Source organism: Ammodytes marinus (assembly GCF_949987685.1).
Source record: "Ammodytes marinus genome assembly, chromosome: 14".
In the NCBI taxonomy this organism is placed as follows: Eukaryota; Metazoa; Chordata; class Actinopteri; order Uranoscopiformes; family Ammodytidae; genus Ammodytes; species Ammodytes marinus.
The window spans coordinates 24,489,598-24,550,545 of NC_137218.1; the positions used below are offsets into that span (position 1 = coordinate 24,489,598).

At 39.6% G+C, this 60,948-nt stretch overlaps 2 protein-coding genes across 2 annotated transcripts; both read left to right on the top strand.

Moving 5' to 3' along the window:
- Positions 1 to 45,334: 45,334 nt before the first annotated feature.
- Positions 45,335 to 55,419, top strand: lim2.1 (lens intrinsic membrane protein 2.1; the record flags this gene model as incomplete). The annotated part of the gene is made up of 4 exons (XM_080041619.1): positions 45,335 to 45,509; positions 52,483 to 52,632; positions 53,483 to 53,617; positions 55,358 to 55,419. 4 exons carry the CDS (start codon positions 45,335 to 45,337, stop codon positions 55,417 to 55,419), a joined length of 522 nt encoding a protein of 173 aa, XP_079897745.1.
- Positions 55,420 to 58,414: 2,995 nt separating this feature from the next.
- bsx (brain-specific homeobox) lies at positions 58,415 to 60,562 on the top strand (the record flags this gene model as incomplete). The annotated part of the gene is made up of 3 exons (XM_080041753.1): positions 58,415 to 58,658; positions 59,426 to 59,616; positions 60,320 to 60,562. 3 exons carry the CDS (start codon positions 58,415 to 58,417, stop codon positions 60,560 to 60,562), a joined length of 678 nt encoding a protein of 225 aa, XP_079897879.1.
- Between the last annotated feature and the right edge of the window lie 386 nt (positions 60,563 to 60,948).

Genomic DNA, 60,948 nt, shown 5'->3' on the forward strand with positions numbered 1-60,948 from the left:
CCTTTCACAAATACACGTTACTTTCTTTAAAGCCACGACTCTTGTCTGTCTAAACGAGCTATTTTTGTGAAAAATGATTGAGTCATTTTCAATATCGAAACAAAACTCTTAACCAGAGCGGCCAAGTCTCACGCTTTGGCCGTGAGACACACGCATATCAACCAGTTCACACGCTCACACGCCACACCTCCAATTTCTCACGCAGAGAAATTAATCCCCCTAATATATATATATTTTTTTTGGTACTTTTACTTTGAAAGTCTTATTTTGAAAAGCTAAACGGACTGAGTTCCGTGACATCCTCTTTCTGCCATGCTTTCTGCACGCACGGTTTCTTTATAGGTCCATGGCATGGACCTATAAAGAAATATCCATGGCCGTGTGCAGCCCGTAGCCGCAGCAGCCACTTGGCAAACCACCACGGCCACGCCCCCCTGCGTTACACTACAAAACTAATAAAAGACCGCTGCCTCCCAGTCCCGCCCTTTGTTCAAATTATATGGAAAATTAATGACAACAAGGACGCCGGTATTAAATGAACAAAGAGGTAAGAACACCTTAATTCAAATCAGTCACTTCACTTGATATATTCAAGCTTGTTTTGCATTATGTTATTGGGCTGGTTGACACACCAACACATTTTTGTTCTAAAATGTTGTCAACATTAATTGAATGAATGTATTGAGTAACTAAGCTTAGAGGTTACTGTGGGAAAAATATGTTCTGAGAAGACATCAAGTGTCATAGATTTAATATAATAATGGTGAATTGAAATTGGATAATTGGATAATAATAATAATAATAATAATAATAATAATAATAATAATAATAATAATAATAATAATAATAATAATAATAATAATAATAATAATACATTTTATTTATATAGCGCTCTTCTCTCACTCAGAGCGCTTTACAAAAACAAAACAATAAACAAACAAAAAGAACATGTAGAGTTGGGTTGGTGGGTGAACTAGGGGTAGGCAGAGGAGAAGAGATGGGTCTTGAGTTTGGACTGGAAGATGGTGAGGGACTCCGAGTCACGGATATGTTGGGGGAGGCTGTTCCAGAGCCTGGGAGCTGCCCTGGAGAAAGCTCTGTCACCAAAGCTGCAGAGTTTTGATGTGTGGGTGGAGAGGAGACTGGCTGAGGAGGATCTGAGGGCCTGAGGGGGTTGATAGGGGGAGAGAAGGTCAGTGAGATATGGGGGGGCCAGATGGTGGAGGACTTTGTAGGTGAGGACCAGGAGTTTGTAATTGATCCGGAATGAAATGGGGAGCCAGTGGAGCTTTTTGAGGACTGGGGTGATGTGGTTCCACGAGTTGGTGTGAGTGAGGAGACGGGCAGCTACATTCTGGACACGTTGGAGTCTGTTGATGGAGGTGGTGCTGTTGCCGGCGAGGAGTGAATTACAATAGTCAAGGTGGGAGGAGATGAAGGCATGGATGAGTCTTTCAGCAGCATGGGGTGTGAGGGAGGATCTAATCTTTGCAATATTCCGGAGGTGATAGAAGGAGGTTTTGACAGTGTGACGGATGTGGGGTTCAAGGGAGAGGGTGGGATCAAAAATAACCCATACAATGTTGAATAGGCCTACATATAGAATAATTACCTTTATTACAGTTTAACCAAATGTTTTAACAATAGGCTACAGGAGATATTTGAAAGCACTACACATGCATTGTAGGCTATTCAAATAAATTTGTGTCAGCGAAACTGTGAATGTTCTCTTTTACTTTACATAAAAATGAATGCAGAAAAGGCACACATTGCTTCATAAAAATTCACCAGAATGCAGGAAATTAAGTGTTTAATGCTAAAAAAATTCTACGACTTTGCAATTCATGAATTCGTTTATTTTAATAAGATTTTTGATGTTTTATCACATTTTCCAATTGTCTTTTATTTCTGATTTATTATGAACAATATGTAAACTTGCAGGACACTAGCAAAAATTATTGGGTGGGAAAGAGGACACGGTTTTGGGTCCCTCGGCCAAAAAATCTCACTCCAAACTTTTGGTGAAACTTGGCAGCCCTGCTCTTAACTAATGTATGCTGTATGCTAGGCTAATGTTAGCCTTCTGCTGTAGGCTAACCATAGGCTAACCCTCACGTATACTCCATCCTCGCTAAGTCGGACGGGAAAAAACACCTCAATATTGAAAATTTCTCAATAATTTTTCACAAAAACAGCTCGTATAGACAGACAAGAGTTGTGGCTTTAAAGAAAGTAAAGTGTTTTTGTTAAATGGATGTTTGATTAAGTTTTAATCAAGTTTGTTTGCAGAAGACAGGTATCCTTCAATACAAAGTGAATGGAACGGTGTTCAACGGTTTCCCCCACGATGGGCGTGGCCTATTTCATGCACTGTCTCTATGGCGACCGGCGTTCCTAGTGTTTAGCGCTCTGCACAGCCACCCCAGACGGTCAGCAGGGAATACGTCTAAATGCATGCAAGTCATTATTTGACATTATTTAGTATTGTTAAACATGACTATAAATCATTATAACAACGTTTATAGGTCAAAAAAGTTGAAAAAGCATAATAAGGAGATTAATTAAAATATTTTTATTAACAGTAATATATGAATAGGCTGATATTTATACCACAATAGGTGATGTATAATGATTGACTGGGAGAACCAGGCAATCCCATGTACAATCAGACATTCAGAACCACTATACATAGCCAAAATAGAATGATCCTTTTTTTCATGAACACATTTTGCAACTATTCGACTGTGAGATTGGCAGTCGAATCATGCTCCTCATATCGAATCGTCGAATACTCGACTATTCTGGGTCAGCCCGAGCTAGCACAGGACCTTTCATGAATAGAAATTATAATGAGTAATCGAAGAGTGCACAAACAAATCTAGACAAAAGTTATCATAACAGCTTTCATTTCCTCCAAAAGACAGTATCCCCAAAGTAAAATGATGTATTAGGCTGAGTATGTGCCAAAGCTCTGTGTTTGTGTGAGCCACACTCGAGGCAGTACTTGGGTATGGTGGTGCTTGCTTGTTAACATACTCACAATAACAATGCTGATGGAAATGTCAAGTTCTGCAGGTTCTTAATCATTACAAACAAATAAGTATGTTGACCTGATTATAGCACTGAATGAAAAGTCAGAGAAAACCAAAGCTTTAGGGAATGTGACATTTCATGTCAGTCCATTTAATATATACTCTGAACAAAATGTTACACTGCTGGTGCTGTTTGAACTTATTGACTGGTAACCATGGAATGCAGGAAATGGTCCAGTAGCAACCCTGACTATTTGACATAAGGTTTTGAAAATACTAATTTGCAACAGCAAAAGTGTTAGATACATTGTTGAAATAAAGTGATGATCTGCTCAGTCATAATTTCTCAATACATTTAATTTATTTTAATCTGTATATATTTATACAATATCTGCTTTTGCAATTAATTATAGCACTGATTAATATACAGAGGGCAATCATGTTGCCTTTTGAAATGTACTGTATACAGCAAATATATTGGTCATGTCATTATTAAGGGCCAGAGCAGCTATAGATACTATATACTGCATTTTACTGGAATCTATAGTTGTTGAGATATTTTTGGTAAAAATTGTGGAGCGACCGAGCGCCTTTGCCATCCCTCGAAATGAAATTAAAGTGTGATTTCACCTGTCTTCGGGTATGCCAGAGTCTATCCACTAAGTTCAGCCTGAAAATGTCTCTGGTTGGCATTTTGCTCCTTCTGACATTTGATGCACTTATGAACAGTAGCAGTCTGGTGCAGAAACAAGCAAGCAGGTATTTTTTGCTGGTCTAAACAGTTCTCATCGCTTAAGAATCTTTTTGGAATGGTTTATTAAAGTATTTAAAGTATAAACTATGGATGGCTTTTTTGGGGTGTTGGAAAGTTCCAGTTTATCAGCTTTACACGTCTTCCTGTTACTTGCACATCATGTTTCTGAGTTCCTCATGTCATCTATGCTATGTCGCCCATGAAATGCAACTTTCACTGACCTTCTTAGCAGCACGGAAAGGAAAAACAAAGTTCTGCCTCAGGGTTGGAGTACTAGAGAGAGTCTAGACTTAAAGATAAATGATTCAGGGATGCTATTGAGTATCGAGCAGTTGGATTGCGCCTGGACGAGTCTGGAGTCAAGTCAAGTTCTTAACTGCCGTAGGAAAAAATCCTTTATTTGTTTTTTTCTTGATTAAACTGCTGATGTTTTCGTTTGCTGGTGATGTTGGACACTTTAAAAACTGTGTGACTCGTGCTGTAGTCGCAGCTGAGCAATTTTAGCTGCCACAAGCACCTTTTTACTTACTGTCTTCAAAATCACAAGTACTTATGATCTAACCTTGTGGTGGGGCTTCCAGTCTATTTTTTCACTGCTTTTAAAAGAGAACATATTTTTTGGCATTTTTTATGCTTTATTGATAGTGTAGAGACAGAGTTGAAATGGGGCTGAGTTGAAATGAGTGACACGCAGAGAACGACCGCGGGCTGGAATCGAACCCGGGTCCACTGCTGGCCGAGGCCCATGGGGGGGACGCCCTACCAACTGAGCTAAGGGCGCCCCCACATGTTGGTTTTTAAGTTTTCTTTCTCTTCATTCTATGCCATTTGGGCAAATTAGGCATCTCATTTAGCAGACTTTGAATTGGTGTTGCAACTTTTCCATAACATTTTTAATACAAGGGCATAGGTTTTGTCTGAAAATTTGGAATAACATATACGGTAAGCGGGGGTGTGGTGCTCCTCCAGACATTTTGCACGTCAAACACTTAATTGCCCGCATTTTGGTGAAATTGTATACATCAATTTGGGCCTTTTCTACATAAATGTATCGTGGAAATGTCTATTTCTGTAAAAGAAAAGGCCTGCATGCCACATGAGCTTTTAATCTTTGGCGATGACGCCTTCAGGGGAGCATATCCTCCACAAGCCAGTATTTTGACAGGCAGCTGGCATAAGGTACAGTCCTTGATGTATAAGGAAGCATATTTGGGGAAAGAGGGCACATGTACAATGGACAGATTTCTTGTGGGCAAAAAGTACTTACTTTGTAATTCACGTTGATTCAATTGTCATAAAATTGCATGTAAACTAAAACCGTTTGTATTTCATTTGATTGGCTTCACAAAACATTTTATGAAATGTGGTGCTGCACAATTGCGATTATGGTGGTCAATATTGTAAAAATAGGCTAAAGCTTGTATTATCTATGGCCTTCTGTTTTCAAAATGAAAAAAAGTAATAAAAAAAGTGTTTTCCCCATGAAAATAAATGCATTCCTCCAAAGTGCAAAGACAGTAGCACTGTGGCACTAATGTAAACTTACTGAAACTTGTGTGGGCCAAAGTCAAAACAACGAGGCTAATTAACGGCCTGCCTGTATATATTTAGAAGGAAAAATAAATGCCCACCAATGTTACTTTAAACATACTTTACACAACACGAGACACGTAGGGCAGCTAGCAGCTATATAGCCTAGTTAGCTAGCTCTGGGACAGAAATTACTATGACAATGACAGATTACATTACAAGGATTGGACTGTACTAATTACCTCAATAAATTAGGCTGAGACATGGCTTGCGTTTTGAAAACCCTTATGCTGCCAAGCCAGAAACAAGCGCTGAACCATTAACTTCATGATGCCTGGCTTTACGTGCACAGGAATCTACGCGAAGCATCCTAACAGCTGATTGAATGGCAGTCAGACATCGAGAACCCAATCCTCCCTTTGATGGCCCATAGCAATAATCTTCAACTTCTTTTAGCAAACAGATAAAAGGGGGGTATTTCTTAAACATTTACCACCCGTATTTTAATAGTAGGCTATAGTTAATAGCACAACAACTGCTCGTAATTTCTTCTTTGCTGCTTGGTTCCGCTAGATGAGTTGGCTTGCCCCCTTTATGCGCGTGCATATGTTCGATGACGTTACACAGAAACCTGTCTATATGTACGTGAAGTTCACTGTTACATGTGAAGCAGCTGCCGATCCCCAGCTTGTTCTAAAAATTGAGGGTGAGGTAACGGCTGCTCAGCCATGGCCTTCACATGCATTCTGTCCCAGAGTCCTGAGTCATTAAGTTCTGCTTCATAACTGCCATTACATATCAGTGTGTGTATGTGTTTTCCCTTCCGTGTTCTCTACATTAATAACATTTATAGCATTGTAAACCCACCCGGTCTTTCGTATTTGAAATCCTTGAGTTATCCATTTGATCCACTTTCCTGCACTCTGACTGTGTGTGTCATCCATGTAGCAGTGTGAACCCACTGTTGAGGTGAGGGCTGTTGTGAATGCATTTGTCGTGACCAGACTTGCTTCGCTGGAGATGATCTTTCTGTATAGGACAGATTGCCTTCATACAGATAGTCTTGTATTATTGAGAAGTCTTACAATGTTCAATGCAACCATGTGTGCTTTAGGGTTTGCTGTTGCGTTCTGCAGAACCACTGCCAGGCCAGTTGTCTTGTAATGTTTGAAACGCATTTAAAAAGCCTAATGACATACAGGTATGAGAAAGTGAGCTTACATATCAAGTCTGACCCATCTACATGAACAATCAGATTTATGTTGACTCTGATTATGTACTAATGAGCGTTGGTGTTCAATTAACTCTGTGTTTGTTGTTAAACATGTTTTTAATTACATTGTGTTTTTTGTACACAATGTTTGCTATATTATAATAATCTATGTACCCCTTGTGCCTAATTTCACCACATCTGAGAAATTAGATGTTTTATACTGTATACGTTGACTGAATCTGTTGTCACCCATTATATTCACAGGAAGGATACAGACATTTTCAAAGATTTGAGCTGTGCGCCCTCTGCTGCCTCTTCCTGAAATAGCGCCATTGAGGCTTTATCAAGATATAATGTATACACATTTTCCAATCCATCAGAAGCCAAATCACAATGCATCTGTGCCTGTTTGCATAGCAATTGTTCTTTCTTATTTTTGCATAATGTGCCACCATATTCAATTGTAATGTGCAGGTTATGGATGCTGGTAAATTGTCAAATGTGCTTGTTAGATCACAGAAGTGGGCTCCTGTGTCAATATTTGAACTTGAAATGGAGTTTTCTCATTTCACATGATCTTCGCGGCTGCTAACCCTCCCTCTGTGTCAATGCCTTTCCTGTTCAAATTTGATTCGAAAGTTATTTAACAGCAGCAGCAAGGGATTGTGAAGGTGGAATCGCCGTCCATACATTTAGCCCAGGCCTCTCCAGGGTATTTTGCATGCACTTTAGGAGCAGCGTGGACTTAATGGCTGCAGGGAGGCAGGCATTACCTCGAATAAAGACGTGCAAATGGGTTGAAATAGTAAATAGTGTATCAAATGAAAGGAGACAAGGAGATGAGCTAAAAGCTTTGTAACAACAGGGTGGAAATTCGCTTATTCCCAGACAAAATAACAGATGACAGTACTTTACACTGAAGCAGAAACTCATGGTAAGACACTGCAGGTGAATAGTGTAAAATGTTTAACTTTGCCAGTTGCCAGTTGATTACTTATATACTATAAAAAATGTTTTGTATCAAACCATTTTTTAGAATGTTTTAATATGCAAATTTGGCATTATCTAATGACTGGTAATTCTGTGTACATTTTCATATTTAAAAAATCGAGATGTTGGATAAAGCCAGACTTAAAATATTTATATCATTTTTACAACATACTGTTTTTGGATATAGCCTTTCTTCTAAATCCAATTTCAGCATGTTTTAAAGGAGAATATGTATCATAAATCAGACCATTAACAACATATGAACAAATCCTTGAGTAATGACCTTCAGAATAGTGCTAAGAATGATTACGGAAAGTTTACTTGATGTGATTTATAAGTGGAGATTTTTGGTTCGGAGTAGTGAAAAAAACTAATGTTGATATACAGTCCCCTCCAAAAGTATTGGAACATTGAGGCCAAATCCTTTATCTTTGCTGTAGACTGGAAACCAGAGCCGGCCCGAGGCATGAGCGAACTAAGCGGTCGCTTAGCGCCCCCGACCGCCAGGGGGGCCCCCTCCAAAATATATATATACAATCATATGAAAAAGTTTGGGAACCCCTCTCAGCCGGCATTATAATTGACTCTGCTTTCACAAAAAAAATATAAAAGTGGTATGTCTTTAATTTACCAGGAACAGCTAAGTACTGGGATGTTTTCCAAACACAGATTTTTTGAAAAGCAGTATTTGGTTGTATGAAATCAAATAAAATGTGAAAAACTGGCTGTGCAAAAATATGGGTAACCTTGTGGTTTTGTTGATTTTAATGCCTGTAACAGCATGTAAAACTGATGAATTTAAACACAAAGTTGGTTGGATTATGTTGTTAAGCCTTGAAACTCAGAAATGTTTAATCATGAGAAAATGTATTTTAGGTGCCTAAATGCAAGTTGCACTTCTCTTTGACTCTCTGCTGAAGTGAGACAGAATGGGATCATCAAAACTGCTCCCAAAAGATCTTAAAAACAAAGATTGTTCATTATCATGGTTTAGGGGAAGGCTACAAGAAGCTTTCCCAAAGGTTTCAATTGTCAATTTCTACTGTAAGGAACGTTGTCAGGGAATGGAAGGACACAGGCACAGTTGCAGTTAAACCCAGGTCTAGCAGACCAAGAAAAGTACAAGAGCGGCATATGCGGCGGATTGTGAGAATGGTTGCACACAACCCAAAGATCACCTCCAAAGACCTGCAAGAACATCTGGCTGCAGATTGTGTATCTGTACATGGTTCAACAAATCAGTGCAATTTGCACCAAAACATCTGTATGGCCAGGTGATGAGAAGGAAGCCCTTTCTGCGCCCGCGCCACAGATACAGTTGCATGGAGTATGCAAAAGCTCATTTAGACAAGCCAGATTCATATTGGAAGAAAATGCTTTGGACTGATGAGACAAAAATTAAGTTATTTGGTCTTTATAAAAAGCAGATGTTTTGGTGCAAATTGCGCTGAATTGTTGAACGATGTACAGATACACAATCTGCAGCCAGATGTTCTTGCAGGTCTTTGGAGGTGATCTGTGGGTTGTGTGCAACCATTCTCATAATCCTCCACCTATGCCGCTCCTGTTTTTTTCTTGGTCTGCCATGCCTGGGTTTAACTGCCACTGTGCCTGTGTCCTTCCATTTCCTGACAACGTTTCCTACAGTCGAAATTGACAATTGAAACCTTTGGGAAAGCTTCTTGTAGCCTTCCCCTAAACCATGACAATGAACAATCTTTGTTTTTCAGATCTTTTGGGAGCTGTTTTGATGATCCCATTCTGTCTCACTTCAGCAGAGAGTCAAAGAGAAGTGCAACTTGCATTTAGGCACCTAAAATAAATTTTCTCATGATTAAACAGACATTTCTATGAGGTTCAAGGCTTAACAACATAATCCAACCAACTTTGTGTTTAAAGTCATCAGTTTTACATGCTGTTACAGGCATTAAAATCAACAAAACCACAAGGGTACCCACATTTTTGCACAGCCAGTTTTTCACATTTTATTTTATTTCATACAACCAAATACTGCTTTTCAAAAAATCTTTGTTTGGAAAACATCCCAGTACTTAGCTGTTCCTGGTAAATTAAAGACATACCACTTTTATATTTTTTTGTGAAAGCAGAGTCAATTATAATGCCGGCTGAGAGGGGTTCCCAAACTTTTTCATATGACTGTATATATATGGCACTGGTGAAGAAAAATATCAACTGTACAGATAGTGCCCAATTTTAATACAATACAAATACATTGCTGCTTTTGTTTTCAGAAGTACATATTTGAAATGAGCTATTATCTGTTCTCACTGAAATTGATACAAATAAAGCAGATTTGATAAAAATATACTTTTAGTGCAAAATTAAGGCAAGGAAAGTGCAGCTGCTACGGTAGACCAGCCTCTCAAATAAAAATGTTTGAAGGAAGCCGACATGATAAAACTCAGGAGCGGTGCCGCTTTGTATTCAGGCCGAGTAGCCAGGTTGATTCAATAGCCAGTGATTTTCAAGGTGCTTGGAGGCTTTCTTATGATGCCCTGCTGTGTCTATCTATTTACACAGTGAACCGTCACTTTGTCGCTTGAGTGGATTTGCTGAAGGCTTCAGGAAAGGTAACAAGAGAACAACACAAAAGAGATAGGCCCAATGCAATGGCTCCATGTGGCTCCAGGGTTTCACCAGGGGACTGCTGGCCAAAAAAAAATAGATGAATATTATTGTTTTTAGGGAAAATTATCTTTTCACATCTTCTTTCTTGTCTCACATAGCAGCTGATGTTGTTGCTGTCCCCAATGGTCAACAACAAAGGTCAATAAAGTCTGTTGAAAATGACTTGCCTCTCCTGACAATGACACTAAGGGTGTATTCACACTGGGAAAGTCCGCTAGTTCACTTGCTTTGGTCCAGACCAAATAGAGTTTAGATTTGTTTGGTATGGTCCACTTTCATATTGCCCCTTTTGCAGGTGAACCAGTTTTATAAAGCAAAACCACACGTGATCTGAGGTCATTCATTCAGTGGACAGAAATTCTGGGATGGAGAGAAGCAGGAAGAACAAAGTGAAAACTGCAAAATATTTAATTGATATACTATGGGGTTAAAAATAATAAATAAATAGGCCTACATCTAAAGAAAAAAACATAAAATTATTGTTGTTTCATATTGTTATAATATGTAGGCCTATGTCAATGCCACGTTATGTGGCTTGTAGCCTACGATGTGAAACATAATTTTTAACTGTATTGTTTGCTGCTGGACGTGCGGCTAGCGAGAAGAATAGTCTCAAACTGGGTGTCAGTTTGGCGCAGTTCAGCTCCAAACTGACACGGGGATAGTATTGACGGTCCCGTACATGGGAAGCAAAATAAAAACACACACTTATTGAGCAGCGTGAAATTGTTGGCACAGTGCGGGAGATGCTCCCCTCTCCTTCATCTGATCGCTGAACACATTCAGCATTTTTACGCGTCCTCTCGATCAAATGTAATATAGCCTATTGTTCAGGGCTCCCGGTCAAACTACAACTATCGTCCTAACAATAGCGACAACAACACTTTCCCATAATGTGAAGCTGACGGCAATTTATTAAAAAATAAAAGAAAGGGGGCGCCTTTAGCTCAGTTGGTAAGGCGTACCCCCCATGGGCCTCGGCCAGCAGCGGACCCGGGTTCGATTCCAGCCCGCGGTCGTTCTCTGCATGTCACTCCCCTCTCTGCCCCATTTCAACTCTGTCTCTACACTATCAATAAAGCATGAAAAATGCCCAAAAAATATCTTAAAAAAAAAAAGGCACAGTGCTTCCTGCATTTGGGTCAGATCGAGTCCGGACAAATTCACACCACAAACGAACTGCAGCAGAGTGTGTTTGGAAGTGCACCGAGACCACTTCTTCAGTTGGGTCTCGGAGCGCTTGTTTGGTCCGCCCCCGAGTGCGATTGCTGTATTCACACCTGCCTGAAAGATGCGCACCGAAGGCGGAAGTGCACCTGATTTCGTTTCAACTGAACTAAACACGGCATGTGTGAATACACCCTAAATCCAGTATATGGGTTTTTCATTCAAAGATGTTGTTGATCAACGCACTGTTTGATACGAAATATAAAATGAGGCAAGTCAAGCCAACACCATCAATAATAATATCAATGGGAAAAAACAAAAGATGCACAAGAAGAGAGTGAAAATAATGAAAAAGATAACAGCACTGGCCAACACAGTATTTACTTTACAGCTAGTCTGAATTGAACCCCTTCAAGTCCTGAGCTGCTGAGCAGAATCCAGCAGATATGAACAGCCAATAAGATTATTCGGTAGGTTTGAATTCCGGAAAGAGCTGCTTTGAGATTCTCTGGCCCTCCAACTGCGCACAGCCAATCATACTCTCACTGTATGAGTGTGCCAATCATTGTGTGCGGTCAAAGGTCAACATCCAACGGCATTAAGATTGGTGCACCACAGATGTTAGGGCTCTTGCCAAGAAGTTCTTGCAGCAACCATATTAGTGCGGACATATTGCTGTGTACATATTGCTGCGAAGCGAGGCTTCTGGGTACTCATAATACTTTACAGCTTGATAAAAAAAACACAAAACAATAACCCGTGAAACACACATCCGACCTCTACTGCACGTCTGCGTCTGACTTTTTTTCACCGACCGTGTAAAGAAACTACAGCGACCACACATCCAACCTCGGAGGCGCCACTGCAGCAACGATTCACTTCACCTCAGAAGGCTGGCCTAAATCTAATGCGGCCAAGCTGTGCACAGCATATTGCCTGCAAACAGGGGTAAAGCGTTAGCCTGCCCGTTTAATGTAAGAAAATAAAAATAAAAATGCACCTACTGTATTAGCACCCCTAAAGCAGAGTTCACAAATTAACATGCTTTATCTCATTTGTTTCATACACAGTCAAAAAGAATATAATTTGTTTTAAAGCAATTTGTGGTTTTAGGGGCAGTTGTACTGTATACTGGAACTATTTATGTCACATTGACTAATCTGTTTCCCAGAAGACTTTTTGTTTTGTCTATTATTGTAATGAAAATTAATGACTTCTTCACCCCGGGAATTATTGCAATGTAATGAAGCAATTAATAATGCTATTGGTCATATACCTGTGTTTGACAAGGACAAATGCCTGTAGTGAGTAAAGCTCTATTTAACTTCTTCTTTTACTATTCCATCATACCGCGGTGGCGTAAAGCGTTTTATTTCTGCCCCTCTCCTGATTTATTCTCTCCTCCAAACCATCATCTCTCTCTCCAGCCTGACTCAGCCCGGCTGTTCTCTTCGGCCCACTTTCCACACAGCCTCCGTGTGTAATCTCATTATCGACTTGCCGGTGGAAAGGGATTTGTTTAATGTATTTGAGGAACATAACACCAAAGCTTAAAAAAACTGTCTCCAGGGGTTTTTTTTTGCCTTGTTTCCTTAAACCATTTAAAGCCAAAAAAAGAAGAGTTTGACCGCCATAACTTTCAGATCTGCAGCCTCTGTTAGCTAGCCTAGTAGCAAGTCATCACCGGCAGACAGATGGAACCTGGAAGAGGAAACTATGAAGTGATTAACTCATAGAAATAGTTTATCCCCCTCCAGAGAACCTGCCAACAACTCCAATAATGCCGCTGTCTGTTGCGCTCCGAGGTGATTAGCATTCGTGGAACGAAAGGAAATTACACTTTCTGCTATGCAAGCCCTTCCTCCACTGCAGAGGACAGGTGTGACGACATAATAAACAAAATTAAGGTTTCATTAAAGAGAGTGAGTGTGTGTGTGTGTGTGTGTGTGTGTGTGTGTGTGTGTGTGTGTGTGTGTGTGTGTGTGTGCGTGTGTGTGTGCGTGTGCATGTGTGTGCGTGTGTGTATACTTGTACAACTATTTTTGTGAGAACAAATTTGAGTTCTGGACCTTAGGAGTGATGACATATTTGCAAAGTTAGAACATTTTGGCCAGTTCTCACCTCCGGACATGCCTTTAAAGAGCTGTTTGAAGGTTAAGTCAAGGTTTTAAGTTTAAGGGTTAGTGTAAGGGTAAGAGATGGGCAATTAGTTTTGATGGTTAGGATAAGGGTAAGGGGCTAGGGAATGCATAATGTCAGTGAATGTCTTCACAAGTATGGCCGTGTGTGTGTGTGTGTAGGATAGTTACTAGTTAATGGGTGAAAGGTCTGCTTGTTTTCCAGACGTGAGCGTTCGACTCCAGTCTCAGCCGGATCTTGCTGCAAAGCAGATCACTGCAGAGAAGCCTTGACTAAGGGGATTTGAAGGAGAGGCACTGCACGGATATCTTATCCCTCTGCTTTTAAACTACATGCTTAATTGGACCGTCTGTTTTCGTAATCCTGCATTCGTGGTTTAGCAATGTTGCTACAGTTGATGATGGGACTGTGAATTTTAGCTTTTTAAAGTAACATTTTACCAGATCAACCGCTAGTCATGTTTGCCCTTTGCTAAAGATCTCCCAGGAAGCTATATTGTGCTTATGCAGCAGAAGAAAAAGTAGAGTATGAGTAGCAGTTACACAAAACGAGACAGACAAGAAATACACTACACTACAGTGCTTTTGATGGACAGATGACCTCTGCAAAGAATGCTATTTTTATAATTTTTCTTATTGCATTTGTCTTGGGTACGCTCACGCAGGAACTACAGCTGGCGTAGTAAAAACGCCAGCTGTAAAGACGGCACCGGGCCGTTAATCGGCGTCGGACATCGTCGGAGTGTCTGGAGGGGGCGGGAACATGAGTCTGTTTGGTGTGTTTGGTGAAGTCGGCCATTGTAGATGTCGTCTGCCTTCTTTTCACCCGATTCAACATGTATAATCGGCGTAGGCCAGCCTTTCAGCCGGAGCAATCTCATTGGTGGAGGGCTAGCCCATATCTGCTCTGCCACGGCAGCGGGGCAGCGGAGCAGATATTAGTTTAAATTTTTTCAAACATGATTTAATCGATAGAATCTGAGAATGTTCTGATTTTTATGTATTCATGTAGGCTAAACACAATCAGCACACAGCATTAGATTGTCCGTGCACAACGTTTTCACGTGTTTTCAGAAATAGTGGAGGTTGTGTTGGCGAGGAGCGGCCACAGGTGTGTGTGTGTGTGTCTGCAGGATGCCCTCTCTCTGTTAAAATGACAGCCTATGTTATGATAACAGCCTTCTTATGTCATCCCACGCAAGCGCAGAATTTACTGCAAGTCGGTAGTCGGCTCGGTGTGTTCTTCGCATTTTTTGGGCCGTGTCGGGGAGACTGGAGCTGACTGAATCATCAGACTCCATTTTCTGGCGACGATTTGCAGTCGGCCCGGTGTGTCTTCGTCAAAGGATAATAACAAAAAAGAGCCCTGACTGGCCTTTAAAAAATGTAGCCAAACCTCAAAGCATAATACTGTATGAATGTAAGCACCTTGACAGTGTGTTAACAGTGATTTAGCAGTATTCAGCCTGTATTCCACAGTGATTAGATACAGTCAGTATTGCACTGTAAATTGATACTTTCATTCGGCAGAAGAGAAAAACCTGCTCTCGACTAAAACTAGATGTTCTACAACAATTAAGAAGCCATCTGTAAGGATTTAACCTATATATGGGTGTGCTGTATTTAAGAGCAATGACCCAAGGAATGTGACACCAAAGGCTTAAAAAAAATCAGCTGAAAATAATGAACTTGTCCTACAATGACATACTGTAACTCCTCTGCATTTCTATGGCCTTTCATTTGAATCCTGCAATCCTCTATTGATGCTTTTAAAGATTTCTCATTCATTCTTCACACTCTAGTCTGCAATAAAATACATCTTAATGACATGTCATCTGTAGACATTAATTCACTGCTGCACCACAGTTGTTTAGATTGATGTGAGTAGTAAGTGATATGGTTCTTTTAGCTAATTTCCTGTCAGTGACTGCAGTTAGTAGTCCCCTCCCTCGTCCCTATGTCTTCGTCAGAAAGTGCTGCGATGGAGAGCAGTGAGTCATCTTTCACGGGCACAGAAACCTTCCCCTTTATAGCGCTCTGTCTCACGATTGGATCAAAACGAGCGGGATACTCAAAATTCTATCGGCCAATTACTGCAACGCTGAATGTCTGGGAGACCTGGGTTATGAACCGTGCATACTGTTTAAGTGATTGCTGTATGAATATAGAGTGATTCAACAAGTATCTTAACAAAAAAAAAAAAAAAATTAATAAAATGTATGATGTGTTGGGAAATCTAAGTTATGAGGGGGGAAACCCTAAAACTAACATTGCATTATGCATCCCCATGTTGATAAATGACAAGTAAAAGAAACTTGAATCTTAAGAAGGTCATAAAGCATGTCTGCCATTCAGTAAACATGCAATTAGGTGTTTGGTAAATGCAATAGATTTAGTGAAAAGGTCTTAGAAGTTTTAGGAAAAACTATTACCTCAGATGCATATATTTTTCATATTCATAATTGTTGGGCCTGTTTGTGGGATAAAGTGATATAGCCCTACACTTCATCAATAGCTACATGTAGTGTAAATTCAATTCAATATTTAAAATGCTAGTATTAATCAATGAAGAAAGATGCCTTCTATCTACATTGAAGGTCAACAGAGATGGTCCCACATCCAGTACCATTTGTTTTCACTTTGTGCTTTATGCTTCCTCAATTATGGAAATATACAAGTACAGAGGGGTTAAATGTCAACCTGGTTTAATAGTGAATATGTTTAAAGTATGAGATATACCAGATTTGGAGATATTTGACTTTATCTCCTTCAGATCTTCAGTTAATTCTGGATTTGAGTTGTTCCAGTGATTGTACACCAGAGGGCACTCTTGCTAAAGCTTTGAGGAAGGCTCTTAGTAATGAACATATCCTTGGGTTTCATCTCAGGGAACTCCATCTGCTATTGATCATTAAAATAGTGTTCTTATACACTTATGGGATTCTTTCTTTTTATCAGAATATGAAAAATATAAAAAAACACAAATACGAAAAAAATTTAGTCATTAATTTGGACTGGAAGCTTTATGTATGTTTATCTATTTAAGATACCTGGTTTCCAAAATAAGCCCATGATCTGAGATTATAAATGAATATATACTGTAAGACTGAAAGATTCCCAGATATAAACTACAGTCTATAATATGAACTCGTAAAATCCAGTTAGAAATATAGTTGTGTGGTCAGGTCATTATGTGGTAGAAACAGGGAAATGCCAGCATGCTTTGAAACACGAAACCACTGAAATATTGAGGAAACTCATGCAGTGATAAGTGTAATGAGTTACTTTTAATCAGTGCATGTAACTATATTGTTTTGGAAGCATAATTTTGATTGGAGGCTTATCTGAGTTCTAAAATCATTCTTCGAAATCGAAAAAAATTGTCGTGACCCTTTCTTAAATCCTTTACAATGTCAAATTGTTCCTTTAACATGACGGATCAACAACAAATCCAATTATCTCAAGTTTCTCATATATGTGCTTTGTTTGTGTAATTCAACAGGTTGACCATAAATATCCTGGTAAAAATGCTTTTAATGCCATTCTCCAAAAAGTAAAACAATATCAATATAATAATCAGTTTTATGAAGAAAAACATAATTTTGCAGCTGACTTCATACACACTTGTATGAGCTGTTAAAAAAATATATTAATAATATGATTATATTTGCATTTTTACTTTGGCAGAGAGAATAGATTGAAATGAAACTAAGATGAAAATAGTTCCAGCAACAAATTGCAAATTCTGTTTTCTGAAGTTATTGCACACACAAAAAATAACTTTATTAGACTGAGTTGATAATGAGCTAAAACCATATGGAATATATAGGTAGTTGTAACTGTACATTAGGTTTAATTCCATTCTCATTTCTTCCCAGGCATCGAGTTTGTTACAAATTACTTCAGACACTACAGACATAGTAGTATTTAATTTAATGTAAGATATTTAGAGTGTCCATTGGTGAATGCTGATAAGTGTTTCACTAACAAGTGATTGTGTAACATACAGCAACACTCTTGTTTGCCCTACCCTCTGTATAGTATTTTGTTCACACAATATGCCCAAAGGTTGATGTTAGAAATTAGCATTGGTGAACCTGTTTCTTTTTCTTCACACAAGTTCTTGTACATATTATAGGAAGGAGTGAATGTGAATAGCACAGGACTGTGGCAACCAACAGTATCCAATGCAGCCTTAGGAGCTACAACAATTCACAAAGAGATTTTAATGGGAACAGAGAAAGCCTATAAGGCTATGATGATGGAAGGGGGTCGTCTACAGTTTCAGCAGTAGGGTTGCGGTGCATAAGAGCGAACTAAGAGAGCACTTAACAATGCTTATGGGGGGGGCCAGTCTGAATCAGGGCGCAAAACAGGCTTCGAAATAGGAGCACAAAAGCAGGAGAAGTGGCATTTCAGTGCCGTTCCCCACACTACACGTTAAGATTTATAGTGCTTTTTTTCCCCTGTGAGACGCATGACATAAAATGACGGGGCCCATATGGTCTTTAGAACTGCCTCAGTTAGCGGCACTGGTTTGAATCCCTGGCCCAGTGTGGGCACACACATAGATGTAGATTCAGGGAGGATGCTGAGGATATGTCCCCCTCAATATTTATACGAGATCAATTTGTCCCCCTCATATAAAATATGAAAGACAACCCCCTTCTCCCTAAAAGAGGAAACAATAACAGTTCAGGTAGTTGAAAATGTTACTATTAGTAAATTATTTTAACTATACAACAATATCCATACATTTCCCAACGATTTCAGAACCCTAAAGTGGATTGTACCATCTTAACCTTGCCAAGCGCCAGCTCAAGATGCATTGGCTTCTGACTAGTCTCGCGCAAAACAATGTAGTAATGTAAGTAGCTAGCTAGCCAACTGTTTAGCCAAATAAATGTCACTTTCTTCAATTCAGGGTTTTAGATTTAGATTGTGTCTAGTGTCTATGGATGAACGCTAACACTTTCTAGTTTCTAACTTTTGCCTTCAGTTAGGCTACAGTTTAGGTAACTAGCTAGTGTTTGCTTACCTAACATAACAACTAGCTAGTTGACACTGCACCTTTAGTCCAGTATAAAATGTCATGGTAGTTTACACTGGTGCTCAGTCATATATAACTTTTTTAACTTTCACCATAAATTGCTGCCGAAACGGGACAAATTGATGCATATAAATTCACCAGAATGCAGGTAATTAAATGTTTGATGCTCAAATTTTCAGTAGGATGACCTCCAAATCGTGTGTCCCCCCCCCCCCCCCCCCACCACAATTTTTTAATAAAAACTATGCCCTAAGGCACACATAACCTAGGCTTCCTGGCTGTGTTATACTGGCCCTGGACACTCCAGTCCGGTCTACCATGATAGACAGCTCTGCCCATCCCAATGTGAGTGTCTGCTGCCTGTATTGACTCCCCTCCAACACATAATTCCATTAATCAGTTCAATTTCCCTGTGGGCAGTGGTTTATTTCCGTCATCAAATGCCTGATGAAATCTTTAGACGCAGCGTATTAGGGAACAATCCCTACAAATAGCTGATAGTGTTAACCAGTCACAAGCTGCGCCGAGGCTTTCGCTCGCCTCTAATTTGAAAGGGAGTGAGGTGATAATGCGATGTGTCATCCTTTTGTGGGCGTGCATTAATGGTGCCAGCCAAGATAGCAATTGATGGCAAATAACTTCTTCCAAGCGGGGAAGGGAACAGAAAGGAGGGGGGAGCGAAAGAACATTGACGGGCAAACTGCAGAGCCACAGCGGCCTTTAATCCATTACTCCTCCTGATGGGGAAGGCTTATTGCACCTCAGCCATAGATGGCATGTGCATTTAAGTCAGTCTTTCCCTCCTGCTCTCTGTTTCTCTGACTGAGCTGCTGGTTACTGGCAGAATTGTGGGCCCTGACATGTGGTATCCAGGAGAAAAGGGCATTTTAATTATTCTTATCTTGTGAATTTGCTTTTATTAAATTCTCTAATCCTGACAGCCAGGGCATAATAAACCTGTTGATGATGTACTATATTTGAAAAAAGGTATCTCATATTAATGTGCACCTCTATAAAAAACAACCATTTATTAAAAGGAATAAAACAATTAACATCATATGAACAAGGGTTATGGAAGGTTTGGTTGATGTTATCACTTTAGAAGTTGAGATTTGTGGATCAGAGTATTGGAAAAAAAACTAATGTTGAGAAAATGGCCGTTAAAGATGGTTGTATAAGATAATATACAGAGGTAGACAATGTCTAGTCAAATAAACATTTAAGTAGACATTTTGGACCTTTTGATTTACTAGTATGAAAGAAGTGTGGTGATCACAGCTGGCTGCTGTGCGTGTTCCTCCTCCTCCTCCTTCTGCCACTCCCCCCTGTCCGTCTCCGTTTTCCACACCTGGACCTCATCACCAATCAACTCACCTTCATCTACTCCTGGTTTCCCTGCAGTCGGTGCCAGAGCGTACTTTGCACTACCCACGGTATTTATACGTACCTGGCTACTTGTATATGTTTTCTCTCGTTGTTCTCTCACTAGTGTTTTGCTCGTTGTTCTTGTTGTTTTGCTACTTTGACTTACCTTTTTTTCTTGTCTGCCTACAGCCCTCCCCCCCGGATCTCACTACCCAGCCTGCCTGCCTGCCTCACACTAGCCTCACAAAAATAATTTTTTTTTTAATTCAATCCAACCCCAGTCTCTGTCTGCTCTTGGGTCTTACCAGCGTCAAACCATAACAAGAAGATTGTTATGGAAGCAAAATAGCAAAACATCTCAAAATTGAGAAGTGCGTGAAAAACAATGGTCAAAATATCACTCAAATAGATGTCTGACATAAACTTAATATATTTTCAAAATTGTAAAATTGCCACCCCACACCCTTGCAGAACTGTATACCTCCATATTGATGTAAACTTTCAGCCAGTGTTGTAAAGCATTCTGATATGAGCAACAATGAATGGCTGTCCCTTTTGGTCTACACAACAACCCACTCAAAAGCTGGGTTACTGCTTATGCTGTGTAAATAATGGACAACTTGTGATCTATGAAAGGTGATTTCTCTCTCACTCGATAGCAGAGGCCAGCTCCGGGGTACAATATGCATTTGGAGGCTGTGTTTTGTTGTATGGGCAGGATATCATTTTAAGTGATTCATACCTCTTCAAAGGCTCCTTACCTAGCAGCCAGCAGAACACCCTCAGTGGTGTTTTCATCATAACTGCTGGAGCAGCTACCATCTGTCTGCTCAGTGGATCCACAACCCAGCTGGGTCATCACACACTTGAGACAGCCTCAGATACCATATGTCAACATGTTTTTTTCACTGTACACAAGCTATTGTACTTGTCTTTTTCCTTGTTCTTGAGTGCATGCTTGTGGCAGTTGTACTTTGGTCTCATTTCTCATACTATACACTTGTACTAATAATAAAAACACATTTCAGAGTTAAATATTGTACTCCTTACCTCACATTTACTTGTCATGCTTTGGTTTCTAGTTACTTCACACATAATGATTTTACATACAAATACTTCTGCTCATAAAATATAATGAATTGATTGTATAGCAGTAATATCAGCTCCACATTGCCTTACCATGATATCAAATACACTGATGCAAATTCATCAATGCACTTTTACTTAAGGCGAGACTGCAGGTGAAAAGGGTAACAATTGACATTTGACATTTTGGCAGTGTATTACTATCAAAACAAAAACATTCTGTATTATAAATGTGAAATATTTCAATAAATATGCAAATGTGGCAATATCAGTTATGTTTACATTTGCATCTCTTTAAAAAAAACGAAAATCTAGATGTTGGATAAGGCCAGATGAATCATTATTTCATGTTAACACATTTGTGTCTAAAGTTTTTCCAGAACAGATTTTGGATTCCTCCTTTTTTCATTTTATAAATCACAAAATGATATGTACAGGTTCATTTTCGGCTTTTTGGACCCTTTATTTATATCAGTTTGAAAGGAGAGATGTTATGGAAGATAAATAGACAAAAATCTCAAAATGGACCAGTGCTTGAAATAGTTATGTTTTTGTCTGCAGTGTAAAACACATCATGAACTGGGTGACATGTTCCTTCATCACCACAAACACACACTGAAGTTTATTCTGACTTAGTCCCAGATAACACTATCCTTTCCTGCTGCACCAAATACTCAACAGATCACCAATTGTGGATACATCTGTTACTGAGAACATTTCCCAACAAATGCACTATTTCCTCCAATAACTACAACTTTAACGAAAGGAAACTGCTTCATATATTTGTGTGATTATAAAGATGTATTTTTTCTAATAGGAAGCAATGTGCGTGTGGCTTAGAGCGCAATCAAACTAGGGAAAGTTGCCCCGTACCATGACGAAGCATGATTGCAAAATATTTGTATAATGTGACAAAAACAAGTATTCTCTAAGCGTAGATGAAGAATAGCCCATTTAGAATGGGGATTTATTAGGGAAATTATAATACTAAAATCATCTATCTTAAAACATATTATAATGGTTCAATGGACTTTGAGTAAGCTTAACTGTAAAATAAAGTTTAACAGTTTATTTATTTTTAGAGCTGTCATGCTTTACGTCTTCCAGATTAATCAGACAGAATTGTAAGGTCAGAGTTGTCAACTGAAATTAGGATAAATTTAAGCTAAACTATAGCTATTGTATTTGACATGAGAAACCTACAGTAGATGTTGGATAAAGCCAGAGTTATAATCTTTATTTAATTTTTACAACATAAAGTTGACAGAATTACAGAGATACAGTATTTTTCTCATTGTATAAATCCAAAGATACTATGTACAAAATGTCTCATAAATCAGAAATTAAACAACATATGAACAAATCATCCAGTAATAACTTTCAGAACAGTACTTAGAATGATTATGGAAAGTTTAGTGCATTAGAAGTTAAGATTTCTGGTTCAGAGTATTGAAAAAAACAAATGTTGAAATAACAGCTGTTAAAGATGGTTGTATAGGAGAAATAAACAGATGCAAACAGACTAGGTTTGGTCAGATAAACACTTAAATGTACATTTTGGATTTATGAAAGAATACATGTTATAGAAGCAAAATAAATAAAATTTCATAATTGGCCAGTGCTTGAAAGGATTTATTCTAACAAATGAAAGCACATAGAGTAAATGTTGCACAATATCAATGAAAGTCCAGTTTACCTGACTACTGAGGTCCATATTTTCCAGCTCACATGCTTGATAATACTTTGCATAGATGCCAGCAGCATCCTGATGAAATGAAGTATCATACATCAGTTCTTTGTGATTAGAATTGGACCAGTCCAATCACAGAGATATGGGAAGACAAACTCTCAGAGCGCCCAGCCATTGGACCTTAATATCTGCATTAATACATACACAGAGAGACCCACACTTGATACAGCTGCTTCCAGCCCTTTTCAATGTATACACAATAGCACCTTATTTCCCTATGAGAGGCGTTTTCATAATAGCCAATTGTTTCTCCATCACAACAAACGCCCAAATCTCAAGCAATAAAGGAATCTATGAGTAACCCTATGCACATTTCATCACACAGCCAGACAGAGTCTTCCCACAGTATACCGCCACTGATAGGCAGGCTTCAGAGATGAAGGATGAAAGTAATATGCACAGGTCCTGCCCTTAATTTGTACATACATTCTTGTGCATTTACAGAAAAAGCAGGTGGGTGGGCTTTGCTAGTATTCTCCTCTTTGGCGTCTTTGACAATGTGAGAGGCAACAGCTGTTCATTTGGTGGCGCCTACACCTTTGCTGACCCCATTTCCGTCTGTGCGGTTGCTGAGACAGTGGAGAAATTAGTTGTATTACCCGCTCCCTACCGCGGCTGGGCTAGCTGTGATTCTACCCACATTCTGTCCATTACAGTGGCCCCTCTGTCTGATTAGCCCCAACACACTCACTAACATGCCAAATCACTGGCTCGCTCGGCACACGCAAGCCTCCACTCACAGATAGAGAGAGAGAGAGCAGCTTCTCCAAGGCAGAAAGACAGAAGTGCTAAAATGCAGACGTCAAAACAAAGTTGTTTTGTTCCCGACTAAATGCATGGAACACCAGTCACAACGGGTATAATTTCATGTATATTTGATTTTTAAGGGTAGCCTAATGTTTAGTCTGAATCTTTATTTAAACAAATAGATTAACAAGTGGACTCAGCGTTTCTGGAGATCGCTTGTTGTCGAAATCAGTGAATATCTCCTCCCGGTCCGCTATCTGTCCGTACTATGACTACAAAAACCAGCATTAATACACAGCCTGGTCTCTGTAAACGAGCATTTTGCTAACTTTGGTGGGTCCCTTTTGTTTACATACCAGTTTACAGAGCCTAGACAGTGTCTTATGACTGGATTTCTTTTCAGCGCACGCAAGGATTCGTAGCAAATCGTGAGAAGATATTCAGAGATTTTTTTTAAAACGATTTTGACAACAAGCATTCAAGAATCGCTTACATCTTTAAGTCTTTGTTGTATGCCAACTCTTGTCTAAAATGTTAAAAACCCACATACCCTCATACCATTAACTAAGACAAGTAAAGTGATTACGAGGGCATTCATATAGGAAATATAATTACCTGCAATGACTTCGATATAAAAAATGCACAGTGATCTATTATCTAGGGATAAAAAGGGATCAATGAGCTCAACCCTCAATAAAACAACGGAGGTCTGAATCCTTCACAAGCAATGAAAATAAGAGCAGCACTCCAGATTTTGTTAATTATTGTGAGACATTGCATGCAAAAACATTGTTTTTCAAGCACTGTTTAATTTTTTGTCTAATTTGCATCGATGACATGTCTTCTTTCATAATAGTATAAATCAAAGGTCCGAAATGTATGTTTATGTGTTTGACTAAAGCTTGTTTGTGAATGTATATTTCTCCTCTACAACCATCTTTAAATATATTAGTAGAAACAATGAACTTACCTTAGGATTTGTTCAAATGTTGTTACATCTTTTTCTATATTTATATTAAAGCGGCTACGAGTAACATTTAAATATCTTTTAAACAGCCTCATGTTTCCTCTCATAATCATAAATTACCTTTAACAGCAAACGAGACCATCAGTGCAAAGAAAGAGGTTTTTATATAGTTTTTATTGCTGCATTTGATCTGGTCGTACACCCAGTCCGATTTTCGGTTCACGCGTGCATGCTCACAGATTTCAGTGTGGCGCAGGAACGTGAATTGAGAAGCCTATCCCTCCTGGTGAGGGAAGGGGAGCGGGAGCCTTGTTTGAGACAGTTGTTTGTCGTCATAATGACTGATAACGGGGCTGAACCATAAAAGAAAAAAAAGAAAATACAATGAAGAAAAGCTAAAAGGGAGAGTGATAGTCGGGCGGGAGGGCGTTGCCAAGCAACGTACACACAATTTCACGCAGCGAAACTAGATTGCAGTGTTTACTCCTAAATGAATGAGCGGTAGCCTACTAAAACAAAGTTTACTTTGCCTCACCAGCATCATCAGATGACCATTATTCATCGGAAATAGTCATTATTTACAACATAAACACATTACCTCATCGTGATCCATACTAACTGCCATCTCTCGTTCATTCGCTTTGTGTGAGGACACGGGGACTCGTGCAGCTCCGTGAGAGGTGACAATGCATCAACTCATTGCAATCAGGTGTGTTTAGCACTTACTGGCATTAGTTGATGCTGTGTCACCCATAGACTCACGGAGCCGAAAAGAGTCCGGTGCCCTCACACTTTCAACACACGGACACGCACCATATTGCTTCCTGATTATTTGAATCTTGCACTCCCTGCACGAGCTACAAAACAGCTTCACGACAGCTGGCGTCGTAATAATACTACCGCTTTTGTTCAAAGGTGTCGCCAACGTGCCGACTTACTCGTAGTAGCTTTAAAACATAGCTTTTCTAGTTGCATTGTGACGGGAGAATCAAACTGAAGTGTTTCTTAAATATAAATGTTACATGGTAAATGAGTGTATTATACAAAGAGCTTCTTTTTTGTTTGATGGCTGACATTATTCATACGACATTATTACGATTTTAAAGACCATTTTCCAAGTAACTCTGAAAATGACATGTACAACAGCAGCACAGGGTGTATTTTCTCCACCTCCGTCTACCCCCCATCCATTTCTGTATTGACTTTATGCACATGAGACATTTGAACTGAAATACCCTTTTTTTAATATTCACTCCAAACACAACGGTGAGCCTAAGTCGTATCGATTGTGGCTGAATTAAAAGTACCTGATGCAGGGCGTCTCTAATCCGCCCGGTCTTTTAAGAGTCACCTGGTCTGACAAATGGGCCCTTTTAAAGGTGTATAATGTGTTCTTAAATTATTTTATTGATGGGAGGGGGACAGCCACTCCAGGTACCCATACAAACTGACTTAACACGCTGTGAAAGGGTCAATTTGGCCTCCATTTTCCATTTCTTCGTTATCTGCATTTAGAGTCATACTGAGAGGCCCGGCGTGGGCTTGGCTGTGCTTTGAAGAGGTTTGGCAAATTTCAGCATTTGTTCAAATTTAAGAGGTTCTTTCATTGCACTAGAAATTTGCTAACAGTTTGTGTTCTTTGTGTTGTTGGCTTGATGGTGATGTTGTAGTCCTTGGTTGTTTTGAGCTCACCAAATTGTCTTGTATATAGATGAAAAAGACAGCTTTATTCTCAATATGTATACATTAAAATGTTCAAGGAACAGTATGAGTAACAGTGTTTTATTGGAACATTTGTCCCTTTCACTATACCTACGCTTCCAAGATCAAATTACCTTTATAGGAAGTGACTTACTTATTTAATCATGTATCCTTAAAGCTGGAGAAGATAAGTGACACATGTGCCTTTTTAAAGTTGGCTTACCCCTCAATTTCTCCCCAACACAAAAAAAACAAGTCTGCCCTCTCCTCACACGACACAAAGCTTTTTTTAACCCTCCCCATGTATGTTTAACAAGTCCGCTCCAAAAAGGAAGCCTCATGCAGCGGCCAGCCCGAATGACATTTTGAGCCTGGAAATTTCCCCCTGCAAACGAATGATTAATGTTGAATGGAGGAGAAAAGGCTTGTAAGTCTTTTCAAATCAGCAGACTCTGTAAAAAAGAGTGTGCTAATTATGTTGCTCTTTGTATGACCTCTGCTTAAGTGCATGAAAGCCTCCTGCAAACGACAGGTGAAATTGCATTTTCGAGTAACATTTTAAAGGTCCATGTGGGCACTCTGCCTAATAAAGCCATTTGTAAATGACTCCTCTTTTAGTCTCCATTAGGAAGTGGAGCGAGGAACATTTCATCATAGGATTCAGAGTCAGTAAGCATGTAATCAGGACGTCCAGAGAATGTAGCAACTGGTGAAGGGGATAATTAATGAGATTGCCTTATGAACTGCTTAATTACTGACTGTTGGCCTACTCAATTGACGCTCTAAGTACTGCATTTGTTCCCAAGTTGCCATTATGTCTTGACTGACAGAGGTGGCAACCATGGGAGACAATCACAACATCTGAGGGGATATTAATTGGCTATTTACACATGGAAACAAGGCTGCGAATGACTGAGCAGAAAGGAATGTGTCTGAGGTGGAGACGTCAGGATGCAGTGAACTAGTAGTAGTCTAAAAACTACAAACAAGCACAAAGAAGCATTACATTATACAATATTTAGTTAAATATGAAATTGTGTTTTCACAAACTGTTTAATTGCACGTAGAACAGTTGAGTTAAAGGGATAGTTCAGTATTTTTAAAGTGGGGTTGTATGAGGTACTTGTGCATTGTTGGTTTTTAACCTTTCGGAGATGGCAGTCAGTGCAGTCACTTTATGGAGTTTGGGGGAGATAATAATAATTATACATCGGATTTATGTAGCTCTTTTCTAAATGCTCGAATACACTTATGATGTCGCTATAGCATAAGTTAGAATTGTACTGTTGCAGAGGGGACCATCAGAAAGACACATCTATATGCTTACCTGAAAAACAAATAAATGTTCAATTGTAGGCTAAATGTAGGATTGTTTTCACTGCTTTGGTGTACCCCCAGATATCCGGGGTTGTTTGCACTTTTTTAAGTGTAGTTCGGCCATGATTTTACTGCGCCAACTTGCACCAGTGAAGTGCAACATTAACTTACCAATTAGCTGTATCCGACTCAGAGCTACCGGCGCTTATTCAAAAACACTAACATATAGGGGAGAACGGGGTAAGTAGGCACACTTTTTACTCTAGTGAGAATTGCTTATCACCTAAACATCTTTCATTAGTCATTCCTACATTAAATTGAAGCTTAAGGTGTTGGCTTGAAATGTGTACCCCTCACTTTTTCTATCTTATTGTAATAAAGAAGAAATTAATCATCAAAGACACCCTTATATTGTGACAACCAACCCCATCAAGGGGTCGGTTGTCAAACACTATGGGGTTGTTTGTCACAATGTTATCTTAATGGGAATAATCTTAAAAAGAAGGCAAGAAAGCAGAACTAAATTTGAAAGTTTAATTGCATTGTCAAGTTGACAAATAGGCCTACATAACTTACTGTAGCCTTGGCAGCTGGTCTAGTTTGGGATGCACTGGGTTGTTTTGATTTTGTTGCCCTTTTTTCTTTTGCATGCTAGCTGCTTTTCCTGCTCTATTCTTTCCTTCTCTGGGGTGTCAGTGAGGATACAGCTTGACAATTTATTTCATTATAGGGTTCCTTTTCTGGCTGCAGCCTTGAGATAACATGTGACAACCAACCCCCCAAAAAATGTGACGACCAACCCCAACTTCAATTTCTTGCTAGCATCAAGGCCAACAACCATCTGACAACTAATTAGCTTGCTAACCACAATCTAAACTATAGTTTACCCTTCACACTTTGTATGGGTAACAAGTGTTTTGTTATAAACCCATTGTGTAAAAGCCTAGAAGAAAAATACTGAGGAGCTAAATATTTTCAATTTGACATGAAAAACACAAACAGTCGTCTCACCTCAAATTCAGCAGTCTAACTCCAAGGAAGACTATGTAGGTGACCTCTGATCCCAATTGTGGATATTTACATACCAAAATTTCACAGACAGCGCCTTCTGGTTCCGAGATATAACGATAGTGACAACCAACCCGTGTGACAAATTACCCCGTTCTCCCCTACCTTTGTTTGAAGACATCGTTGTTTAGTTTTTGTTTAGTTTAGTTTATTGGCAAATATCAAATAAGTGGAAAGAAATACATAAGCACAGCTTTTAGATCATCATCATGGATATACACAATGAAGTCAAAGACTTATTTCTGTTCCTACATGTATCTGCTAATGTACAGTCATTTAGTTGTTCATTATGGTGGAAATTGACATTAGAGCAGCACAAGCATGGTGAGGAAAATAAGACAAATCAAACATTTCATAAGTCATAAATAATAATGAAAATGTGAAATTAAAGAAATGAGAGAGTTTGCATTCAAAAAACCCTATACAAATAGATAGATTACAGCACCTTAGATCCTGGCTGACTGCACCTTATGGGAGTGAAATGTTGTTGAGCATAGCTGAGCCCACTGTGATTGATCCAATTAGTAGAGCATAGTAGACAGCTGGGGTGTATGGTTGGACTATTTCCTGGATGCAGGTTGGGCCTGGGTCCAGGACAGTGAACAGACATTTGGGGGACACGGGCTAAAGCAAAACAAAAAAGGGGCACTAACTCCACAAACAATGCACTATTCCCACCCTGATTCCCGCCCTATCAAAACTATGCAGAATGAAACTGCCTAAGACATGAATTGCCTATTTGTGAGTTGCCCTACAAGACAGAAAAAACATTTGAATTGTAATCAGACTAGCTTCATTGCTAGCAAGTACAGAATACAGAGTTTAATGATCAGGAATGTATGATCAAATCCTACTTACCTACTTAATTGTTTCTTTAAAAGGATCATTTAAAAAGTCAGTGTTTTTTTTGGTTGGTTTCATTATTAAAACAGTGCCTACCTGAGGGATATCATTTATAAAAACCAAACTGGGTTGGTGTTTGAGGGATACGTGCTTTCCATGACAAGTCAGGACAAGTGATAACATTTTTAAGATAACAGATAAAATAGTGTTATGATATGTTATGACTTATAATCATGCACGTTTTAAAACCTCGAACACTAATGTCGGGTGATTTTCTCGGTTATTTTCCCTGCTGCCATCCTTTTTTTTCAATAGACACGTGTAAGGGTTGCTTTTTACCCGACATCAGTCTTTTTATGGGGTCCCCCCTTAATACCTTTTCATTTTATGAGACGTTGTATAGGGGGAAATGAAAGAGTACGTACATTTGCCATGTATTATTGTACTTGCATATATTTTGATTAAGTTTTTTTTATATTATAACGGGTAAAATATTACTGACCTTAGTGATGGTGTTACAAATCTGTTAGTGTGTTTTTAGTGCCTGCATCATTGAGATAAAAACTGTTCTACAGGTTGTGTCATTATTGTCACTGTCAGAGAACAATTAGTCTTGAAATCAAGATGTCCTAATACAATGTAACAAACCAATGTCAACACACACACACACCACATTTGTCTCCGTGTTTGATCATTTGCCTAATACCCAGGAAGGATGGAGAACAAGCAGTGAGACTTATGAGTGGGGTTAAAGGGGGTTAAAGCGTGTGAGTCATGGAGGGGGACCAATCTCAGATTTTTATAGTGTGTCTCTATTTGGGATGTGTGTGTGTGGAGGAGGGGGGGTAACATTTTTTATTCAGAACCACATGAGCCCCTCACCTCCGGAGTCCAGGTCTGGGCTTTGTAGAACCCGGGGAATACAAAATGGAAAACACCATGCGTACACTCAACAGGGAGGAACTCCCAAAGAGCCGACGACACACACACACACACTCGCCCCCCAATCAAGTGAAAAACGCAAACACACACATGCGCCGCAGCCCGTTAACGGGTGTGTGTGTCCACTGACCCGTTATGACCTGTCCTTTCTGAAGGCAACAAAAGGTGGGAGTGAAAGAGGCGTGAGATCACACACATTTAAATCAACTGGATGAGTGCTCTTATTCATGTGATACCCACTGGGGCCAACACTGACAATGTCCTGCTTGTTCACTGCCTCCATATTAGTCCAGGACTGGGCTGACGTGTCGCCACTGACTTCCACACCACTCGTCAAATGAATCCATTGTTTTTACAATGTGGGCCATACTCAGTGTGTAATTTGTTCAATACCTGAAATGATTGACTGATGGATTAGCAGTGTAGTTGGTTGTCCTGATCCTCAATCTGTCCACTCCTTCAAAGGGATCTGCAGTATATCATTAAGTGCTTTGTGTATTGTATTATATAATGTAGAGGAGGAACCGTAAGGTAATCTCAACCAAAATCTGCTTAACTGGTATTTACGGCTACACATACAGGGAGGTTCATTCTGGTATGTAATGTAATGCAACACAAGGTTCAAAATACAATTTTGATGGAGACAGTTTTAAAACTGCCATGCAGCTAGATCATGACAACATCCTAACATAATAGCAGCTGCTGCTTAGGATCAATTGGGTCGTAGAAATTGGTGGTCTTCTTTTTCATACGTGACTCCAGTATTGCTAGCAGCGCAACAAACTGGTCAACTGACATCCTGAAATAGACTTTAAAACGATTGGGATAATTCCGAAAATTCAGATCATTCTTCTTGCTTTGTACGCAATCTCAGGATTGGATGGACGCCATATTCCTTTTAATTATTTAAATTGAGAGAAAGTGAGAGGACCGCAAAGACGTCCTCACTGCTTGATGATTCCATGTCATCTTAATTAATTTAGTTTTGCAAAAATTCTACAATGAAAAGAAAAAAATACCTACCGGACTCAGTGTGCAAGGTTCCTGTGCTTAACAAATTGTATTGGATTACGGCTACGGGAAAAAAAAAATGTTGACCGATTATGTTATACATACAGAGGCTGCCATGTAGAGCACCATCTTGATGTGACTGTTCTGTTTGTGAAGAAAAAGTCATATTTGTTCAAAATTGTAAATCATCAAATATTGGATTTTGGTGTATATTCATATTTTTTTACAATATATCTTAACAATAAATACTATATTGAGTTATTAAAAGAAAGTGTATATATGGAACCCCACAATGTTTATTCTTAAATGAATAAGAGTTACACAGAAAATATTAACAAATTGTGTCAAATATATAAACGAACCAACAATTTGTGAAATAATTGAAGAAACTATTAAAACTTATTCAAACTAATTATTAAATCACCTGTTTTTTTATAATTATATTCCATATTCTTTTTCTTCACCATCCATACTGAAGAACGAAAAACGCAGAGAAAATGTTTTAAGCTCTGGTATTGGGAAAAAAATAGGTCCCTTAGCAAAACCACTGAATCGCCACACTTATCCCCTTTGTATATCAATTAATTCATCATTTTGAGTATAAAGTTATGTAACATAATACGTAGGCCTTTCTATGTATTATTCTAAATAATACATTAATATTTCAAGTATGAATGAAGGGAAACGTCTTGGCAATTCAGTCCGAGTATGATGTTTCCTCATGATAACCAGACCAATTTTACAAATTCATCTACTTTGCAAATTCTTTTGAAATGTTCCATTTCCCCTTGTCGGAAACACCTGTTTATCGGGTCAGTAAGGCAAAAAGGCACAGGGAATAAAAATGCATTTTACAGATCCATGTAAGCGTGAACATTGCCTTAGTTCTACTCTCATAATTTCAGAGGCAACCCTCCCACAGACAGGAAGTGTTGGGCTCGGGGGGTCGGCGTGCTGTTTGAATGGGAGCGCTTGCTCTTGGAGCGGGCGTCCCTTAGCTGCGGCGTGGATCCCCGCTGGAGAGAGCCGAACAGGCCTAAGCCCCTCTTTTCTCACTGCCTTCCCTGTGGATTAAGTAGCCTTAGCTCGCCTCTTTTTCCTTTGCTTACCGCTGACTGGAGTGGCATTTCACCTCTACTTCCCATGGCCTCAGCAGATGAGGTGGCAGTTTTTCTTATGTTTTCTTTCTTCTTGCTCACTTGGAAGGAGCAAATGACCAGCAAGAACTCAATTAGTAACATGTCCCCTCTCGGCCGGGGGTCTGAACCGCAGCTTGTTCGGCGCGCATCATAGGACAAGGTGGGCTAAGTGAAGTGACAGCAAGTGAGAGAAAAGGGTAAACGAAGTGTGTGTGTGTGGGGTGGATGTGATGGGGTGGGGGGTTTAGTGCAGCATCTGCCCCCATACAGATTTGCTTAATTGGGTTTGACTCCCACAATTACAGGGTAATAATGGCCTTTTCATACCCAGGCCATGTTAAGAGTGAAAGGCAGTTGCTCCGGCGCACCCGCATGCTGTCAGATGGTTTATAGCAGGGAGAGAGAAGAGGGAGAGGGAGAGATGGGGGGATTGGCAATGGACTTTGGTTAAGCAGTGGTTATTGAGTCTTTGATAGGACTCCAGGAGGCCAGGGCAGCAACAATAACAGAATTAATGGGCAAGGCACGATGAGAATGTCAGCTCAGCGGGGGGGATGCTGTGGCCTTTGAGCTGCCTTCTGACGCCTCTGTGATCGTGCTCTCCACAACACTGTGAAAAGGGCTTGACCTGTTTGTTGGTGGATCTGGTCTTCATTGCATTTCTTCTACAAGCTATTGTTTTTATCATATCGCAGTTGTCATATAATGACATGTTTGCCAAGATAAGACTGGTGAAATATAATATACAGCCTAAGGGGCCAGTAACATAATACTTTTAAAATAATACGCAAAAGTAGTTTTACGTTTTAGCAGTTAGTTTACACAACAACTCTGTTTTGGGGGGCTGCAACAAAAACTTTTGAAACCTGGTTCCAGAGTGAAATCTTGTGAATACCCAACTTCAGCGTCGCTGTGTAAACGAATACCCAACTTCAGCGTCGCTGTGTAAACGAGTAAAACCTGTAACACACTGGAAGAAGAAATGGAAAAAAACAACCAACCATGACATACAGTATTTTGGTTCCCCTGCCAGGTCTCAAACGATGGACATTGCCGACGTTTCACTGTGGTGATGTATTGTTCTGTGTTTTAAGCTGCCCTCCAAAAATGGAAATAATACTGATAATAACATAAATGGAAATAAATGAAGGTTGTCAGCCATCAAGATGTTTCGCCATGTGCTGTATAAAAACTATACCAGCACATTTCTAGTTGGATTATATTCAAATAAGTATCTTAAAAAGTATATGTAATTGTACTGGTTCAGGGATTCTGAAAATGTAGTGTAAAACATACTATAAGTAATTTAAAGCCAACAATAGGATGAGTTAGAAAAATTCAAATAATCTGTATCCAACAATAGACAAACATTGTTAAATTCAATATGCACTAACTGGGCTATTGTTACCCATAATTTAGAAGATTTATTTCTTTCTTTTTAATTCATTATATTTAGGTTGACTTAATAATGCATCCATGCAAATAGTAGTAGTACGTAATATTTGGATCAACATTTCGATGAGAGAACAGTAATTTGCTTCTGAAAATACAGAAACAGGAAATGTGCTCTGTCCATAAAGCAGCAGTGTGTGTGTCGCTCTTTGTGCACAGGAATAAAAACCAAATCCACAGATCTGACACATACACACACACACAAAAAGTTTCCAGTGGGCCAACTTGTATGGACTTTAAAGCACCCTGCTGTCAGTCTTGATTAGCCGTAACGATGGGCCCATTTTGACACTTCAGAATCAAGTCTTGGCAAATAGCCCTGGGAAGAGGAGCCACATGCTACGAGATGGCTTTTCCCTGATATAATTTGTGGCTGCAAATGACAAAACAGAGGCAGAAATAATGTGTAAAGTCAAGTTTGGTGAGGGAGAAAATGGAAAAATTTAGGGCTGTGTGCCACTCTAATGGATATCCTTGTGGCTGGGAGAAAATGGGACTCAATAATGTGTCCTTAATGTCTGCCAGCGCTGTTTCAGGGAATGTATCAGAAGAAAGTTCCCTGCCATTTCTGCAAGCAATCACTTAATGGGACGGGCAAATCTCAACAAAATGGATGTACTGATCTATTTCTGGGCTCGACAGATGGAATGAATATGTGGCTGTGTGGAAGAGAGAAAAAAACAAGGTAGAAGGCAAAGAAAAAAAGATATAGGCTACAAACAAGAAAAGGTAAAAACAAGCCTTTCACATTTCATTCGGAGACGTGGCATGTTTGTGTGTGCGGCTTTAAGTGCAGACTGACAGGAATTTCAATTATTTAATTAGGGAGGGAAAATGAAAAGACTTAAGTGTTGTGATTTCTGCAGTCTTTCATAGATCAATCTAATGTGTGCTCACATTGGAAATCAACCAAGATGGAAGAGGGGCAAGTGAAGTAGCGTCTTCCTAAATCATGCAATTAAAATGGCAAATTAGTTTCTTGATATATTCATTTAAGTGGTTAAGTGGAAGTGTTTCTCTCCCCGTCCGCGTGGCCGTCTCCTGGGTGGGTGTGTGGAGAGGCAGCGCCATCCACATGCTCTTATGATTAGGGCCGCCGTTCGTTTGCCGAGGAAAAAACGCTGAAAGCACTTGCCGCACAAATTAGCCATTTGAAGGCTTGGAAAATTCAATTTCCGAGGAGTTGATTTAAGCATTTAGGCAAAGCGTGGCTGGGACGTAAAGATTTAGAAGCATTTTGCCTGCTAATGTCAATAACTTTCTGTGGCCATTATAGGCTTTTGTGGCCTTGTGCCTTTTGAAAGGCACAGCTGGAAAATACCAGCATTTTACACTTTATGTCACACATGGGTATACATAGGTTTTGTCTGAACATTGGGGGGAACGCATTATAAGCACAGGAGTATGATGGTGCTCCCCCAGAACATTTTGAGGGTCAAACAGACCCTTCATGTTCTGCATTTTGGTGACATTTTATGCACTAATTTGTGCCTTTTCTGCATCCATTCCTGGTTGGAAATGTATTTACTTGTGTAAATTAAAGGACAACATTCAGGTACCTGGTGACAAACATGCAATGGAATACAAGGCTATCAGGTATTCTGTATTGCTTTCAAATATTCATTATTCTGTATTGTTCAAAGCTTTCTGCACATTCAAAACATGTCACGTGTTGTAGGATAATTTTTTTAATGAAATGCCAAACCAACATTGGAAATGAAAAAAGGCTGTTTTCCTGGTAAACAGCTCTGTTGGTTTTACAATTTGAAACATTTCATCCATAATGAAAAGGCAACAAATACTCAGCCACATGTTGACTAAGCATGAGCATGGATCGTAGCCTTTGATTGATAGAATGGATCTGTGTGGGAAATGCAGCCTATATGAAGACAAATGGAGAGTGGCATTGAATTTACTGAATGTAGAAATGGAATACACTCAACTATATGGAGAGAGATAAGTAGAAACAAATCAAAACTGAAATCAGAGAAGAATTCAAGGACTCCTGGATTGGACTTGTAGTTTGAGGATATACAATAAACAAAACATCAATCTGATGATGTGCTCTCACTCTCTTGAGTGTACCCATACTCTTGGAAAATAAATGTAAAGACATGTTTAGATCGATTTGAGATAGCAGTTTGAAATGTGCTTACATAAATTATGAAAAAAAGTCTTCAAAAAGTAATAGTGTTGTCACATCTTTACAGTACATTGCCACAAATCCAAATAGTATTGTTTTTTTGCGTGTGTCTGTGAACACAGTTATCAAGACGTTTTAGAATAAGTGTTCCATATAAATACTACAGCTTTGAAGCGCTCATTCAGTCTGCAATCTAACTATATAATCTAATCTAGCTACAGTATCTATCCAACTAGCTATCTAACTACTGTATATAAATCAATGAAAGTCAGTCACTCCTAACTTTTCTCCTCAACATGTTGACCTATCACGCTGTAATGTCACATGGCCCTTCAATACATACCTGGCCAGAGACTGACAGAGCCATTTTTCTCATTTGTCATTGCATTGTCAAACGTTGAAAAAAAGCTTGATTTGTGTGGATCATTTGTGCTGCGATCACTTCTGCGATCACTGCCGCGACTGTGCATGCACAACTTGGGAGCGATATTTTCTGCTTTGTTTTGTGCAAGGAAGGAAACAATCTCCTTCATGTTGTTGTGTTATTGTGAGGCAGCGCAACCAGGGGGTGCTGCAGCAGCCCCAGTATCCCGCGGTATGCACATAGAACAGGGGTGGCCAACCAGTCAGAGACTTATGGCGCTTTTCCACCGCATGGTATCAGCTCGACTCGACTTAACTCGCATTTTTGGCTTTTCCACCGCAATTTCATGGTACCTGGTACCACGTAGCGGCTGCTTTTTTGGTATCGCCTCGCTCTAGGGTCCAAGCGAGCTGAGCCGATGCTAAAAGGTGACGTCGGCAGACGGCCGGCCACTGATTGGCCAGAGACTATTGTCTGGCCAATCAGTGGCCAGAGACTACCGGCTTCATTCTGTTGTTTATTCTCCCCAACTCACCGGGACTTTTGAGTGTATTTACGCCGCGTGCAGCCTTCTCTGGCTCTCTTTCATTTGATTTGCATCACAGATCTGAATTTATTTTCCATATATTCGCTAAGCTCACCCAGTGTTGGTTGTTGGGGAAGTTACTTATCATACGAGAGGAGACATGTAGGGCAGCTAGCAGCTAGGCTAATAGTAGCCAGCTGGGACAGACATGATAGCGAGCGATTACATTACAAGCCTCGGACTGAACTGATTACCTCAATAAAATATTCAGGCTGAGACACGGCTTGCATTTGAAAACACGTATCCTGAAACAAGCACTAAACAGTCAACTTTATCATGCCCGTGTTTACGTGCATGATGTACGTGACGCATCCCTACAGCTGACTCTGCCACACAGTCACACATCGGGACAACAACCATCCCTTTTAATGGCCCGTAGCAATATTCTTCTACTTCTTTTAGCAAACAGATACAAAGGGGGTATTTCTTAAACATTTTTCATCCATGTTTTTGGCGGTTGGTTCAGTTAATAGTGCAACAACTGCTCGCAATTTCTGCTCTGCTACTTTGCTCCGGAGTAGGCTTTCAGCCCCTTACGACGACCCCGCCCACGTTCAGCAGGTACTATTTGCGGTGGAAAACGACCCGTGCTGCTACCAAACCAAGTTGAGTCGAGTCGAGTTGAGTCGAGTCGAGCTACATTTGCGGTGGAAAAGCGCCAAAAGAGCCACATTTTTTACTGTGTTACTGCAAAGAGCCACATCGTACACACGGGTACACACAGTGGCGATTCCAGGAAATTTTGACTGGGGGTGGCCAAGGTGGGCCACAGAGTTAGAGTGGGGTGGCCATCGCACCCCTGAATGAATAGCATAATACTATGCTTTGTGGGACTTACTTTTAGCATGGAGAGAGCTGAAGTGGCGCTGAAGATTTGAAGCCTTGAAATGCGCAAATGACACCTGGCATATAAGGCAGAATGGCTTGGCATAACGTTCAACAAAAAATATGAACTCTCCCACTTTGTTTCGGAGCGAACTTGACACAAATAGTTTACTCACGGAAAACCTCCCTCCAAGCTGAGCGGGCAGTTTTATGTTGCGTCCGCACCAAACGTTTGCGAACGTTATGTTGCGTCCTCAATTAAACATTTGCGAACAGGCATACACATAGGGCCTACACATTAATAAAATAAAAAATGAAATAATAGACAACATGTAAAACGAACGTAAGAGCCGCATGAAACATTTGCGAACATGCACACACATAGGCCCACACAAAAAAAAGTATTAAAAAAAAAAAAAAAAAAATTATAATCATAATTTGATATGAACTGATGAGCCGCACGAAGCTGGGCAAAGAGCCGCATGCGGCTCGCAAGCCGCGGGTTGGCCACCCCTGACATAGAACATAGACACTGTGAGAGAAAAAAAAGTGGTCTGATTTACCACAAACACACACAAATAGACACCGCGAGTGTAATCAAATTTGAATGCAGAAATGCAAAACGTGACCAGAAACAATTTTTCTCATTTGTCACTGCTAACTTTGAAAAAGAGTTTGATTTGTGTGGTGCATTTGTGCTGCGTTCACGGGACTAGTAAAAGGGCGCGCATGCACAACTTGACCGACTCATTTAAGGTTAAAATGCTTCTATTTCATGTCCACATGAAGCAGTATGCACTGCAGCAGAGGGGTTCCCATCTGCCCCAACTACACGCAGAATGCTCCATAATTTCTTTCACCGCTAATTGCTTGATATCATCCCCCGCAAACAATATGACATTTTGTTGTATGCTGTTAGATATGACTGTTTCTACCTCCCACTTTTTTGATTCCACTATTTATACTTTTATCTTGCACTATTTGTACCCTTTTCAATCTTGATTTACCTTTGCTCGCCACATGCTATTTCTAATGGAAAAGATTGCTGTTAAATATGTGCCTCTGCTCTTCACAAAATTCTAACCACACATACATTCCAACATTGACATGTAGTTGCACTGCACGTATCCACTGGTAAGGACTAGTTACTCAAGAATATTCATTATGTTTTTATTGCATATATTTGTATGCACATTATAACCTTTAGTTTTTTTCAGCTTTCCACTTGTGGTTCCTTGTTCCTATAAATTGGTGGAAGACATATTCAAATCCTTTGATGCATTGATAATTACAAAAATCATCTACTTTTTAAAGTTCCTTTTTATTAATCCAAATTATGCTAAAATTGAAATCTTATTGTTTTTTAATTGAGTTTTATTTAAAAGTTATTTAACTGTGCACATTTGTGGACACCATGCAAAAAAGGCGTAAAATTATATATAAAGTCACAGCTGTTAAGGAATATTATGTTTTTTTATTTAAGTTGTAAAAAACAAAACATATTTTAGGAACAATGAAGAAAAACATTCACGGCGGACGGCGGTATTGAAAACTCTGGGTACATGTATGCGGAAACCTAGTAACAGTGTGGTAAATATAAGAAAATATTCACTACTGATAATGTAACAACTCATTATACTTCCAGTGCCCTCTGGGATATTCTCAGCTACTATGTACTGAGTCGTTGACCTATGCTGCCCCTGTTTGGAAGGGAAAACGCTAATTTGTCTACGTATGTAAGTGTGAAGATGTCATTAAATGGCGCAATATGATGCATTATTTATGCATTAAAACATAATGGTTCATCCCAACAGGCATGTGCGCTTATTTTTCCTGTGCAGTCCCCCTCTCAGGATTGTGCAGCCTCGCTCAGACGGATTGACTGGCATTTTTCTCAACGTCCTGTTTTTACGTATTTTGATGACTTTGTAAATCTCCAACTTGAGCATGTATATGATCATGTCTTTTTTGTGTGTAAAAGTAGCTCAATGTACCTGTCAAATAAATGTGGTGGAATAAAAAGTATAAAACGGTCTAATGAACTTATTTCCTCCTAGGGGAAGGAACACATGGGGTAACATGTTTCATTAAAACTTCACTTGTTCAGTAACTATACTAAATCACTTTTTTGCTAACAGTTATCACCAGAACACACCTGTCGTTCGAATTCCCTAGGCCCGTAAAGCCTGTAATCCAATGAAGCGATGAGTTTCTCAATGATACAGAGCTTCAAACTGTTTATAATGCGGTGGATGTCAGACGTGGCTACACTTAGCGACTCCACTATAACAATGCAGTCATGCCAGGCCACACACTCATTGTGTAATTACTCTAGTCACATTTCCTTCCTGAGAGCTGCGTGAGCCCCTTACCCACCAATGATACCATATAAATGTGGACTTTCCATAACAAGATTAATCTCTGAAAAGCTGGATGGATTCAAGAAAACATGGATTTGCTCTTCTGTTATACTGAGGCATATTGTCCACTTTGATGGTGCATGGGAGGATATCAAATGCCCTCCTGGCTGCCACACTCCAAATGGCGGAAAATAGGCTGTGGTCTATAAAAATGAAGTTATATGAAAGTACAGCACTCAAATCTCCGCGAGAAAAAAAAAGCTTTTTCAGGGGCATTTTGTTGTTGTCAATTGGTCTGAGCAACTTGCTGTAATGCATGTAATGGAGCTACTCTTCTCCTTTCATCTTCGCATCTCTGTGCGCGCGTGGGTGTGTGTCAAAGCAAAGGGATGAGGAGATACAGCCATGATGGTCAGAATAGGGGAACCAGGAAGTCAGAGCACATTGACTGGATCTGTGCTGGATCTAACGAATTCATTTGCCTTCGGTGATATACCAATTCTGAAAGTGAGATTTTATAAATCGGGAGCAGGAGAATCTTGTTGAGAATGTTGTTGTATTATACAGCATAGCAACAAATGAATATGAATGACCAATGGTCCAACATTTACATTTAGGTGTTTAATTGACTAAACCTTGTTTTTTTGCATCTGTATCTTTCTCCTATACAACTATAGTTAACTGCCATTATCTCGACTGTTTTTTTTTAGATACTCTGAACTAGGGTTGGGTATTCGGTTCTACTTTTTGGTGGAGTTTGACGGGAATACGTCACTGCATTGCACGCAGCTCTGTCTTGGGGAGCTTTTAAAAAGCGGAACCTTTAAACTTTCTCCTACACTGATTTACGCGAATAAACATTCATAAAAGTGTGTACAAATGCACAACTAAATATATCCTTTCACAGTTTTCCCCCTAGGATTGATACATAGCAGTGGGGCATAAACATTTATGATATTCATAAACAACGAGAGGAAACGCTGCTCTATTCAAAGCAAATTAAAAAAGTTGTGATGCTTGGCTTGTGTAGGTGGCCTATGCACAAGAGCGCTCTGAACATAGCGACATCAGAGCATGTTATATTTAACATAAATAGTATTAATTTAACAGCACAAACAATTCTATTATTATAGGTCAGAGTAAAGGTTTTGTGAGCAGATTTAAAATACGGAGATGCGGGGAGTCAGCCAAAGTAACACAGAGGCAAACTGGGTCGTAGTAGATTAAGGCTTTAAATCACTTGTCAAACTTCTTTTTACTGCGCTGCACCAAGGAGACATGTTGCTCCATCTTAGAAAGTAAGTTAGTAAAAGTTGCCTTCATAGGCGATCCAATCGTCTTGGGGAAAAACAATCGTTATCCATTCCTGCAAACGCTGACTAAGGATCCGATCGCCAATCGGAACAAGCTGACTCTGAACTTCTTAAGCACTTACATCAACTTAACATTCTATAACAGGGCCAGCGGTAGCCAGCGGTAGCCAGGGGCCAGGGTGGGCCGTGCCCACCCAAATGTGGGCTGTGCCCACCCAAATGTGGGCTGTGCCCACCCAATCAAAAAAAATAAATAAAATGTCAAATAAAATTCAGACAATTAATTAACACTAAAGAATATACCATTACCATGCATTGCTTCTAATTGTATTATTGGGTGGGCAGGACAGCCTGCCTCCAAGTTACCCACCCGCTTATAGTGGTCACTTGTCAGCAGAGCCGGCCCGAGGCATAAGCGAAATGAGCGGTCGCTTAGGGTCCCGACTGCCAGTTTTTTTTTTTTTAGTTTGTGTGTTTGATATCAACATCATATTATGTAAATTATCATACAATAAAAGGAATACAATGTTTTGGTAGATAGTTGATAGCTTGATAATCGAATCAGTTCATCTGGGAGGTAATCCGAGGTTAACTGATCGTCACGTTCAAGTCCATGGCATGCACAGTGTGTATCGAGTTTATTTAAAAATATTTGAAAATGGGGCTGCCCTCAGTTGCCCATGCACTGTGTATAGACTGTAGCCTATTTCAGCCTTGTCTGCGGAAAAAAAGATAACTGGACAACAGAGTTCTTCTGCTTCGTTCCTCTCACTGCATTTAAATGAATTCATTATACAGTATTACAGAAAAATATGTCCCGTAAAAGAAAAAGAGCACCAAGCCCATCCCAGAGGACCCTGCATAATATTTTATTTCAAATTTATATTTCTATGGAAAATCCATGTGTCTTTCTTCAATAGCTTCTAATTCATCCGACCCAGTGTCTCCAAATTATTTGTTCACACAAAATTCCTCAGAATTATCCTCTTAACTTTCCTCTCAAAGTGCACCAGATTCATGCATTTCACTTTAAAAAGGTAAAAAAAAATCTCCCGGGGGGGCATACCCCCGGAACCCCCTAGCAGGGTCGTGACCTCGGCTGGCTACTATTTTCACCCAGCTGGACATCGGAGCCAATAGTGGAAAAACTATATATCTATAGTGTGCATAGTATATATATATATAGTTGCCCAGTCCCAAAGCTTTCTCTTCTATCAGCTCAGGCTGCCTACAGTTAATACCGCGATAAAAAAAAGATACATTATGTTGTATATAATGTATATTATATGTTATTCATAAACATTTTGGAAAAAAAACATGCAAGAATCAAATCTCCCACACAGCAACACTCAAAGTGTATCTGCATATTGTGTTCTACACAATTCACAGTAAATGTGCCAAAAAGCAGACGCAGAGATCTTACAAGGGCAAAAAAATTATCTGTGCGCGCGCATCTTCGGTCTCTCTGCCCAGTGTGCCCACCTAAAATTTCTACAGGCCCACCCTAATCTAGCTGTTTAGAACCGGGCCTGTTCTATAATCATTCTTGGCAAAAAGGCTGCATCTAAAATCTGTTCTGCTAAAACATTGAACTTTAATATGATATAAACATGAAATAAAGATTTTAAATCTGGCTTTATCCTTAATCTACATTTAATTTTATTTTAAATATGCTAATTACACATAATTAATAGATAGATATAGATATTGCCAAATTGAAATATGTATTCTTTATTTCAGAAAAATAAATTAATGTTAGTAATCAACTGGCAAGGTTTCATGATTATATTTTTAAGTAACAAATGTTGCCCCTATTCACCTGCATTGTTTTGCCTTCATGAAAATGTACTCTATGGCACCTTTGGCAAATATTTACAGTATATATATATCAATATACACATCTAGCAGACAGAAGTAACAGCTATGGCTTCATTAACCCTTAAACTACAGTGTACCAAAAAAATGCATCTACAAACTTTCAGACTCAATATTTGTTGCGACACTCATGTCACATACAGTTGTTGTTGTTGTTAAATCCAAAAAACCTGTTGATCGGTGCACATAATGAATACATTAAAATGTTTAATTTATTTAGAAAGATTATTCATTAGGTGAAGAAAATCATAGGCAAATCAAACAATGTTTGCTTTTAAAAATTTGACTAAAGAATCAGAAGCAGAGTTGCCAACGACTCTGTTTGAATGCCTGGCTGGCTTGCCCTCCACTAAAGCCTGTTCAGCCCTCTACTTTCAATTAAAACCATGCAGTCATCAGTATTGCTTGAGCTTGCCAAGCTTTGGTCATTTCTGTTTTTTCAGCAGATTCCCAAACCACAAAACTGGTGTGTGCTGATTGGCCGGCGGTGGGCCTGGCCTATTGTCTCAATGCTGTGTTTGTGCTAGCTCCACTTTCTCCCTATTCACCCCTAGTCAAACGTTAGTGCTATTAGCCAGCTGGAAATCTGCCTTGACATTATAGGGTCTTGTTGTATTTTGTTAGGAAACCCTGTCTTCATTTAAGCGTCTACACAAAAGGTGTTGATTAAGGTAAGATCATATGATGTTGAATTTTGTAACTAACTTGGTTAATTTACTTATTTGTGTTTTGATTTGTTTTTTATTTCTCTGTGCTATTCAACTATTTGGAGACACAGCTCCAACTCCAGCTTCTCTACAACTGTTGACAATTTTAGCCTTGGCTGTCTCAGAATATGTATGGATTTGTTTTTGTCTAACTTCAACATTGTATTGACATTTTCACTGCAGCCTATAAGGTTCCAAATGTGCAGATATGAAAATGTTAGGTGTTCATGTAACTGCAAGTGTGGCCGACGAAAAGACATTCAAATCTTGTGTCCTATTGGGATTTCTTGGCAGTGAAAAAAAAAATTAAAACAATGTTAGAGAAATGTAAGTATGTATTTACTAGGGGAATAAGGGGGGAACTGATTGAACGTGCACAGTCTTTCTCCACATGTAGGTCGGTCAATTTTCTCAGAATTTTGGTAGATATATTAGAAGTGAGAGTTTAAGAATTTCTGGGGAAAAGGTTGAGTTTTGGGTGGGTGCCGGTCTTAACCTAGGCCTAAGAAGAAGGAAAACAAACAAATCCGGCTTCTATTATAATAAAAAGATTAGAACTGTCTACTACGCCATGGAGCACTGCCATTCTGATACAATTTTCATTTGTTTGGCGTGCTCGGAGTGGGGATCATATTGATTTTTAAAAAGTGTGACAGATGTTGGAAGTTGCCAAAGAGGATGCTCAAAGGGGAAATATGAAATATACAGAGCTCTTCAATGAATACACAAAGCCCTTCACTTGCGTCCCGATCAGGTTTCAGACATAACAGGATATATCATTCTATCATCCTTTCCCCTCAAAAAAAGAAGAAAAATCCATGGCGGCTGTCCATGTTAGAAAGAGAGGATAGCAGCGGGATATTGCATCCAGGTGGAACAATGAGCAATAGATGTATCAAGTATCAAAGCGATGGAGGCTGGACCTGTGTGTGTGAGTGTGTGCACTTGGGGACTGATCTCCTAGAGAACAAAGTGGAGCATACACACACAGGCGACCCCACAGCTCAATCCAGTGGAAATATGTTCATTACAAGGCAATTACTGACACTTAGACCCTCTCTCTCTGAAGTGTATGTGTGAGGTGGCCACTGACCGCTGATGCTAAGTGACCTTATGTTCCTCTGATTGTGTGTGTGTGTGTGTGTGTGTGTGTGTGTGTGTGTGTGTGTGTGTGTGTGTGTGTGTGTGTGTGTGTGTGTGTGTGTGTGTGTGTGTGTGTGTGTGTGTGTCCGTCGGTTTGCAGGTGCAGGATGTACAGCTTTATGGGTGGAGGCTTGTTCTGCGCGGGTGTGGGGAACATCCTCCTGATCGTTTCCACGGCAACCGATTATTGGATGCAGTATCGGCAGTCCAGCAACTACATGCACCAGGGCCTGTGGCGCTACTGCATGCCGGGAAAATGCTTCCCACACAGCGACAGCATTGGTAAGTGTCGCCTATAGCCGAGGAAGGGCTCATGTAGGTTAAAAACAGGAACCATTTAATTGGCTGAGTTACTCCCACCTGGTGGAGCTAAATATTCTACTTTTTTAAGAAAGGCTATTTGCATATGATAATTTTAATTATGTTTTCTGTACAATTGTGGGCTAGTCATTTCTTTATCCTTACTTGAAAACGTCTGGAAAGATAGCTAGCAGACAAGCTTGACATGGACATGGTTATAGCTATTATTTTCTCTGGCTTATTTGAATTTGGAGGTCTTGCTGGGCTAAATCCCAGTAGCTTCAATGTTTTATTTAATGTCTCTCTTTTCCACATATCACAGTTTACGCTGTGAATTACACCCATAATGTGTAGCCTGTAGGTATGTAACGATTCACTCAACTCACGATTCGATACAATTCACGATTCTGGGTTCACGATACAATTTTCTCACAATTTTTTTTATACAGAATAAGATTAGAGACAATCTATGACTGAAATTTCAAAAGGGTATAACTGCAAAAGACAAACTATGCAAATAATAGGCATGAGTTGGTGCAGGTCCATTGGCAATGTCCCTGCATCTATATCTAGTGGATATAGTGCTGTGGAGACCTGGCGTTGCATGGTAGGTTGTTACAATAAAAGATGTAGTTCAAGATGTTACCGTCTGTTACCTAACGACTCTTTAAGCTAACTGAAGCTAATAAAACAAACATTGGCCTTGGCTGTGCGTCAGCGCACCTCCCCATCCCTCGTCCGCTATTATTATGTATACTCTGCTCTCCTCTCTGCAGCGCGCGCACAGGTGACAGGCCATCCAACAAGCAAAGGAGATTACATCAGCATCGTGATTCATTTCTCATCTCATCGATTTAAATCTTAACAGAAAAAAATATTTTTAACTGCCTATGCATCGTTATATCCCTAGTAGCCTGCGTACTGTAAAAAAAACAGTATGGTATTTTCTTGAAGATAAAGCATTTATATGGTAGAAGAACTACAGTATGTTGGCTCCTTTTCACTGAGTTTTAACTCAATCCAGAAAAGCAGTTGTGAAGGTGAGACACTGCAAGTGAACATGATTATATTTTTAAATTACTACATACGAAGACGAAATTAAACAACTCAAGTATGTGTGTGAAACGATATTGATTATTCACTTAATAAAACCTGAGTAAGATATTGTTTACTTCTTTAATATTATTTTTTACGTTCAGTGCAACGAAAACATTCAATATGCCTAGCATTTTTCCCCCATTAACTATTGCAATAGAAAAACAAAACAGGTAAGTAGGCCTTCCCTTTGAGTGTTTTTCCTGGCACAAAATATAGTGGTTGTGCGTTTGTGGAGAATGTTTTTGGATTGGTAATTTTCACAACATTTAAATTTCATGCTAATTATTAACCATAATTTCAGATAATTCAGGCTAATCAATTAGGTTTTTAACAACTTGAGAAAATTACAAAATGCATAGTTCAGTAAGTATATTTTATTTAAATGTGTTCAAGTGGTTCTTTAAATACAATACAACAAAAATAAAAATATACTTATTTACAGTTAAAGTGACTAAATGTGAACTATCCCTTTAAAACAGCAAAGTTGTTTTGTGTGTGTGATTTTAAAACAGTTCACTAGATACAAATGAAAACTTTAAACGTCACAACATCAGTACTCATACACTCCTTGTAATACACATCCAAAGCCAAAGGTCTCTCCTTCAGTCTGTTGTACAGCAGTGTCTTCACCCTGTCAAGAGATAAAAGACTTACACAATTCCTGCATTAAAATTATATTCATATACGTGAATAATCCTGGGGAGAAATTAATTAATGCAAGCACTAGATAAGCTGCCAAAAGACCGCTGAAGCTCCTTCCTCGTTGTGTCTGAACCAGATGAATTTTTACAGCCATTGCGGGTCAAACCACTGGCTCTGTGTTTATTAGAACTGGGAAGATGAATGAAATGGTGATGTTATAATCACGTAAAATTCGGCTTTCCTCTAATACACGCTTAAAGCTGCAGTTGAGAGTTTTTTTACTGTAATATTTGGCAAAACTGTCATAATAGCCATTCAGCTAGGCTATATGTAGGTGAAGTGGTCTGAAAATATTTTTTTATCACTTAGCTCCCCCCTGCCTCTGTGTGCTGCCCCCCAAAATTGCCACCGCTCATGTTAATTTTGACCAATCAGAGCGAGGTCAGATTCTCCGTTCTTATTGGCTGTGGGACCTTGGCAACGACGTTGATGCGTCAGTTGCGTGAGCGATTCACGACCCTAGCAGTCTGACAATAGCCTACTGTTTGGTACAAGGCTACTACAGCGGACAGGAAGGAGCAATGTCTTCACAAACGAACCCTCAATTTACCATTCCCAGGATACTAACAACTAACACCGCTAAGACAGCAAAAAAACGAGGAAAGACGAATGTTGAAAAGTTAACTGCTGAAAGGGAGACGGAGAGAGCTTGAAAAAAAGTACACCGGCCATGTCTTCTTGCCCTATCACATCAAGACCTCTCCGACCGCGACCTCGTCCCCTTCCTCTGCCTGCCGCTGGCCCCATAATAGCCCTCGTCCTGTCAGTGTTGCCAACTCAAAGCGATTTTGTCGCTATATTTAGTGACTTTTCAGCCCCCCTGGCGACTTTTTTTTCTTCAAAACAGCGACAAGCGACAAATCTAGCTTTTTTTTCTGGTGTTATTGGTGACTTTTTTCGCCAAAGCAAGTATCATCTCTTCTCAACGAGCAGCGGGAGCACTGACACGCAGCCCGCTCCTCGCGCAGCAGCCCCGAGCTGAGAGGTGTATCTCCTGCTCTGACCGCAGCTGGGAGGGGCTGCTGCGCGAGGACCGGGCCGTCTGTCAGTGCTCTGTGACGGGGGACGGGCCAGGAGGCTCCCGCTGCTCGTTGAGAAGCGTTAAAAGTGATATTTGCTTCGGCGAAAAAGTCACCAATTACACCAGAAAAAAAGCTAGATTTGTCGCCTGTCGCTGTTTTGAAAAAAAAGTCGCCAGGGGGGCTGAAAAGTAGCTAAATATAGCGACAAAATCGCTAAGTTGGCAACACTGCCCGAGCAGCCCCTCCCAGCTGCGGTCAGAGCAGGAGCAGATAGTAGGAGATACACACACACCTCTCCGCTCTGTTACAATTAGTTTGCTATCTTGCCTGGCTGTTACAGCTACTTTTGTTAGGCCTACCAGCACACTTACAATGATTTTAAGCTAACATACATGGTATGTCTGTGATTAAAATGTATGCTCAATATGTACGTATGTAGTTATCATTACTAATGTTTAATCACCTCGGAATCGGACATGGTGTTTGTCTCCTGTCAATGTAACTGAATTCACATGAACGCGCGTAGCTGTCGTTCAGAGGGAGGAGCTACAGCAGGTAGAGCGTTGGGAAAACAGCCGTTGGGATCCCAACGGCTGAAATTATCAACTGCAGCTTTAATTACACTGTAGCTGAATCAAGTATTCCTCGCCTTGACTCCTCCTCGTCATACCCTGCACTCAGGTCCTCTCTGCTAACGGCCCATTACTTGAGACTGAGCAGCAATACTTTTTCAGACAGGATACATAAACCAAATCACAGAATCTCGTCTGTAAGATGCATTATTAGTTTTGCCGTGCATTGCATCAGGCTGAATAACGCCCATTACTGTGATATAGAAGCGTAAATCATGTCGTAAGCGATAGTTAACTTAATTAAAAGTCTAGATTAATGATCGACTGCCCTCCTCGCAAACTTCTTTTAATTAATAACTGATTGTACGAGCCATACATGCAATAGCCTACTGTTTGCAATTACACTGATAGGATGCAATGCTAATTTAGGCAACCCCTTTAAGAAATGCAAAAGAAACAATATTCACCTGCTCAGGTATCAGGGCATCGCCTGACACATGCATCTTCTTGGAGGAGGAAATGTCATCAAGAAATGTATGGATAAAGTAAAGATTAGACTTTTCTTCCTTTGCTTCTATTCTGGGACAGCGTCGCACTGAACATCTACGGTCACTGTATGTTAATAAGAAAATGTGGTGAAGTAGTGGAATGATTATAGAATGTTAGTTTTTGTCGACATTGATTTTATTCCAAGTGGTGGCGGCCTGGACATCGGCGGTGGCAGCAGCCTCCAAAATGAATATGCAGGAAAAACCTTTTTAAATCTGACTCAGTTTTAACACTTTTTATATCACAAAATAAAGGAAATTACAGGGAATTACCCTTTTAATAGGTCGCACTCAAAAATAACACATTGCCATGTCAAGACGACAAGCAAATGCCTGTAGCCCTAATGACACTAAATAAATAATTTGCATATCAATGGACTAGCATACTTAAGTGCAATAAACATGAAATTGTGGGCCTACTCAGAAAATAAAATGCAAGTTGGCAATAAACCCGAAGTTGAAGGCCTGATAGCAGCTTGATAGTGAGGAGTGTTTTACCTGAATTGTCAGTAGTATCTTCACTTAGTGCACCGAGCAAGACACTGGTCGATGACTCAAGAATCGAAGAGTCCGATGTCACTCTTATGTCCGAAGTCGGCTCACACTCTCAGTCCCAGTGGCGCCAACACGAAAACTCCCTTGCTTAAGGGGATGGTAAAGTAAAAAAGTCCATTCTTGTCCCAAACGCAATGATGAAAGGAAACGTTTGGTTTCCCTCTGTTCCCGTACATTTTAGTTCCCTTGTGCGATGTTTGGTAGGGCTCATGGACATATAAGAGGTAGGGCTCCTTGCAGTTCTCAATGTCCATGACTGAAGTGTTTGCCAGGATGCTAACTGCCAGCTAAGCAGCAAACTAGCACCTTTGATATTAGCTCTCAATACGCTTTATGAACTTCAACACTTTTCTAGCAATACAACATAGCCTACTTCTCCCAACTGAGTACGGCTGCTCAGCTGACAGGGAATGTCCGTGCTTGGCTTATTTTGGTGGCCACATTCGGCGAAACACACACTCTCCAAACAGTCTCAGTCCTCCTGACTCCAAGCCTGCTCCGGCGGCTTTACTCGGCTTTTATAAGTCCCGCCCCCTTAACCAATCATATATTTAGAAAGTGAGGTCTCGATAAACTGACCAATCTGGGGGAGATAAATAAAACCCACACAGGTTAGTTTGTCATGCCACGAAGTTTCAAATTAACTATGCTACAATGTATGTTCTTAAAGTGACAGACCTGTCGAAATAGTGTTACCTGAAAAAACTAACTTTGAGAGCATACCCTCTATCAAAGTATAGAGTTTTATTTGTTCATCTTTTTTCACAAACATATTAGTTTCCAACGTATTTACAGAACAGATTTTGGAAACAGCCTTCTTTCATTATAGCCTATAGCAGGGGTTTTCAAAGTGTGAGAGAGTGAGCCCCCCCTCAGAGAACACATTTCTAAATCTCTGTGTGTTTTGAAAGATATTTTAATTATTTTACAAATTGAAACATATTTTTGAAACACCCCGCGCCCCCCCACCGTTTGAAAACCACTGGCCTATAGCAGTGATTTTCAACCAGTGTGCTGCGGCACACTTTTACATCTACAAAATCCTGGGGCACACCACCAACCAAAATGACACAAAATTACACTCTAACACAGCACACATAATACATATACCGTATTGGTCCGAATATAAGACGACCCTGATTATAAGACGACCCCCCGTTTTTCAAAACTCATATTTGGAAAAAATATTTGAAGACCAGATCTTGTTTTTAAAAGGAAATTAATTTTATTTATTAAAATAATTTACGAAAATAAAAACGCATTGAATAAAACACTTTTCTTCATTGCAAATGAACAGTAGTACAAATAGACCGAACTCTGATGTGTTTACCTCAGACTTTATTCCTCTGCCCCGCTGTGATCGCTCTCGCTGTCATCTCTCTTATGCTCTGGTTCGGTTGTGGCATTGCGGGTAATCCTAGCTCCTGTCCTCGGCACCTGAGACGCAACATTTATTTAATGCTCATAGTTATTTACATAGCCGCCTAGTGCTGAAATGAAAGTTTCAACTCACGGCGCCCAGGGGGGCGCCGTAAGTTGTCGGGGGGGGGGGGCGCGGGTGGCCTTGATTTTCAACTGACCAAGCGAGCGCGATGTGTGTGGTTGTGTATGGTCATTACTGCGCGAAAGGCCGCGATTTGCAGTAAATAAACGTCCACATGTGTCTCCAAGTGTCTCTGTATGCTATTTAAAAAGAAATCAAGCAAGTACACTAATAATAACATTAATTAAGTATAGGTTATCGCATCACAGAAGGCATATTGGCCTATAATAATAAAAAAGCACCACCTTAACTATGTTTACAGTTTAAACATTGTTTGAATGAAATGCAAACCTCAGTTAATCATTTGCTCTTGTTTCTCTGTCCTGAGATTCACACAGACTGAGCAGTTTTGTTTAAATGTTACAAATTGAGCTAATAAACTGAACTTACATGTTTTTATTAAGTTGCTGCAGAAGTTATCTCAGCTAATTTTGTAATCTAACATATAATTTGATAATAAGGTGATTGTATGCAGAATGCTCATGCCAGAAACTCATACAGTGGTTTTATACAGATACATAAATAAACAGTATTTCAATTTAGGGGGGGCGCGAACAAATTTCTGTCCCCTAGGGGGGGCATGACAGAAAATAATTGAGAACCACTGTGGTAGCCTATCAAAGAAGACGTGTTATGGAAGCAAAATAGACAAAAATCATTAAATTAAATTTAAAAGTGCTTGAAAAACTATGTCTTTGCCAGTCGTGTCTCGCCTCAAATAGCCTATCCTCCCAAAGATTTGCTTTTTGTTCGCGGAAAAGTAATAAGGTTGTTTTTTTTTCTCTAAGATGCACACTATTGTCCATGTGATTGGCTTGTTAACAGAACAGTCACATGTCAGATGTCATTGGCCTCTTTTGACATGCATTGACCAACCCACCAGTGACTCCTATTGACCTTTGACCTTGTCCACAGCCCACTTAGACGCCACCCGCGCCCTCATGATCCTCTCTCTTTTGGCCTGCTTCATTGGCATCATCATCGGCATCATGGCCTTCATCCATTACTCCTCCTTCGACAGGTTTGACAAAACCTTTGCTGCAGGCATATTGTTTTTCATCTCATGTAAGTTCAACTCCATTGTCCTTGTTCTTTGTTGCTCTGATGCTAAGCTGAAATTTGCATTTGATTTGTATCTTAAAGCTGGGGTATGTGATTTCTGATTGGTCAAAGTTAACATGAGCTGTACACTTTGACCAATCAGAGCGAGGCTCCAATTCTCTGTTCTTATTGACTGTTGGGACTGTCCATTCACTTTGGCATGACGTTGTTGGTGTAGAGCGTGTCAGGGAGGGACCAAAGGGGAGGGACCAATGAGAACAAGTGGAGCGGTTGAGGTATTTGGATTCGAATCTCTATCCCAACTGCCATTTTCTCCCCAAATCCTCCTCCCCAGCTTTAATGGAATGTAACCACATAAGATTCTAAGAGGCCTACAGCAGATTTTTGAAAAACATAAAAATAATAATGAATACCTTATTAATGATTCCACTGGCAGGGCAATGTCATAACAAAGCACAGTTATGTTTATAAAAGTTTTTTTTTAACTCTTTTTGCCAAATGGAATACTGTTTTTTAAAGGTAGAGTCAGCAATTCTGGAAACCACTTGTTGTCAATGTTTACTCAAGATCTGCTACCTGTCCGTACAGTGTGTGCACAGGGGGAACAAAATTGGGTATCAATAAACCCAGCCTAGACTCTGAAAACTGGTATGTTAACAAAGGGGGGCCATAGCTAGCAACATGGCTGTTTACAGAGCCTTGGCTGTTTAATGACACTGGATTCTTCTCCGCGCACAGCAAAGTAATTTTGACAGCAAGCATTCTCCAGAATAACTGACTCCACCTTTTAGTAGGCTAATTTAATTATGTGCTCTTCTGTAACCACTTCTTCATTTTCATTTATTTCCTGCAGGCTTTTTAGTGTTTCTAGCGATGTCAGTGTACACTGGTGTGACTATTAACTACTATGGGAAGCGCTATGGAAACTGGAGGTTCTCCTGGTCCTATATCATTGGTTGGGTGTCAGTGGTGCTCACCTTTTTTTCAGGTAAGCATGCAACACAACAAAGAAAATGTTTTCATCATTGGGTTTCTTCTCTTGTCACAAAATGTGCCATTAAATTCCATCATCTGTGAGTATATTCCACTCATGGTGTGTTCACTCTGAAATTCAGTGAAGTTTAGCGGTTATTGTTTTGTTTTTTTGCTAAATGTTAACGTCTTTTCAAGCTATAACCTTGAATGAGTTCCAGGAACAATTGATGCACTCACTGAATAGCTAAAAACACCTGTTTTATGAAGTCATGGCTAGAAACAGGCTCAAAATACTCAAAATACTTATATGTATGACTGTTTGTGAACAATATCAGATCAAATGTAATATATCACATGAAATAATAATCACCTCTACCTATGGTCACACCTAGTACCTGCATACCCAGTTAATGGCATTCATACTGTATGTACTATAGGTGGAATGTAACTAAATACATTTTCTCTAGTACTGCACTTTAGTACAAGTTTGAGGCACTTGTACTTGTCCTATATTGTACTTTTTACTCCACCATAGTACAGTATGTGATAAATTAAGTTACCAGTTACTTTACTAATTAAGATTTTTGCACACTAGACAAATGAAGAGTTTAAAATATAGAATACTACACAACACTGTATAGGCCTACAAGCACATATGAAAGATTAGTTGATTTTTAGATATAACTTTCTATTGACTATTTTGATAATGGTCATTGTACGCAAATATACCAAAAATGTCATGGTTACAGCTTTTCTTAAAAAGGATGCATGAGTAGGCCTAATAATAATCTCGTAAAGTAGAACAGCATGTCTGCTTTGAGTACATTCACTTTCAATACTTGAAGTACATTTTCATGATTGTACTTACATAAGGTAACGTTTTCAATGCATGACTTTTACTTGTATTAGAGTAATTTTACAGTTTGGTATCCGTACTGTTATTCAAGTGAAGGATGTGAATACTTCTTTAATCACTGAGGGTAGTATTAGTGTTGTATTACACAATACAACAACTCCCTCCCTGAGCACAAACAGGCCAAACATACATGAGTTAAGCCGAGCAGCTGGATCAATGATGTGACATTATCAGTAAGTGATGCTTGTAGTAAGTGCTCATCGCTGAATCCCCCAGCATGCTGTGCACTACCTGCTGTTCAGCAGGCTTTTCACTATACTGAATGTGAAAATGGTTTGGAAAGAAACGGTATCCATATACTGAAAAAATACTATGAGTTTGTACTGTTAAACCCTGACAGAAAATATCAGCAAAATTACTTATAGAGTTACTCATAATTAACTAAAGGACCTTAAGCAGACTCTGCAATGTTTGTATTCCTGTTTAGTTTGGTTTTATATAGGCTATATATATATATATATAATCCGGCCACATATAAGTGTCTATTCTGTATAGATTACTGTAACGTTTTTTCAACAAAGTAGAGGGCCTTCATGCGTCCTAATCAGTTAGGTTGGTACCTCAGTCAATACTGCTGCACCACAGACTCACGTGACAATATCATCGACGAAAATGGAAGCAAATTCAGCATTTCGATTTTATTTAATGAAAATTGTTTCGTTAAAACCCACTGAAAGCCCATAAATGAATTTTAACAAAAGCTCCCACGTTCCCAACAAGAATCACTAAATCACACACACAAGGTTTATCCTTGTATCCAAAGTACATTTCATGAATTCATTTTAAATTGCATGTAGGCTAAGTTCTAACACAGACCTGATCTCTCTTCGATTTCAGGTATATTCTATTTGTGTGCTTATCGGATGCATGAATGCCCCAGGAGCGGTAACTCTCATTAGAAGACCGGAAGCGTCATCCAGAGAGACGAGACGTGGATTCTGATCGTGAGAGCTGCACCGACGATGGATGGAACATGAACGACAAAAAAACATCAAGTTTCAAATGATTTCAATAAAATATGACTCTTCATTTTCATCTACATACACTGTGCATAGCCTATATTCCATTCAATTGATTTGCGTAATTTCATAATCTGCTATTGATGTGCCCATTAGAGGCTGACCAGCGGGCTTTTTGTCACCATAGTGATCCATTCGGGCTCACCGCACTGTTTCATAATGCTGCTGAGTCTCCAGAATCATAGCGAGTTATTCATCTGTCCCACAAAATCCACTGTATGCTTGAAAAAAAAAAACATGAAACGTAGATTTGCAACAACAAAAAAGTATAAATAAATAAATAAATAAATAAATAAATAAATAAATAAATAAATAAATAAATAAATAAATAAATAAATAAATAAATAAATAAATAAATAAATAAATAAATAAATAAATAAATATAGACAATAATAATTAATAAGTCACTATAGGGTAATAATAAATTAAGACTGAATGCATATTTCAATAAATTATCCTAATTGTAACGTTTTTTCCCCATAATGGTTTGTAATGAAGTCTTATTTGATGTCTAGGCCTAATGAAAAAGCATAAGCAAATGTTCCTTTGCATAAAAAAAGAGTCGAAAAAAGGGAATCGAGTCAAAGCAAAAGACTAATGCTCGTATTGAATCATTCATTCATTATTAGTAATTAAACGTTTTACCTCGCCGTGATGGCCAGTTGGCCTACACACTGAGAGCTGCTTTGAAAACCATAAGCCTAGTATAGGCCTATTAGCCAGTGCACCGTGCAAACCTCTCATCCAAACGCGGCACTTAACGGAGTGACGCACTGCCTGACCGGCTATTTTTTTACTTAATGAAATGGCCACAGAAAGCCGCTTAACCGCGCCTGTGGAACGGCTCCATAAGACGATTTCATCAGCATTTGTTTCATTTACTTTCTAATTTCCCCCTAAAAGCAACTTGTTATCCTGGTGCGCTCAGCCAGGTGCAGTGGGGTTACGTCCATCTGCTCTGACTTTCAAAGAGGTCTTTACTTTGGCTTACATTGAAAGAAAAAAATTGGGTTGTTATCATTTTGACTCCATAAATCTTGTTGTTCTTTTTTGTTTAATTGTTTTCATTTGTCTCCGTTGATTCTTGATGGAAACATTAGTAGCCTATAGATGGCAAAATATCTAATTTAGAATAAGGACGTAATGACATTTTTAAAGATTGTGCACATTTTGCAGCAGTTTTAGTCACGGATGGATGGGAGAATTATCACTGAGTTCTTCTTCAGTCCCCACGATGCCCAAAGATCTTTGATTTGCAACCAACCTACGCTCATTTGCATTGTTTGAGCATAATGTAGAAGAACAACACTTTCTCAGCGCCACTGATTCCCACTGATTCATTTTTGTTCTCCCTCCATCCTGTCCCCCCTCAGCCCGAGGATTACAACTTCCGCTCTAACATCTACCTTAATTGCCTAATAGCATTGCAGCGTGAATTCTGCCTACATTAAGACACTTTCACATTAAGCGGTCTGATTGGAAATGTGATGACAACACCGTATCAACAAATTATAGCGCACCGCTCTCTTTTGGCAATTGGGCACAGGAGCGGCACTTGTACTCTCCCAGATTTTAATACCGACAATTACAGCCAATTTGGGCGAAATTACTAGATGGACCTGCAGCAGAACAATTCTCCTGTGACACTGGTCTAACGTGAAGGAAGAAGTGCGGGAGTTATTCCAAGTGATTTCTTAAGACAATTATAAACATGATGTGGTCGCATGTTAAAGTTTCAAGACGAGTCAATCTAAAGTTTTGTTTAGAAGTCCATCCTCGCCATGGAATGCATGAGAGACATAGACCTAGTGGAACATTTGATATAATGACAATGGCCCATGCATGTATCTCGTATTTTTTCACAGTGATAATTAATTAACGATTATGTTAGACTGCGGTTGAAATAGATGAATGTGTAGATACGCGCAAATAAGCCTATATGCGACTTCCACACCATGTCTACACTTCAACAAAAACACCAAAAAACGACATGACAAACTCACATTATTTGGCTAATGCCATAGACCTAGGCTATACATTGTTCTATATGCCTTTGTTAATGCTCAGATTAACCAAGGATAGGCCTACTATCAAATGCAATAGGCCTATTAAACAGTTTCAAACATTGTGTTTAAGTTACATGTAGGCCTAAGCCTTGGAAGATGGCTCTTTGTTCCTTCCAATAGACCTAATGTAAAACGTCAAAGAAAATGAATCAATTGAATGTTTTCAACCAAACAAGTAGAGTAGCCTAGAGGCTATCTCTCTATTAGCGATATTATGCAGATCTAGGCTATAGAGAAAGCTATAGTAAAAAAAAAAATATATATATATAGGCCTATGTAAGCAATTTATATTTTTAATTATTTTTTATTTACTTTTTTTGGAGGGGGGAGGGGTATGCTAGAGATCATCAGGGCAAAACCATCGTGGTTGCTATGGGCGACCACATAAGCACTGCCTAGATTGATTGTTGGTCGGTCGGATATCCACTTGCCATTCAAATTAAGTGAGACGCGGTCACAGGTGCGCTGCTTGTCTGGAATCGGTTTGCTTTATTTTCAGCGTGCAGCCTCGTCTCAGCCAGTCAGAGCGATGCCCCGCCCCCTACACACCACATCTCCCCTCCGCCCATACGGACCTCTAATTGGCCGATGCACAAATCAATTTTCTCCCAAATCCGCTACCCTCTCTGTGGATAAATCCTTGATGGAAAATGTGTCCTCCCACTGCTACCAATGTGATGCTCCTTCACTGATCATCACTCTCACACAGGACAGTGGGGCTGCATTTGAGCCCGAAGACGTGGCGGGAAGAGGTTTGAAAAGGCAAGGAGAAATAACGCAGCCCAACAAAAAAAAACAAAAAAAACATCATGAGTTTAAACTACGTATCTGTGGCGCCCTCGCAGCGGTCCACGTCGTTCTTCATTGAGGACATCTTATTGCACAAACCCAAGCCGCTGAGAGAAGTCATGCCCTCGCCGTTCTGCAGCTCACTGGCCTCCCGGATGCCCCTCCTGGAGTACGGATACCCGCTGATGCCAACCCCGATCCTGGCGCCTCATCCGCACCATCCTCTGCACAAGCCAGAGCACCACCAGTACTTCTTCACCTCCGGTAAGACTGGGAGGCAATACACAGCACATTCATACTTACTATAGAATGATGCTGCTGAAGTCTCTTAACTCTATGATAAAAATAATAATAATAAGAAAAAAAAAACATTTTTGCCTAGGCCTATTTAAATTGGAAATCCATTCTTAATATTTATTGATTAACACAAGTGACTTTGGGAATTTGCAGTGATAAATCAATCCCCTCGCAGACATAACGGAGGGAAAAGATAACAAAACTCTAATCTCCAACGTTTCAACATTTGTTCAGGATAATTAAGTTATATTTTGCTGTATTCAATTAATTCAAAATTGTTGGAAAATTGACATTAGCCCAGGCTATAGGCTTACTTATCTTAACGTAATTTTTAATCCAACTTTTAAAAAGAAATTAGTCCTGGTTTCGCCTGATAATTCTGTAGTCTAAATATTGAGGCTGACTATAGCCTTATAAACAATCATGTAGGATAGTTATTACTATGACTGTTTAAAGCCTTTATGGGAAGGGCATTGGAAATTAGCAGAAGCAATAGACCTAAATGATGTGATGATGTATGCTGCATTGGAGATGTTTAGTTGTATCAGTCCCTATCAAATCTAAATGAAACGAAATACAATGAGTTGATAGGCTACTGTATAAATCAGAAAAAGCTTATTGACTCCAATACAGTGAACTTAGTTGAGTTGGCTATTTAAAGACTTTTTCTTTTCAGTTTGTGTTTGTTGATCGTCTCTAATGACTATATGTGTGATTATGCCACCTGTTTGTAGGGATGCAGATGCCGGCCTTGTTCCAGCACCACGCAGAGTTGCCAGGCAAACACTGCAGACGGAGGAAGGCGCGCACGGTGTTCTCTGACTCACAGCTGTCCGGACTGGAGAAGCGGTTTGAGGTCCAACGTTATCTGTCCACACCCGAGAGAGTGGAGCTGGCCACGGCGCTCAGTCTGTCCGAGACGCAGGTGTGTAGCCTACACACACACACGCACACGTACACAAACACACGCACACACAAATACACATGCACGCACCTCAAAGCACCGTAAAGTTTAGAGCTGGTTGTATTATGTCTTGGTTCCAACCACAACTCAAGGAAGATTGGCGATCAATCCAGATATTGACATAGGCTCATCATTTAAAAATATAATAAATCACCACATATTTAGATCTATCAATTAGGCTATACAGAGCACAGCAGAGCACGTTAATAGGCCTTTAGGCTAAGAGCAATACATTTTGGCTACACTTGGCTGTTTTATACATTAGGAACTGATATGTGTCAGTCGTATAGGCCTATAAAATCATAGGCTACATTGAGATAGGCCTACTTTCTATGAAATAACTGATATTTCAAAATAATTATAATGGCCTATTAAATAAGCACATTCAATAATAGTAGGCTATAATCTCTATTCTAATTGCATCCGCATTTTCCCATTTAAACTTTTACTATTTTTTACTAGGCCTAGGCTATTGGTAAAAGACAACCTAGGCTATATTTTGTTGTTAAATATGAGATTAAGTAGATAGTGCATACGGACATCAAACATGACCTTTCCGAAACTGTCTCACTTTGCCAATGTTCACCCTATTTAGGACCCAGGATAATGTTTTATAGCCAATACAGAAATGAATATCAATTTCCTTGCATTCTTCCATTTGTAGGTAAAAACGTGGTTTCAGAACCGGCGGATGAAGCACAAGAAGCAGTTGAGGAAAGCGACGGACGACCGGAAGCCTCCCGGAGAGACGGACAGATCCGCGGACAACGGCAGCGAGAGCGACAAGAGCGCGGAGGAACACAAACACGGACTGGACGCGGCGGACGCGTACATGCTGGAGGAAGAGAACGAAGACGATGTGGATATCGAGGACCATGACATTTGCTCACCGGACCATCTACTATAGTAGGGCTGCTGCGGCGATGCCACTTCTAGGCTATAGGCTACACTGTCAATATGTTGTAAATAACAGCGACTTTCTTTCATTTCATAATAATAATAATAATAATAATAATAATAATAATAATAATAATAATAATAATAATAATAATAATAATAATAATAATAATAATAAGGGGTCCATTTATTTTTATTTTGTTGAGAAAAACTTTTTTTTATCTTATCTTTTACAACTGCCTTGTTTCCTCTATGTAGGCTTTAGGCAATGAAAATTCGAGACACAAAATATATAGGGTTATGAGGCCCTATTATTATAAGCCTAATAATATTATTTAAAGCATAGACATTTGTTTTATTTTGAAAGGTCGCATTAATATCCTCTTCATTTACAGG